At 39.0% G+C, this 72,089-nt stretch overlaps 1 protein-coding gene across 1 annotated transcript; it reads left to right on the plus strand.

The window, feature by feature from the left end:
- The first annotated feature begins 1,649 nt into the window (after positions 1-1,649).
- Positions 1,650-60,010, plus strand: ACER3 (alkaline ceramidase 3). Its single transcript, XM_050333150.1, has 11 exons — positions 1,650-1,849; positions 22,784-22,894; positions 29,973-30,025; positions 34,160-34,212; positions 36,322-36,403; positions 37,536-37,571; positions 45,830-45,888; positions 49,165-49,266; positions 51,687-51,791; positions 53,200-53,245; positions 53,753-60,010. Exons 1-11 carry the CDS (start codon positions 1,747-1,749, stop codon positions 53,804-53,806), a joined length of 804 nt encoding a protein of 267 aa, XP_050189107.1. The 5' UTR covers positions 1,650-1,746; the 3' UTR covers positions 53,807-60,010.
- The last annotated feature ends 12,079 nt before the right edge of the window (positions 60,011-72,089 follow it).

The raw sequence follows: 72,089 nt of genomic DNA on the forward strand, positions 1-72,089 counted from the left end.
ATATTTAAGATATTTCATAGTTCTTTCTTTAGTTTCTGAACAACTGCAATTTCAAACTTTGAATTATTTTTCTGTTAAGAACTTTTAGTTTACCATGATAACAAAAGATAGATCAGAGCCTACAAACTTCCTTTCTATATAAACAGAACCTTCAAAAGTCCAAAAAGCTAACATGCTTCAAACAGTCCAGAATCTTCTTCATGGCTGTAAGCATCTTTTCTGCATCTGGATCAGTCCGGTAGTCTTCCTGCCCTCAGTTTTGAAAGTCTAAATTTGGGAAGGATAATCGAGGTCTGAAAAATATATAAAGTCAGGCCTGCATATAAAAATCCACAGTTATTTGATGCTGTTTTGACCATTTAAGTGTATTGCCAATTCCATCACTAAAATAAGTCTTGCTCTGAGGGCTGTATAACACTATGACAAATAGTGATATATGTTAAATACATCTCTGCCTAATGCTGAAAGTAATTATATATAAACTGAACTGCAGAAGGCAGGCTAGTCTTCATGATAGATGTATACATTCTGAAATTCACACTAGGAAAGGTTTGTGTTTAAATTGGATTTTTTTAGCTTATAGAAGGGGAAGTGAGGAGAAATTAGACGTCAGAAAAGAGGTTTCTGTGTTTATATGTGAGTATAATAAATTCTGCTGACCAGAAGGGTGTAAGCTCTGTGTACAGCCCCCAAGGTCTGCCCAAAGCTTCTCATCCAATCTTAGGACCATCTTCTGAAACATAAAAACCACATGGTACTACGAGACCTTTACTGGTGTGCTTTATTCTTTTTCCCTGTGTTTTGAGTCTTTCCCTTTTTAGATTCTACTTGCCTCTGGATACCAACCCTGCTTGAGAAGCAGTTTGCATATTATGGGTGTAAGTATAGTACGCGTAGTAAGCACTGAGGAAACTAAATAAGGCATCAGATGAGAGGAAAACCCTGGTGTAGTAGGCAGTGCTATAAAAAACCTCCTTCCTCCTCTCAGCCCACCAGTACGAGGAACACTTGCCTCTTCATTGCCTTAGGGAAGAAATTCTTCACTGTGAGGGTGGTGAGGCACTGGCACAGGTTGCCCAGAGAAGCTGCGGATGCCCCATCCCTTTAAGTGCCCAAGACCAGGCTGGATGGGGCTTTTGAGCAACCTAGTCTAGTGGAAGGTGTCCCTGCCCATGGCAGGAGGGGTTGGAACTGAATAGCTTTTAAGGTTCCTCCCAACCCAAACCACCCCACGACCCCGTGAATCCCTGCTCTAAGAACACGAATGCAGTACGCTGCCCCACTCGCACTACAACCCCTCCCTGAAGTCTGCAAGGAAAACCGGCGAGGAAAGTTGAGGGAGGAAACCTCCTCACTGGCCCCAAACCGGCTTGAAAAGCGGGTGAGGAGGGCGCCGTGATGTTGCCCGTCCCGCCTCGTCCCTACAGGGGCATCGCGCGGGCCCCCGAAGAGCCAAACGTTCCCCACACCAACCCTTCTCCCCAGACTTTCTCTAAATCGCCCTCTTTCACCACAAAGCTCTTCCCCCGTCCCTAGTTATCCGCCCCCCGGCAGGCCGCAGCTCGTCGCCATGGCGACCCGCGGCTCCTCCCCCGGGTGGGCGGGCTCAGTGCCGGCCCCCGCCTGCCCGCTCTCCTCCTCCTCCTCCTCCTCCGCTGCCGCTGGTGTTGCGCTCCGGGCCCGGCGCCCTCTTCCCTCCGTTTCCCCTTTCCCTCGGCTCCGCTCGAGCCTGAAGCGGGCGCCGCGATGGCTCCGGCCGCCGACCGGGAGGGTTACTGGGGCCCGCCGACCTCCACCCTGGAGTGGTGCGAGGAGAACTACGCCGTGTCCTCCTACATCGCCGAGTTCTGTGAGTGGCCCCTCCGGCCCCCGCTCCTGTCCCGGGGGTCGCGTCCCTCCTCCGCCTCCGTGCCCCTACCCCGCGGCGGGGCAGTCCCCCCTCCTCCCTGGCCCCTCTTTCCTGCGGGGTGCCGGCGCCCCTTCCTCTCATCCAGCCCCGCTGGGTGGAAATGGATGTTTCCTGCCGCCTTCCACCGCAAATCCGTGTCTTAAGGAGGGGATGGTGTAGCCCCGCTCTCTCCCCACCGTGTTGTTTGGGCCCCTATCCCGAGTGTGTCCCTTCGGCTGGGGTCCGAAGGGATGGTAGGGCAGGAGAAGGGCTGTCCGGGGGCCTGCGGGGAGGGCTGAGATGGGGTGGCCGGTGAGGTGGGGCCCGGCGTTATCCCGGGAGCTGGGGTGGTTGTGTGGCACCACATGGATGGGTGAAGAGGGGGGATTTCACTGAGGTCGTGCTTGGGGTGCCATGCTGTGAACCCACGTGGGTCTGCAGCTCTGCTCCCCTTGAGATGGAAGCATCTACCTAGCCTGGACAGTCAAACCATGTGAAACTATTCAGGGAGAGAAAAGGTGTCTTTATATGGAAGACATATCTTCATCCAGGGGAGATACCTTCCCCCAGCTAGTTTTTGGTGGGTCATGACCATCATCAATCAATTTGCTCCTGTTGCAGGTGGTGGGAGTTAGAATAGCTTGAAGGGTCGCTCTGTTGCAGGTGGTTGTCTTTTAGTATAGCTCAGAGCAGTGGCAATAGAGCAGGCCATCGTTTTGACCCCAAAACTTTGTTATTCAGGAACAGGATTTTAGCTGTATTAAAGCATGTTTTAGCGAAAGAAGAAGGTGCTTCGATTACAGGGCCATCCATCAGGTGTTTGAGAAGGAGGTATATTGTGTCAGGTGGTAAAGGTCACTGAGGTTTTGTTGAAAAATTAAATATTTCTGTATCCTAGACAGTGACTTTAAAGAGTGTAGTAGTTATAATTACGTGCTGCCGCCTGACAGACACCCTGTACTACAAAAAACTTTCACACGTATAAGGTAGGTGGCAGCTTTTGAAGTGCTAGGGCCCTAGGAAAATAGTGCTAAAGTGGCCAGGCTCTCGTACCCTGAAGTGCTTGGAGTGGGCATTCTGAGGAGGCCTTTTGCATAACTGGGATGCTTCAGCAGCACTTTGGAAGAGCCTGGCATGCAGGAGATGGAAGGTTCTGGGTGTTGAGGCCAGGCTGTGACTCCTGGTTGCAAACACTGACATGGGTGAGGAATCAAAATGAATAGTTGTGAAAGAGGTTTCAGAGTGTGGGAATGGGAAGGAGAACAGGGTCTGAAATGAACAGCAGTAGCATAGGCAGCATAGAAACTCAGAGGAAAAAGGAAGTTGGTGTGTAGATTTATGGTGAGAAGAGTCAGGGTGGCTGAAAAGGGAACAAAATTAAATGAGACAAACCTGGAAGTTTTTGAATAGAATGAGACTTTTGCAGAGTATGTATTTTTGTGTTTTCCTTATGGTAAAGCATAATTTGTGAGATAACTCTTACAGGGAAGAGGAAGTTCTGTTGTTTCACCCATGTAAAAATAAATTTGACTAGCATGTAAATTTTGTAAATAATGCCCTTATTGTTGACCTTGTGAACTGGTACTTTTTGTCCACTTCTGGATTATTCAGGAGAAGGAAGATGAGGATGAGGTTAGTGGTGGGAGGTGGAAAGGCTTGTGTCCTGAAGAAAAAGGGAGTAATTATAGAGGGTCTGATCCCTCCTTACAGTTTTGGTATTTGGGACTGCAGTTTGTTGGTCTGTCAGTTGCACTGAAAAAACTCTATACAAAGGCGGTGCTGTAAATTAAAGCATTTAAATGGTCTAAGTTTAAAATACAAAACAATAAGTAAGCCCACTTGGGTTTAGGGTTAGCTTAAAAGTAGGTGATTCCAGTAAAGATGTCAAGTGCTTTCAGTGTCCAAGAAAGTAATTGTTGGTTTATTTGTTTGTTTGTTTGGGTTTTTGTTTGGTTTGTTTTCCATTATATGAACCCACTACATTTAAATCTTAGCCAGCTAAGGGTCTTTCCCAACTTTTTCTCTGAAACAATTAATGTGAAGCTGATTACTTTGAAAGATCAGAGTTACTCTGAAATCTAGTTGCTTTAAGAAGAGCTGAGAAACTCCATGTCTTTGTGGCCCAGTGGTCTTCTGTCAGTTGCTGTGCCCTTATGGCCTTTATATTCTTTCAAAAAAAAACCAACAAAACAAACCGTCAAATTCAGTGAATAAACAAACCAGAAAGTACAAAAATATATTTCTCATCAGCTTGTATTATTTTTAATGCTACCTTACAGAAGAATGAAAATCATTTTCTGACTTGGTACCTCTCAGTTAGAGCTGATGATATTTAAAAATTTTACATCAGATGTTTGTTATAAATCAAGAAACTATTGGACGCCCTAATCTTAAGGATACTGGCATGTTCAAACCAAATATTGTTTTCCTTAGGTTGCAGGCTGAAGAGCTAAACTGAAAGCTTGTTGTGCAAATTACATCTTTGTGCCATTTAGCGATTTGCTTTTAATATGCTACTTTTAGTACAAATTGCTACATTGTGTTCCAAAAGCCCACATGCAGTTCTTTGCCATTCACTCCTTAAAGAACTAGTGTAAGTGATGGCAGCTACTCCACTGTATGTAGTCAGAGATGTGGAAGTGAGGTAAGGTGGCATTGCAGCACTGCATATTTGCATTCTCTTGATGTACCCTAAACACAGTGACCGACCTGTATTCAAAAGTTCATTTTTTTAATAATGAAAAATGCTTTTTCCTTCCTTTCTGAGTCTGTCCCTAGCCAGTTTTCCTCCCCTGTGGAGGTGGATGACTAACTGCTCTACAGCCTTCTGTATAATATTAAACCAATTGAAATGGAAAACCAGTTGAAAGGAGTAGTTTTGTGAGCTTAACTGTGCTGAACCCTGAAATGACTCTTACATCCCTTACTGATCAAACCTATTGTATGGTGTAGCAATTCCTTTCTCACGGGTTCTCAGGACTTTTGGACTGACTACTGTGTGCTAAAGGGCAAGTAGTAGAGATGCTCTCTTTTCCTTTTCTTTTTTTTTTTTTTTAACTAATCCTTTCCAGGTTCCAGTGCTCAAATGCTGAATTACCCAGACTTTTGTACACTAAATCATGAGAAATAATAATAATCAAGGATAAAACCACCATCCTCCCACCCAAGCAAACAGAACAAAGGCAAGTTCTTTAACACTTAGTGTTCAGTTGTTACAGTTTACTCCTGTTTTCTTAAACAGGGTGGATGTTTCAGGTCAGTTTAGCCCACATAGCATTAAGGTCTGGGGATCTGTTTTGATGTCGATGTCTATATGACACGTGCCTTACCCTTCTTGCGATCCTGTCATCCCTGTAGTAAGAGCTTTTGTTGTAGAATATGATGAATGAATATATCTACTCTTCAGATTTCCTTTGCTGGAAAGATGTACAGTAGTATCAATTTAAACAAATACTTTAAATTCAAAGGAACCCTTTGTGGTACATGGGGGCTTATAATTCTCAACCAGCAGAGTCATAGGGGTGAATTTGTTGTTGCTATCGACAGAGTGCTATGTTTCAGTTTGGATCAAACTTGAGTGATGTTTCCAGTTATGAAATACTGCCTTGAGCTGTCATTGTCCATGCGTAATATGCATCATCTACAACATGACTGGTTTTGAGATAATATATCCTTATGCTGGCATTTACAGCAGCAAGCATCTAGACTATTGTTTGGGGCTCCTCCAGAAATTGGTGAAATAATTTCTTTCTTAGCCTCTGGTCCTGTCCCAGTACGTTCTGATACCTCCATATAAGAAAATATTTTTTTTTTTATTACTACCAGAGTTAAATCCATTGCATTTTGTTTTCATTGGAGATACGGTAAGCAAATACTTGCAACTGGGCATTCCTTATGGGACTCTTTATTTAGAAAAAAACTCACCCAAATTATGAGAATCTGCTCATATTTCTAGCTATTTTTGCTGCTCTTCCTCAAATCCTTCTGATTTTTGCTTAAGACAAGAAATAACAGATTGAGGTGACTGTTGCTTATGTTGTTAGATGTGAGATATCTCATTATTTCACATCTTGGATGGTGTAGACTAGCATCCAAACATGCTCTACATTGTGAACAGTGACACAAAAATACTGCTGTTTCTTTTTAGGTATTGCTCAAAAAAAGGTTGCTGCCAAAGATGCACAGTTCTCTATTTTGCCTGGGGATTGTTCTTTTACAACTTGACAACTTGCAAAATTTACTTGAGCTTAGAATGATGTCATTAATATTGAATTTTTACTGCCACATATGGACTGTCACTTGTTCCTCTTGGGCATCCTGTTGTATTTTGCCTTTTTTGCCAGAGGCTTTGGAGAGCAGACAGAGACTGTTAGGCTAGGTACTGCCCATGTGAGTTTAAAAAGAATGAAATAAAGCCAACTGTCTGCCTTCAAGAGCTCTGCCTTTCCTTTCAGTAGTAAAGTGGCAGGTGAAAGAAACATCATTATGTTTAATTGGGTGTGATCAGCTCAACTGCCTGTATGAGACTGAATGATTTAAAGATGACATGACACAGATGAGTTCTACAGTGCAATTTAAGACAAGAAAATGTCACAGGTTCAGAGACTTTAAGATGTAAAGAGATTCAAGTGTGTAAATTTAATGACCTAATTGGAGGAAGCCACATTACAAGTTTCCTCTGGAAATTTATCAGGCTCCTTGAGGGAACTCCCTCAACTGAGGGGACAATGTAGGCAAAAAGGTAAAGGAAACATTTAAACTAATTGATGGTGAGTGTAAAGTCAAGTGAAGTGTACAGAACTGTAGAATGTATTTTAGGATGAACACTGTAGCTTACTTTTTGTGCTGTAGACAAAAAGAAAGTTGAAAGAGGGGTTCCTTCAAAGAATAGTATAGCAGAAGTAAAATCATGAGCCAGATGGATGGTCTCTGCTGTCATGCTTTCTTATTTTTTTAATGATTTTAAGTATTTTTGGGTCAGTGGCAAATACAAATTACATTACTTTATTTCCTTTCCCAGGTTGTAAAGGTGTATACTTGACTTAAGCCTGAAGATAATCTCTTTGCACTGTTTTGATGCATTTTGCCACAACTAAAGATTTACGTTTTATTTTTAATTCTTCCTTTTTATTTTCTTCTCTTTGACACTTTCTAATTCATGTTGCGACTCTACCTTTTATCTCATGAGAGCTTAATTTTCTGTTTTCTCAAGAGCTTTTGTTGAAAGACAGGGTCAAAAGCTCTTGGAAAGTTGATTTGTCCAGTCATCAGTTCTCATTTATCCATCACATTGTGGATATGCTTAAAACTTGGCAGATGCTGTACTAATGGACCACATGTGTGTTTATCTGCTAATACTCATGTAGCCATTAAGTGACAATAAAATTCTTAAATATGGTTTAACAAAGCGTTTGATTACTCTATAATTAGTGCTTCATATTCTGCACGTGTACAGCTGGCAGTTGGACATCTGCCACTCCAAATGGTAACAGAGCAGTGACATTTGTAGTTTAGTTTTTCTTATGTGCAAACTAAGGCAGAGAGGTTTATAAACTGCATGACATGAATTTGCAGAATATATATTTGTAGTTAGAAATAGGAAGATCAATGTAAAAATAAATGATGGTAAGGGAACACTGCTGACTTTTAAATTACTTTAAATGAGCTTTCAGGCACAGATTAAAAACAACTGTTGTCATAATTGAAAGACAAAAATGTCTTTGGTAGGGGGTTTGTTGTGTCTTTGTGTGTGTGTGAAACTTTTACTTTTGTTATGCATTTTCCATATTTGCTGGAGCCTTTCACAGATGGGGAAAGATGTTTTTTTTTAAACAATAGAAAGATTTAGTAATCACTGCAAAACTATTCAAAATAACTCTGGGAATTGTCTCAGTAGTATATGGTTGTTTCATCTTGCAACACATGAAGGTGCTCACACACTTGACTGTTTCTCTGACTGTCTCTCATGGAAAGGTTTGTGGCTCATGACAGGTTAAGAAAGTGCAAAGCATTCTTTTAATTCAAAATATGTATCAAAAAATATTGTTTATAATGGAAGAAGGGAACCCACTTACAAATGGTTATCAGGGAAAGGCTGCCTACCTTGGATTGCTTTTTCTATGGCTCTTTACACCTGCTTCATTAATTATGGACATTTTTCAGTCCATTAGCAGAGAAGCTGAGCTGCTGCATAAATTAAAGGTGCTTGATTATTCTGTGGTTGTGAAACTACTTCAAAGAGGGAAGAAAGGTGTTGGGAAGAAAGAAACTTCTAGAGAAGGTTACAACTGAAAAAAAAAAAAAAAAAAAAAAAAAGAACCAGAGCAGCACTTCTTTAGTGTCAGTCTTTTACCATTAATGATCTAAATATCTCCATATAAGCAAGCTCTGCATAGAATGTCAGTGATTTTGCTTGGCACTGTTTAGATTTAAGGTTTCTGACACAGACCCTTTTGTGCACTTGAAAATACAATAATAAACACCTGGAGTTTTTGTGCTAGCTCAAAACCTTGAAGTGTCTAACAAGGATATTTTTTTTCTGTTTATAAAATTGAATTTCTGTGAAGAAATATACTGTATGTGCACTGTGATCAGTGACTGAAAAACTGACATTTCTAAATGATCAATGCAGTCAGCATCTGCAGGATCATTATCTCCTTTACGGTCAGGTCCATCATGCTCTGGCAGAGTATGTGCTTCAGTGTGTCTGGAGTTTGGGAGGCAGAAATAATCCTTTCTGCCAATCCCAGTGGAGAGATGCACACTTTGTGTCCTGCTTCCCCCAGCCTTACAAAGTTCCTGTTCAATTCTTTGCCTTTCCAGCAACTGGTGACTCAACCTGCCCTTCACATTGCAGAGCTTTCCTGAAGGAAATTCCAAACTTTATTTCAAAATTGAGATTAGTGTCCAGCAGCATGTCTGTTTCCCAGCTGTGTCCTGAGGCTTTATTTTATTTGATTTGATTTTGCATTATTCCTTCATTCCTTTGTTTTCCAAATCTTGTGTCCTTGGAGTGACCCTGGAATTATATGTACAGAGTGCGTGTTTCTTGAAGGATCTCCTGCTTTGTGAGCAAAAGGTTATTTTCCCTTGTGGCCTAATCCAGGTACCATTGTCCTGATTCTTTTCCCTAACCAGAGGAACTGGAGAAGGGGACAAGAGTGTTGGCTGATTCAGCTGGGCAAGGTTTGGGATGCTACTTTGGGAGTTGACTTTTAGGTTTGAGAAGGCAAGGTTTGGACTTCTTCAGGGAAAAAAGCGGACAAACAGAATTAGGAAAAGACATGGTGTTAGGGGCGAGCTGAACATCTGCCTCGATCTAAAGGATGAGGTGAGTGAAGCCAGGCTCATACTAGCTGAGCCTCCTCCTCCATTTCTTCTTCACATCTGCCTTTCTGTGAGTCCTGGATGTATGGCACAGGACACCAGAGTATGTTTCCAACTAGTGGGATTTCAAGGTATCAACTTTATGGTCATAAAACATGACCCAGAAGCTCTCTGATTTATACAGTGCTTTATTGAGCTCATTATTTGCAGTGGAAGCTCAAGATGGCACTACTCTGTTGGCTGGATTTTTAATAATTGTTAATTCCAGTTGGATAAGGATTTTCATTTGGACAAGAACCAGCGTCTAGGAATCAGATGCAGTACTAGCTCAAAGAAGTCTTGTAGAGCACTGAGCATTAAAATTAGTCTGTACACTGTCAGTCTTGGGACAGAGTATTTCTGTATTAGATCCATCATTCATTCATCAGGTTTTCTTCATCTTCCCTGGTCAACAACACTGTTTGTTCAAGCAAAGACCTGCTTCCTGACTGGAAGGCATGCTAGTTATTGTGATCCCCTGTAGTGGGTATTTTAAGCTTACAGTGAGGAAACACAGGGATAACTGGAAAAGTAGAAATCCTTGCATGTCTTTGAGAAAGGATCTGCAGATCTGGCTTTCTCTGAAATCAAATGGGTCATCTACAACAGGAAGCTAAAATGACCAACAGAACTGATTTTTTTTTTTTTTTTTTTTTCATCACAGAGTGGAATTCACATTTCTCCTAGGTAAAATTAGTATATTTTTCCTCTACAAGTACTGGCCCTTTCTTACGCAGCAAACCTTCTTATGTTACGTGATTCTCATTACAGACGTGATTGTTCTTGGAGGGAGTTTCCAGTGCTGTTCTCCTGCCAGAGACTGTCAACTTTGGTGCTGGTCCCAGACCACAGCAGACAAGCTACTCTGGGGGTTGTTGCACTCAGGAGGAGAGCTGCAGGATGTATTTCTACAAATATTCCTGCATTCCTCCCACGGGATATAGATTTATTTTTTGTAGGTTTTAAATCTAATAGACTTAAGTAAAAAACCCCACAAATATATAAACTCAGAGTTGTTCCAGGTAATATTTTGTTCATGAATGAAAACTGAAGCTTTTATCTTTTTTTTTTTTTTTTTTTCCTTTCCAAGTCTTTTTCACACTTATGGAAATGACCCAAATAAGCAGAGAGAACTGTACACAATGTGCTGACCAGTGTGTGAGTAAACTGCCTGGAAAATTGGAGAAGCAAAACTTTTTGCTTTATTTTTTTTCTCAATTTAATAACAGAAAATTAAAAAGACGGTTGGCAATGCAGTTCTTTTCACAGCACCCTGTACTTGCAGATGGGGACAGTTTTGTGCTATCTCTATAAAGGTGCACTAGCAGCAACTGTGGAAATTTGTGGCATTAAAAGTAGCAGAGTGAAAACCAGAGGATCGTTGCTGGTTTGTGTCACTTGTGTCTCTTTCGAGCTGGTGAGTGCAGTGTCCCTAATAAGAATCAGTTCAATTGAATTGTGTCAATGCTGTGGAAAGCAGAAGAGAAGTGCACTGTGGTAGTGAAATCATACAGCAGATGTTGTTTTCGTTCACTTAAACAAACTGCTATAGCTTTGTGATCTGTGATATCACAGTTGCTTTTCACTCAGAGGTTTGGTGGCTGTTAAATCTTTCAAGGCCCGAGTTTTATATTCCTGGGAGGCTCCTCAGAATATATTCTTCAACACAATATGTAACATCAGCACAGTACTCAAATGCTAAAACTCTTGAATCCATCACAGTTTAATTTTTTTGTACTTCTTATTTCTTTTTTTTCATCTGTTCTAGGCTGCAGAAAAATATCTTAAAGCTATTTCCGTTTCTTTAACGCATTTCCTTCCAAGCTCCTATGTTCTTTTTCCTGCTTTTTAACTCTTCCATGCTGATTCCCACTTGGTTTTTGCACAGTTTTTTTCTACATTTGTCTCAAATGTTTCCTCTGAAAGTTTTCCTCTGCCAGTCTTTGGGCCACCATTTGTGCTGAGAACTTGGTTAATTTGTATATGGTTTTCAACTATGTTGTATCAATATTCAGTAAAACTCACTTCTGCTCGAACTCTTACCACCCACCTTATGAACTGTTATTGTGTAGATACTGTATTAAGTTATCACAAAAAACCAGTGTTTAAAACTTGAACCTATCTCTTCCTCTATTTGGCTTAGATTGTGAGATACTTGGGATATGGACTTTGATCTTACTGCCTTTGTGGAGAAGAAGCTTCATTTTTCCCTCCAGATAGATAGATGGCTTTTGCCAAGGTTTGTGGGCGGATAGACAACTGCCTTTTTTTTTTTTTTTTCTTTTCATTTTTCAAACAGGAACAAGAAACTTATCTTGAAATTACAATTGGACAGTGACTAAAGAATACAGTTCGAGTTATAAATTGTGGATTAGGAGCAAAAACCTTTGGGTCTTGGGTTAGTGAATTAATTGGGTGCTGTTGAAAGTTCTTGGCAGAGGTTGTTATTATTAACTGGAAAAGGTTATGAAGACTTCAGAGAAAAGAAATACCTATGTAAAAGAGATAAAGTTAGGTATTTAGGAGTGAAGAAGATGTCTCCGAGGCATTTCTGAGATCACTTGCCTTTCTTTTATCACGTGTTCCGTGTAGCCTTGGGACTTTTCATTTAAGGCAGCCCTGCAAAAAAAAGATAGTTAGTTACAGAAGAGATTTTTTATTAATAGTGCTGATAGGAAGGGGAATGTCACCAATCAGTGTTTGAGTGGTTGTTGTATATCTGAATGAGGCTATGGTTGCTAACTAGTTTCATTATCCCCATGTGGTGTTCTACATTTGTCACGTAGCATCTCATCTTTGATTTCCTACCATCCAAGTAGGGCAAAATGCAAAAGAATGGCCATGAGTCATTAGTAGGAGAGACTTCAATTGTTCTGGACACTGAGGGGAAATCCACACCGATAGCAAGAAAGGGAGGAAAGCAAGAGGCTTTGGAGTTTGAAGAAATGGTACTGAAGTTAAAGCTACAGATACCTGGACAAGAGCACTGGCACACATTATTCTCTGCTGTTCGGCATCCAGTAAGCATATTAGGTTTCTCTCAGGCTCAGCTCATATGTCGCTGCATAGTGCAGATAAGAGCCCCAGAAAAGCCTCTGAGCTGACACCCACAGCTTCTGTGCCTCAAATTGGTGTCTCTGCAGGGAAGACTGACAGATGCTGGGCAGCTGTACTTGGTAGCTCAAAGCTGCCAGCTGCCAAAAGCTGTGTTTTCTGCTCTGGACAGACCCTTAGACTTGGAGGACTTGGTGCAGACACTGAACATGAAGCCAGGACACTGACACCAGCACAGAAGAAGAAAAGTTGGAAGGAATTAAGAATGATGAAAATTAAATAGATGATCACTGTAACATCATATTGGTCACTGCTTAGTTTTAGCAGGGCCTCAAGAGTAAGTTTTGTCATCTCAGTCGTTTCCTTCCAGTCTGACATCATCAATCTGCCTTAAAATAACCATTTAAAGTATGTTTTATTTTGTTTTCCAGTAAAGGCTATAATGGAAGCAAATCTACTCCTCAGCAACAAGCTTATTGCATGTAATATTCTAACTTTACATCATCTCAGCCTAATCTCTTTAGACTTTGATTGCATTTTCCAGCTGTAAGCACTTGCTTTTAGTAAGCTTTCTAGATTGGTATTTCAAATGATCTGCCTATGTCAACTGTTTTTACTTTAAATTTGCTTTCAAAATCCTTCCAGGTGTACTTCAAAGTAATTGGTCTGCTTACGATCATCTTAGATGCATGTTTATTAGGGAAATGATGCTCTCTTTTCCATACTCTCTTTCCCATATTCTAGGAAAGCAATATTAAAATATTACAGGATGACATATCAGCTAGTTGTAATGCAAGTTTATTCCTTGTAATTGTGAATATCTTGAATTGAGAATAAAATGTCCTGGAAAGAAGCTGTGTGCTATCATATTTGCCCAGGCTGCTTCCTGCAGTCACAAAAAAAATGACCACTGATAACATTTTTGTTACATCCTTAAAATCTGTTATTTTTCATGTAATGCTCCCTTCAAAATGCATAACCCAGTTATTAATACCTCAGAATGCCCTGCACTGGTGCCAGGCATAGGTATGATAAACATAGTTAGAGCTATGGTAAGATAATTGGCTTCAGAAGGGAGGAACATGGCTTTTTAACTTAGGTGTTGTAGCTATCTTTATTCTAGCCTGTCACCTCGGAATATTTTCCTTGCAATTGCTTTCATAATTACCTGTTAAATTTCACAGTTGGTCTTCCATTTTTAACCTGCCCTTTTAATGCTCTTCTGGGGAACAGCAGCTCATACTGATCTCAGACCTCCCTCATGAAAGACTTTAAGAGAGATTCCTCTGAAAAAAAATTGGAGTTATTCTTTCTCAAGAAAACCCCAATACAAGTTGTGGGTCTTTAGATTCTTTTCCTTCATTTGCAATAGCCTTTAAGAATTCCAGGAGGAGGAGAAGGAGGACTCCGTTATGCTAAAAATGAGAATCAGTAACAAAAACATTTCTTCTGGAAAGTACCCAGCTCTTAATCTGATGTCCTTTCTACTTTGAAGCTTTATTTATGAGAGATGGTGTCATGAACTCATTCATTTTTATTGTGGCGGATAAGGATGGTCTAGTAGCTAGAGGAACGCTTTGGTGTTTGCAAGTCCTGATTTCAGTTTTATGCAGGTTTCTTTGTGACTCGGGTACCCTCATCCAGCCTGTCCTCTCCTTGCAAGGATATTGAGAGTAAGTACACAGAAGTCTGGGGTTGCTTAGACCCTTCAGTAAATGAGACTGAATAGGTAACCAATGTGCTTTGGGTTTGAGGGGAAAGAGCAAAAACTTCTTTAGCTCAGCAATAAATGTTTCACCATCCGAATTTTAAACTGCATGATAAACACTAATACTGTGTTTCTGAGACTGCAAAGGTATCTTCAAGGGTATCCATTTCTTATGAAGAAACAAGTAGAGATTTAAAATGTGAATTTGTGTAGTATTAGTTTTCACTCATTTATCTTTAGTGTAATATACACTAGAAGCAAGGCCAGTATTAGTGAAGTCTCCTGTTAGATTCTAATTTTCGAGTGTCTTGACTACACAGTAGCAAAGCACTTTGCAGAGATGAGGGTAAGGGAAAGGATAGCTTAATTGTAACCTACGGCAATTCAGAAGCAGTTTATATTATAAGTGCTTTTGTAAGACATTCATACCAAAGAGGTTTGTGCATAAGGAAACACCCACACTTTACGTGTTTGAACTGAGCTTACTTGCTGTGCTTTGTTAGTCAGCAATGTCGAGAGCTTTTTTCCTTCTAATTACCTTTTGATTGTTTTGAAGAACACAAATGTAACATGAAATACTGTAATCAGAGTAATACAATCTACAAAAATATTAGCTGAACTGGTATGATGAATTTCAAGGGAATTAATTCTGCAGCTGGAATATAAAGTGTGTAAGACCATAAATGAGAACATATCAGTTGATACAGTATGTTGGAACCACTATGCTCACTGGGAATAAAAATCAAATTGTGTTATGAATAATTTTTTTTTTCTAAAACTACCTCATTACCCCTCCCCAGTCTAATAATCACTGAAATGGTTTACCTCTTCAGAAGGATATCAGTGTACATTTACGTATCCTGGAGAAATGGAGGCCCAGCAAGGCAGAGGCAGCCTAGAAGGTGTAGAAGAGCTGCCCTGCAGGCTGAATTTAAACACTAAAACCTTCCAGTTGGCCACCAGCTCTGCAGCAGCAATGCTGCTTTCAGTTTTTTTGGCCTTGTCCCAGCACTTGGACTTTGTGGGAGCAGTGCTCTGCTGGGGCTGAGACGCGTGCGACTGGAACGCAGCGTGCTCACACCAGTGGTATGCATCTGTGCTGGCATTGAGGAGCCTGTGTTCCTACCTCGCTTGCTGCCCTTCTTTGCCCATAGTGGATTGTTTTCTTTGTATATCTTGCCTTGTGTTGTCCATTCTGTTTGAAACTCTTCCAGGATTCATGGCTTCTTCTGGGAGATGTTTTTGCTGCCAAATAAGCTTGGTTTCTAGATGTTCTACTGGAACTTCCCTTTTCTTTGTTTCAGTGTGTTAGTGCTGGTCACTAGTGCTGCTCTTCATCAGTAATGCAAATAATATATTTTTTTCAGTCCTTCCCCCATGTAAATCTGTTGGATTTCATGTTACTTTCTTGTAGCTACTTCTTGGCTAAGATTTGGGAAGCTGTTCTTTTCCTTTGTAAATAATTCTTTTCTTTTGTAGTATTTCTAGTTGCTGTATCTGCTCCCTTCCTCTCATTTGTTCCTTACAGTTTTTCTTGTAACAGGATGACAACATCTATACAGAGCTAGATTAATGCATATTGCTTTGTCATGTACTCACCTCATCATATTTTTCTGTGCTGTTTTATCTGTCTTTTAATTTTATGATTCCTATGATCTATATGAACTTGCTCTCTAGATTTCTGATTTTATTGTAAATACATAGGGAGATCTAATAGACTCTCTGATAATACATTAGTTTGAATTGTTGATTATCTTTACTCATTTTTATAGTTCTTAAGGAAGCTTGCATACATAGCTTATACAGTTCAGTAATTCCTTCAGTATTTGTTTCCTTTGGTATTTTTGCTATTTTACTACTAGATATGTGGTGGCCAATACAAATTGCAGCTGAATTGCTGAAGTTGTAACTTCAGTTAATTCCCTGGTAAACAAAATCAAGGCTTTCTTAGTATTTGGAAAGGAGATTTATACAAGGTGAAAAATGGATCTTGTCACTTAAACACTCTAAACACCTTCCTGCTCACATTTTTTATTTTTATTTTATAATTCTGTTTTTTAAACCAGCACTGGTCTTGTGCTCCAGCCTGGAGTAATGCTGTGTTGTATTTCACTGAGTAACAGGAAGTTTATATTGCTCCTTCATGGACATTAGGAAGCAGGGAGTTCAGTAATTACATATTGGCAAAATTCCTGTCAGGATGACTCAGTTTTCTCCCCTTGAGGTCCTTCTGAAATATCAAATGGAAACAGGAGTTTTCATTTCCTGACACTCTGAAATGCAGTTATTGTAGACTTTGAAGTGGCAAATATTGAAACTGGCTGGTGGAAGTGAAAATCTAATTGCTGCACTACCCTCCTGGTGATAAACTATAAGCAAGAGCAGTGCGAGATAGAAGTTAGGGGCTAAACCAGGCAATTCTGAGTAGTTAGTTCTTCTGAACAATCATGAAATGCTCTTATTTTCAAAAATCAGTGATACAAACCTTCTCTGGTCTCTGGATTACTTATTGACTGATAATATATAGCATATACTGTATGGCAACTTCTTGGGTTGTATTCACATTAATTCCTCTGTTGACACTTTGAATGTTGTGGTAGGCGAGCTATGAATTCCTTGTATCTTAACAAAAACTCCCATATTAGATTTTGAATAAGTTTCTTATTCTTATAAGGAGATACTCTAGGTTCCTCCTCAGTCTTTAACTGTTAGACTACCTACTCCTCTAGTTCATATCTAATTTCCAAATAGATTTTTTTATCTTTCATTGTTTCACCTTATCTGGTGCTGCTGGGCCACAGGACTCACCTTTCTTTCATTGTCATTCTCTTTTTGTTTGTCTTTGGTTTCACATCCATAGAGTTCCTTCCAAGGAAAAGAAAAGAGTTTTCTTTAAAAGAGGGGATAACTTATGGTAGATGGTTATGCTCTCAATATATGCCTCAAATTGCATTGCTTTGCAATTTCTTTAGACATGGTAAACTCTGTTATAATGAGCTGTAGTACCAGACATTGCCAAATGAGTTCAGAGCAGAACTGTGTGAGGTGATTCCAGAAACAAAAGTCATGAAATAGAATTCCGTATGACTGAAAGTAGCTAGGAGGGTGAATCAAGTTCTGCATGATGTCTTCTGACAGCCTTTGTTTTTTTACAGTATTTTTAATGTCTTCCTGCAGTGATGGAAAAAGATAAAGCTACATGATCCAGGAAGTGCACTAAAATTGACTGTGCAGAGCCCCGTGTTATCCAGACAATGAAATGAATGTTTTGAGCCTTAAAATCTTGTTTCTTTGCTTGTGTTTTTTTACTTAAAAGGATACTTTGACTTTATTGCAACTTAGGTATCTATTTTAGAAAGCAGCAGCTGCTTCCATTTCTCCTTTTTCACAGTGAGATGCAGTTGTCCTTAAGGAGAGGCTGAAAAATCTTCCTGTAGTGAATATTGTGTTTGTTAGTCCTGATTTTAAATGAGCGTTTTTATGTGTAGTCAATATTTTAAAGTGCAAACATTTTCTTCTTTGCTCTCTGAGACTAACATTTAATTCTGTTGGTTTTGAGTCTTGTAGAAACCATAAGAAAGTGAAAGCCTTCATTTGTTTGGCAGAGAAGGAACTTTTTCAGATCTGAAAAGATCCTTGTTGGTTGGTAAATCTTGCAGTCATTCTGTGTACAAACATAAAATAAAGCATCTCTTAACACAGGGTAAATCACATTGAACACTATATCAAAAGCTGGAGATGATAATTTTTGCTTCTTTTTTGTAACAGCACTATTCCTCCCTCACCGAAACCAGCTGCTGTATTCTAACTCCCACTGTTGTTCCTGATGTTTTTACATCCTGTTTATTATTTATGACCATGTTCTGTTTCAACTTATTTAGAACTTTGCATGTTTTTTTCCTTTTGATTCCTTATCCAAATTTATTGTAGAAGTTACTTTATAGTGTGGAATTTAGAAATGACAACTTTATGAAAGTAAGGTACTTCAAATTTGTGTACTTCCCACTGTCTGTATAATGTCTGTGTGACAGTAAGTTGTATATTGTGCCTGTGTTTGCCTGTAGATACTATTTCCCCTTTTAAGTATTCTTTGTATTTGAGGTCAGTCTTTGTACAGATCTTTGTGCATTTACGATATGTATATACTTTTTAGGGCTTGAAGATAACTCTGAATCTACATCCATCATGAAAAAGACTTGTCAGGTTTTGGTGCTGTATTTGTAGAACAGGGTGCAGATGTGGTTTAACACTTGTACTGTTCTGCTTCCTACAGACAGAGGCTTGTTGAAATGTTTTGCATAAATTTGATTTTGTTCTGGTACCACATGGCATTTGCTCAAGGAATAAAACAGTACTTTGAAACAATGGTCTGCATTAAAACAGTCTTGAAGACTTCTATAAAAAATTGTGCAGTCAGTCACACAGTCAGCATTTATCATGATCAGACATTAATTTAACCCTGTACCTAGTACTGTGTATTGTCTTTCTGGACGTGGTCTGTTTTAGTACTGTGATAGGCCACCACATCATGCAATCTGATTGTGGAGCTTACTGAGCTTCACCCTGAAAGCAGGTTCATCGTACTGCCCGTTTCTGTTGGGAAGCAGTTGTAAATATTTCTGCTTTAGTGGGAAGTTTTCCTCTTTATTCTAGTCCACATCTATTTAGGGTTAGTTTATATCTATTTAGTCTTTGTCAGTGTTATCCTCTCATTCAAATAGCTCCCTCTTGTCTTTGGCACTGACCCACGATGTATTTACAGAGTGCAGTTTTAATCTGTCCAGCCGTTTTGTTCAGGAGCTGAGCTGAGCAATTTTTGTCCCTTCTGGAATTGTATGCTCCCATTCATCACTCCAGTATGAGTGGTGCTTCTCTGTACGTGATGTACATTCTCTCTTCTTTTATCGATAACTAGAGAACAGTGTATTCTACTACTGACTTACATGAAGACATCACTATTTTCCTTGCCTCTACTGGAAATAAATTTAGGGGGTTTGTTGCCTACAGTGATGGCTTGTGGTCAGTTACCATGGAATCTAAATTCACTTTTCTACCTCTTCAAATAGATTAATTTTACATTTGGAATAAGGATTCATACTCACATTGAAAGGTCTGCTCTTGGCCATCATATTTAATCCTATTCCTGTCATTTCAATCTGCAAGTTCATTCATTTCTTCCTCAGATAATATGGTCTTCCTTTCTGTTGACAGAAATGCTGAAGGTAAAATGCTGAGAAGCAATCTTTGGTCACTAAGGAAAGATCAGGTCACTCTCTGGACTAGTATTCATGGAATCCAGTACTGAAATATAAGAACGCTGTACAGAGTTAAGCCCAGGTCCATCCATGCACATTCATCAAATTTCTGATATATTGTATTTCATATAGGCATAACAAATAATCTCTTCTTTCATTATTTTGCATATCTTCTACCTCATGCCTTATATGCAATTTCTCCAATCTCTGGGGGTCTCCCCCTTTTTTATAGAAAGGAAATTTAGTGGAAAAGATTAGAATTTTTTTTTTTAATTTTTTTTTTGACAGTTTGGACAATTTTCCCATTTTTAACTTCCTTACTACTTCCTTCAAAGCTTGTTTCACTCCCATGTTTGTTAATTAACTTTATAGTTATGGGTCTGTACTTGTGTCACCTTTTTTCTTCTTTCTTGGTATTCTTTGCTAATATCTGTGCATATCTTACTGCCATTTTTGATGCAATTAGTAAAAATCCCTTTTAATGAATTTATAATCTATTCTGTGTGGGGATAATCTTGTAAAGACTAGCTAGACTTTTATGAAATATGCAATCATAGGGATCTTGGGTTTGCAAGAGACCTTGCAGTTTTTGCTCTTGAAAGAAGTAGTTTTGCTAGCAGCATGCCAGAAGACTGTATTGTTCCCCTGCCTCCATTTCCCCTTTTAAAAAAATGTGTGCAACTTTTGTTAAGTATATTTGCAGATAGGCTTGCCTAATCCATACTGCAAATGTTCTGAATAATATGGGCCAGATAGTGCAGAGAAGGAGTGGCAGGAATTTGCAGCTAGATTAGGTCTACGGTATTTCCTTTCTCAGCAAGATGGTCCCAGATTAAATGCTCGTAAATTTTAAATAATATAACATAATTGCAGCTTTACAGGAAGTGTTGAAACCTTCCCTTTCCTACAGAAGATTGTTTTCTGCATTCTTACATCCATCTGAAGTTCGTTATCCTACGGCAACTCTCTTCTGCAGTCACGTGCCTTCCCGGTTGCAGATGAACATCATGGTATTGCTTTTGTTTGGCATTTTCATATTTGAATTTTTGCCAGGTTTATGACAGTTTCATAACTGACCTTGAACAATGATACTTATATAACATCTAATAACTTCTCTTGAAAGTGGGCATAGTTGAGGACTGCTTTAGAAAGCAGAAGATTCAGTAATCCAGACTCGTTTTCAAGGCTGAATGACATCTTTATATGATTTATGGGAGAACATGGGAATAGTCACTGTGCCTCACAGCAGAGTTTTAGTGAATTTCTTCTAAACCTGTTCTCCACTGAAAGTGAATCACTACCCATTGCAACACTACAGGAGTGTGGTAAAAGGTTAATGACTCCCCAAAGAATTTAAACACGAAAAAGGTGTTTTATATTGGTATAAACTTGCATGTCTTTGCAGAAGCTGTTTTGATTTCAGTTGGGCTTTTTTTTATGTGGAGGAACTTACTACAGAACTGACAAGAAGAGTAAGATCTCTGGCACGTCTCTGTTTTGCCTGGTATAACTTGGTGAAATTCATGGTTGTGCAGAAGATGGTGTTAAATCATTAAGGAAATTATTTAAAGAAGATCTGATTAAAATCAGATGAGATTTTTATCTGGTTGAGAAGACAGTCTCAAAATGAGATTTGTGTCTACATGGTGAGAATTTAGAAGAGCTACCTTGTTAAAGGCAGTTATATACTTCTGCTACATGTGTTCTGAAATAAACTTCTTTTTCCATTTGGGACTGAATTTTCTTTAAAACTGTAAAGTATGATTTTTTTTTTTTTCCGGGGGACTGTAATACTTTAGGTTATATGAACATAGTTTGGTAGTTTTTGCTTTTCTTTGGGAATAATCTTGGCAAGTAGGACTCCTGAAAAATAGGTGCTTGAATTAGGGGTGTACTTCAGACAGGACCCACTCACTCTTGTTCTTTGTTTTAGAATGTGAAATGCTTCTGATATGTTCTGCTGAATAAGAAAGACCAAAATAGGGAGTATTTTCGGTGTCTTCATAGCCTCGTACACTGTATTTTTCATTGGGATATAAGGAAATTAGAGTTTGAGTTTTATATATATTTAATTGATGATGTGTAAAAGTGTGCAGTTTTATATAAGCAACATTCTGCCTTTTTAACAGATTTGCTTATATTCCCAAATTGCATGGCATTTAATTCCCATAACATAACCTTTATTCTCAAAATTACGATTTGTGGTTAAGCTAAAAAGCTGAATCTGCATCCCTTCTGCTGAGAGATGTAACATTTCTTATGCTTCACTTAAAGTTGTGGTATTTCATTGTACTTTTCCATAAGCCAGCACAGTTTGAAAAAAAATGCATCTAAATCAGATTGCCCCCTGGTACAAGAGCTGAGGTCTTTGCTTGTTCTTGCTTTCCCTGGTCTCTGCAATGTGTCATCTCTTTGCATTGCATAGAATGTATCGTAGATTAACAGAATGGTTTGGGTTGGAAGGGACAATAAAGATCATCTCATTCCAACCCCCCCTGCCATAGGCAGGAACACCTTCCACAAGACCAGGTTGCTCAAAGTCCCATCCAACCTGGTCTTGAACACTTGCAGGGATGGGGCATCCACAGCTTCTCTGGGCAACCTGTTCCAGTGCCTTACCATCCTCACAGTAAAGAACTTCTTCCCAGTATCTAATCTAAACTTGCTCTCCTTCTGCTTAAGGCCATTCCCTCATCCTATCACTACATGCCCTTGTGAAAAGTCCCTCTACAACCTTCTTGTAGGTCCCACTTAGGTACTGGAAGACTGCTATAAGGTCTTCCTGGAGACCTTATAGTATCCCAGCATCAACAGGAGGGATGGAGAGCAGTGGTGTCTTGCTGAAGTTCAGGCTCTTGATAAGCTCTGACACTTGCCCATCGTGCTGATCAGTAGCGGCTTCTGACATTTTATTATTCCTTATTGTGCTGTCTTAGATTATGATGTGTGATTTAGCATCCCATCTGGCTTGTTCTGTGTGCCCACAGTGACTAGTACACTAAGAGTAAAAATTGAACTGGTTTCATTTAGGAATGAGTCACTTGATGAGTTTCAAGAATCAGCTTTAGAAAAGAAAAAAACAAACAGTCTTTTAAAATACCAGGCTTGAACTATTTGGGGCTTATATCTCTTCAAGGAATCAGGTTTTGATTCATAATCTGTGTCATCGAGGTAATCCTATCTTTCTCCCTTCTGACAAGAAAGTAAGCACCATCTAAGTCAGACTGTTAGTTAAATTAGTATTTTATTACTATCCACACATATGAAAAAAAGACAAAAGAGTTAAAATGTTCTTTGCCTTTGTGTAGTTAACTGTACGTTATAAAAATTTAACTTTGTATTATGTGTGAAAGCAGAAGACAAATTCCAAAAAAGTGTAGCTTTCTGGATGAAAACTGTTGGAATCTGTCTTTAATGAGTGAATGCAGTTTTATTTAGTTAAATTTAGTTATATTTAGTTAAAAGTGCATGGTACCCAATTCTAAATCTGTGCTTTTGGTTTCTGTCCTACAGGGAACACAGTGAGTAACCTGATTTTCATTCTACCTCCAATCTATGGTGCGATTCAGACCTATAAAGATGGCCTTGAAAAACGGTATTTAGCTGCATATTTGTGTCTTACAGGTATGTGTAAAACTTAATTTGCTCTGTGACTATAAAGAGAGCTCAGATGTGCAATGAACAATATATCTAAATATTAATAAACCAAGTAGTTAAGTCTAAATACTATGTGTGTGAAAAGTAAACCTCAGTTTGTTATACTTTTTAATGTATACAGAAAATTTGTATTTGTTGGAAGATCATGAAGTTAGAATTCAGTAAATAACTAAATGAGACTGATCCTTTTCTGGCTTTAGGACTTACTTGTTGCATCTCTGTACTTTTATGATGATTTACAGAAGGTGCCTTGTGTGGTCTACTTAAAAGACAGTTTCACATTATATTTATATTTTTCTTACATTTGTATGGAACAGTAATATAAGAAATGGCCAAGATCTTGAAGGAACTGGAAAGGCATTCTTTCATGAGTTTGAATTTGTTTTCAATTCCTCTTTGGCATATATGACCCAACAATCTAAATGCCATAGTAACTGGGAAGTTTTGTAAGGATGGAAGAACAGTGTGATGTTCATATTTAGATCTACTTAAGAGCAGTCTGTTTTCTCTGTAATAACAAAATCCAGAAAAGAACCAACTTCCTTTGAAATGTTAATCATGCAAATAGGAGTCATGCTCCTTATGAGAAAAGATGCTTGAAGATGGTTCACATTTGGCTGGTGGGTCTCAAACTAGATTTCACAGAATTTCTGTGTGTGCTATAGCTTCCAACTCTGTGGAGATCTTTCTTGGTCTTCACAGTGGTAAAGGATTGATAAATGTTACTTTTAATGTTGGCATATTGTGTATTTAGGCAAACATTGTTGAAAAACACATATCCATATGCTAAATGTATCCTTGATGCCAGGTAAACCGTAATGTACACTAGGTGTAACTTAGTGAGTTTTCGGTTACATCAGTTTTGCTGATCTGTGTGGAAGGTAGGCAGCAACAATGCACAGCTTTGCATGTTGTCTGAACACTTTCCAAATAGCCAGTTGTAGGCTTTTTATAGTTTTGAGTAATTATTAGTTTTTGTCTTAGTATGAAACAGAATTCTTGAAAGTCAGGGTTTACTTCTAAAAAGAGAGAGAAAGAAATGGTGTGTAAGCATTTGCTTAAGTTGACTTTGTGTGTTCTTGAATCAAAGTATCCTATACTGCCATTCTTTTTAAACTAAAAAAAAAATGAATTAAATTAAAACTATGTTTGAGACTGTCTTCACTGTAATTTTTGGCTATCTCTGTCAGTGGCACTTTATGATGGAGAGAGTGTGCCAGTCTCTGGCCAGAATGTCAGGCTGCCACACTAGCTAGGCATTTCTCATATACCATTTAAATTTTAAAATGCTTTAGAAAAAAAAAGTCTTTGATCATAGTAAATACAATGGACTTCAGTTTTATACTCTTCGTGATGTTGATGAAGGGGAGCTCAGCCTGCATATTCAACAGCAGTGCTGGAGGGCAGTCCTGAGTTCCAGCTGGGCCCTGCTCATCTGTGACTGGGATGGCTTTGACTCCTGTCTAAAGTGATAAATGCTTGCATGACTTGATTTTTATCTCATATGTTGGAACCTAACATTAAAGGTCACTCCCAAAAGCATTTCCCTTCTGTTTTGTCTCTGCTTCAGTATTTGTAACGCTGGACTGTTTTCCAGCAGTTGAAAGATGTAAAGGAACGTAGAAGACTTTATAGTTTCCCACTGAAAAACAGGAAGAGGATGATTTGAAATGACAATTCTCTTAACATTTGCTCTACTACAGAATAAAAGCAGTGAATGAGAACATAAACAGAATTTTAAATATAGTTGAAATGTGCCAGGAACATTGGCATTTTTTCTGTGCATGTGACTGAACGAGCTGCATACTGGAGATAGTAAGTGTACAGAAATTCCTTTTTGTAAAAAAAGTACCAATGAGTTCTTTCCCTCACAGGAATTTTATTCATTAACAGATTTCATTCTACTTATTTAATTTGTAACAAAAAAATCCCTGTGAAGGGATAGTGAATTTAATGCAAACTTCTGATTTCCTTCAGGCACCATGCTTCATTAAAGACCATATAGCAGTGCTTCTACCTAGCTAGTAGTGTCTGAGGGTTGTTTTGTCAAAGCAGAAATGCTTTAACAAATCCTCTGTGAAGATGGAGGTGGGAGGGCACTTCAGTTAGGTTTTAAAAACTTTGTATAGTTACTGAGATTTTACAAGACATGAAAAGACAGCTGTCAAAGCGGATGTTAAAATTAAATCTGTTAGCATTTGAGAACATAAGAAGTGTTGTTTCTAGACATTATTTCAATCCAAATCAGCTGCTTTTTTTGGATACTTCCAGACATTTAGCTGATTGTCAGTTCTTTTGTGTTTTACCACACCGTGTTCAGTGCTTCACTTTTATACACACAATTTCTTTGGTTGCCATTTATTTCCTTTTAGAACCAAATGCATTTTGAATTATGGAAGCACTGTTTGTTTCACATACATGCTAAGATCTTGGTAGGACAATAAGGGCTATTTCTAAATAATTGTTCAAATAAGTTTCTTGTTCATACTGGTACCCAGACTGAGTTGCACTTTTCAGCAAGTTCTTTGAGATACAGCACACTGTTCTCAGACCTCTTTTCAGCTACCTTTCAGCACAAAAGGTAGGCTGTCGATTAACTCAGTAGGAATTGGATGTGGTTTTTAAGTTTTAGAGAACCATTTAATCAACCTATAAATTATGAAGAATAATCTTAAGCAGTTACTTTAGCATGTTGCACCTCCTGAAGTACATGGAACAAATCATCACACTGTCACTACCTCAAAGGACAAGCAGTTTGTTTTGAGTTGTTCCTTATGACACTGGGGTATTGTATCAGGTTCTACCATATGTCCTCTCCACATGCATTCTGAAAAACTGATTCTGAAATGGTTCATATTCTAGAAGAGTCTCCATTTAAAAAAACCCTATATGTATATATTAAAAAAAAAGAGTGTAACTGTTCTGGACATAGGATAAGAGAAATGGAGTAATGTACTTTATTAGATATTTTAGTTGAAATTTGGAAGGATTTTTCTGGTTTATATTTCTTTGTCCTGTTTAATAGGGCCTAGTCATTCAAGCAGTGCCTAAACGGAGAAAAAATAGTGCAAAAAGTTTTCTGTATCACGCATAGCCATAGGAACTTGAAAGCAACTTACTAAACTTTATTTCCAGTGAAACTCTGTAACTGTGAAATAACTTCTTTGAAGCTCTTCAATCAAAGTTAATTCCCTTATTCTTACCTAACACCCGTAGAGAAGCTCCTAGGGCTGTGCTGGTGTTAGCACATCAAATGTGGCTGGGAACATTCCTGAGTGCTGAAGCCAAGTAGCATGGAACAGCCCATGTCTGTTCATCTTAGCCTCCAGAACAAGGTGACTGCGTACAAGTTCCCTGCTGAGCACAGACCCTGGACTCTTCTGGCTGCTGGGCAGTGCCTGAAAGCTGCTTGGGGAAAGTGCTAGTTGGAGTAGCCCAGATTCACAGTGCAGACTGTTCTAACAATTCACTAGTGAAGACAGCTGTATTATAGTGTCTTTATTACTAGTAGAACTGTAACCTTGGAGTATCTAAGGTCTCTCCTGTCTCTTATGCTGTGGAGGGAAACCTTTGCCAAAAAAAATTAATTAAAAATAGTTTAACTGAATTCTACTTTTTCATTGTTTCATTCTTTGACTGTTTTTATAATGCAGTATGTTGTTGTTTATCTTCACTTCTATCACTCTTTAAAGAAAAAAAAAAAAGATGGAATTCACCTCTGAATTTAAACACCTAAACATACGTGTCTGCCTTTGCAGAGGATTCCGTCTACCGTCACAGTCATTAAAGCCAGGAGGATCATTTGACTCATTCTAAAATACCTGTTTGGCCAGCTGAATTACTCTCGATAATGCCATTCTCTTAGTGGGAGCTGTGACACTTAGTTCATGTGTAGATACCTAAATAAAGGTGTTTGCATCTGGAGCATCCTTCATTCAGGATATTTTCATACAGTACCTGTACAAAGTTTAAATTAAAACCCTTTCTGAAACCCTAAATTTAAATTTAAATTGAGTTTAAATGCAAACCCCTTCTGAAATCCTAATAAACTGCTTTTTCTGTAAAGGATTTAGGCTTACAATGCGAATTTTGAATGCTGATAGGTAGTTATATCAAACTGAATTATCACTGATTATGTGTTCCTTCTGATGCTTCCTAAAACTTGGAAAAAAATCCCTCTAGGGTTCAAATCCTGAAAGCTTATATGGTTCATATATAGAGCTGGATCTTCTGTATAATGTTAGATTATTTTCAGTATAGTTATTGCCCTCAAGTTTTTTGACAGTGAAATAACTGTGTATGAAGTAAAGTTTGCAAAAGTATTGCTTTTACATCATCACTAACACAACTGTTTTATGAACTGGCAGTAACTACACGTTGTGTTTGCTGCAGGACAAAGGACGACTGTGTTAGTCTACATATAACAGCTAACCTGATTTTGCATTTCCAGTCTTTTTAAGTGCTGTTATGATATCATACTACTGTAACTTAGTGTCTGTTCTATGCTTAAGATATAATCTTATATAACCCCTGTAATTTGAGAGGTTTGTTGATGTAAAAATGAGGAGTGACTTGCAGTATCTATGAAAAGTGAGCTATCTTAGTTAGGGAGGAAATGGTACTGCTTCAGATGGCGTAAAAACTTCTCTACCAATAGGCAGCTTTTAGTGACTTAAGCTTCTTTGCAAAAGGAAACACATAAAATAAAAAGTGCAACTCCTGCTTACAAGGTAAGAAGCAAATTATTGCTTCTCTTGAAAACCAGTGCAATCAGTGATTGTGATCACTCCTATTTTGAAAAGTACAAAGCTGGCAGAATGTCTCATTACAGTGATGGCTTTTGGGCTTGGAGTTAGATGATGAGAAGTGTATCTCAAGATAGCTGCCTTCCTGTAGAACTTCAAGTAGAAGCCACGTGTGAAAGCATTTTAGCCTAAGTATTAAACCACTGCTTACTGGAGACAAATAAGTGTAAGTTAGACATAAAGAGTGACAAAAAAGTCATATAATTTTCAGTCATGTAACATTCTGGGTTATCTGCTGAATGCATGTATAACAGACAGACTTAACCATGCTCATGAGCTCTGTTATAATTGCAGCAAGCACTGTTGCAGCCATTTCCATTAGAGGTTTTTATTTTAGGAAGGACCATGTGATCAAGTCCCTGTCAGCTTTTCTTGTTTCAAATATCTGTTTTATTGCTACATAACATAGCTAAAATATCGTTCTGCAGTGCATAGTAAAATTTTGTAATCTGAGAAACTCTGTGATCGTTGCACAGAAACAAGAAGGGTTTAATTTATTTTAGAAATTAATTGTAGTCATGGGTTTAATGACCTGAAACAGTAATATCTCCTGCATTCTTGATTTTTTGAAAGACTTTAAAGGAAAAATTAATATAAAAGGAACTGCTTCTAATCATATAGGAGGAAGAAGAGGAGTTCAGTAGCTGACTGTTGAGATTTATTAACCCAAATAACATTAAGAAAAACAAACAGAAAATCCCACAACCCTAGGACATATTTTGTTAATTTAAAATCAGTTGAAATTTTTTATGCAATCATTTTTCCCATATTTGAAAATTACATTTTTTACAAATTGTAAGAGTTTGTGTCCTGTGACAGCCAGGATAATGGATGATATTGTTTTAATTATGATCGTAATGCTTTTTTTTTTTTCCACAATGCATAATAGTTGTCATATATTCTATATACACAGAAAAATGGCTGTGAGAATTTCTCATTAGAATCTCAATGAAGGTGAAAGCAGCTGTCGCTTATTGTTTGGAAATATTTTTCAGAAGCAAACCAATGTAATCAGAGCTTACAGAAATGCATATGATTGTTTATAGTATGGTAGAGAGCTGTGTTCACTTTTCCCAGGGAATTAATGACAATAAAGTTTTGGCAATAGATTTTTAAATGTAGCTGTATTACAGTTTCAGGTTTCAGTAAAGTTACATGCTTAGGTATTTAATTTCATTGAGTACGTGTAATAGTCACAATTCTAGTCTAATAACATCTAAAGAAGCATCTCCAGACATGTCTGTCGACTGTCTTGGAAATCCTTTGATAGAATGCACAGGGATAGAGGTCTTGTTTATGCATCAGTGAAACCTGACTGTCATGTGTAGACAAGGTGATGCTCTTGCTGCAAAACACGGCAGCATTACCCCATGATCAAGGCTTGAGTGCAAATTACTTGGCTGTGTCTGAAACTAGTCTGAGGTAAAACATAATTTCTTCTCTTCAGGAAGACAAGACATCGTGTTACTGTTCTTGCGAAATAAAAATGAACTGGTGCTTTAATGAGAGTGTTTTACTGATAACATTTCAAAGTAACGAATGATGCATTAAATATTGTACCAGCTTTGCTCTAAACAGTGAAATCTAACTTCTAAGAAACATTATCCATGTCTAAGTGAAAAAGCTGTGCACAGGCAAAGATTATATCTCATAAAGTAGTTTCAGAAGTAAATTCAGAGTTTGAAAAGAGGTATTTCAGATAAATATAAATAATTTCTTGGAAGCTTGTCTTTCTCTGTAGAAGGCCAAGAAATGGTGATCTCATTTCACAAAATGAATCCATACTGTGTGGGATTGGTTTGTTTGCCTTGAATTTCGAGTTCTGAGTTCTAGTAGCAATTAATTTCTGCTTATAGAGACAATAAAAAGCTCTGTGTAAAATGTAGGTTTTAAAAACTGGACAATAAGCAGAAATATAAGAGGCTTTCAGCAGTACTAGCCATTGAATGTTGTACTTGAAGAAAAAAAAAGATATATTGAATTATAGTACTCAGTTCATTCTGGATTCCCTCTGTTCCTATCCTCTTTGAGATTACACCAGTTCATAGGAGACAGTATTGAGAGGAGGGAAAGAGGACACTCACTCCCAAAAACGCAGAAATTCAGGAGCATCACTGGTGACTAATGTATAAAGTAGAAGGCTGTAGAACACTGGAGATTTGTCTCTGCATTTAAATTACTATACTTGAAAATTTTACATTTAGACTTTTATGTTGACCATGGTTTTGATTTGTTTTCAGCTGTGGGATTGGGATCTTGGTGCTTCCACATGACCCTGAAGTATGAAATGCAGGTGAGTACTGATAAGTAGCTGTGCATTATTTTATGTGTGTATCTCACTATACAGTCATATTGCCATTTCCTGACTAGATGAAACTTGTATAAAATGAGTTATCTGCCTTAAGTATCTTTGTATGTGACTCCTGCTCTCAACAAGAGAGTAATTCAGGTCTTGTATCATTAGGTATTTTCCACTGATAGACATAGAGGAATATATGCTTGCATCTAAAATAAGAACAGTAATCAATTGCTTATGTTGATAGAGGACACTTTATCCTTTGGGAAATCATGCCATCTTTTTATACAAGTTGTTGTTTTAAAATTACTACAGCTTTGGCTTAATAACAAGCAGTATAGGCAGGAAATTGTTACTTATAATTATATAAATATATAAATAACAATAAATTGTTATTTATTTTATCTTTTTCGTCTTTGTTTTCTGTTATGTTTTCTATTTATCTAGAGGTATCTGTAGCATTAAGAGTGAAGTCATATCTTTTGAGTAGTAGTGGTTGAGTTGTCTTCTCTTATTTTTAAGTAGAAGGCATTCTAGAACAAATCACAGGGATTTTAGTCCTGGTATTTCCTGTTTTCTAAAGGGACACAGGAAGTCTTGTCCTCTTGTCCTCTTTTAGGTCTTCGAAGATTAAGGAAATTCATCTTTGAATCAAAAGCAGGATGAAGTGGGATTCAGTTCAAAATAAAGAAATCTACATTTAAAAGTCTGTGCTGGAAGTCTGTGCCTCACCATAGTGAGTGGAAATACAGTTAAATCAGTGGAACTCAGGGAGGCAGTCAGCTGGGCTGAATCGTTCTCCAGACTGCATTGGCAACCTTCACTTAAAACAGATTAATTTGTCTGAATATAGGTGTTCAGTGTTATTTTAGACCCTGTGAGTGTTTGTCAAGGCGTCCGGCTGCCATCCCACAGAGGTGCAGGTTTCTTAGACTCCCCTGTCACATCTGCTAGTCTTGAGTGGGTGTATTGGATGTGACAGAGCATCTCAGATGGCATTAGGCAACTATGCTGCGGCAGCTGAGTTGAGTCCTGGATTTCTGCTGATCACAATGGGACCTACATATTGCCAATTGTTTGAAGTTTGCCTCCATGATGCTCTGTTTGATATCCCTGTTATGTGCTGGAGACTGCTAGCTTCCACAGAGCATATAGCTGACACCATGTAAGAATATTTGGTACTTTTTTTGCCATGAAAAAGGCAGTTTGTAGAACCATTTCACCACTTCCTCCCAAATTAAGTGTGATTTACCTATATTCACTTCTGTGGTGAAACTGCCTTGAATTTCAACCTTTTTCATGTGTCTTCCCTGAGCTGCTTATTCCTAACATGGCCAGTATTTCAAATCCTCTTTCTTACACTGATGCAGAGGTGAGCAAGGGCACTGTGAAACCCAGATCATTAAAATGATACAGACTTAAAGCATTCTTACATGGGGTTTTTTGGTGCTTTTGTAAAAATTTTTTTTGTGTGTGTAGAGGCTTTTCTAATCCAAGTCATTTTACTGCTACTTGCCGTGTAGTTCTGGTGTTGCATCAGAACAACTAAAGGTCCTATGAACTTGTGGTGAGTAAAGTGTGGGCAGAAGCAGATGAGAGGGAAGCAGGAATGTCTTGCATCATCTTTCCAACTGATGTAAAAGGCTTCGTGTGAGGCAGAGAAAGTACACTTTTTTTGGAAGCCAAGTGAAATCTGCAAGTGGCCCATAATTACTCTAGTTGCTAGCTAGTGGATCACCACAGAGAAAACAGTTCAACCAATAAATAACCTTTTCTTGTTCACGTTATCTCTTGTTATGATTAAAAATCAGCACTGATAGCTGTTAAGGGTTTTTTTTTACATTTGTTTTGCAGTCTTAATATAGTAAATAGTTGATTCAGTTTGCTTAAGTAAGAGAAATCTGAAAGCTTCTGTTCTTGAAAGCAATTGTTCAGAATAGTTCTAAAGCAATCACCCCTTTTTCTCTTATTTTTTATGGGAGCAGCATCATTATGCATTCCTCAAGAATCCAAAATACTTATTTAACCAGTGAAATCAGCTCACCAAGTTTCCTTCTTTCCATGGTTCTTCATTGTCGAGACATGCCTTTGACATTCTAGAATCATTAATTCCTTTGGATACAGAAGCCATTGTATTCTGCATGCAAATTCTAAGATTGTTTGACAGGCTCTTTGTTCTTACTGTAATTTCCCTGAGATGTTGCCAGCATATGAACTTAAAAGTTTAATCAGCCGTCCAAATGTGAAAAATTTTCCATGTTGTATTTCTTGTTCTTCCCCCCACTTTTTTCTTTTATGAGGTGTTAAATGACTCACAGTCTTTAACGGCCACATGAATTAATCTTGCAGCTAATGCCTGTCAGACTTGGAAAAGCACATCACTGATTTTATAAAATACTATTACTATAAAGCTGAATTCAGCTATTTCTTCTATTTTTTCCCTCCAAGGCATCACAGCAAAGACAGACTAATGTGATGGCAAATTGCTGCCTAACACACCTGTTAGCTTCAGCTGCTTTCAATGTTCCTGATATTGTCTTTGTGCTACCTGCTGTGGTCCCTGACTCTATAATGCTGGGATTTAAACCTTGTGTGCAGGGATTTAAACCTTCTTCTGCAAGGTTAGTTGTGTGCTGGCTCAGATGTTTGACCTCGCTCACTGTGGGGCAGACGAGTACCACTGCCTCACTGGAGAGAAGTAGTGGGAGTGTGGGTGAAGATGCAAGACTTGCCCTTTCAGTCGCAGCTGGTCAGCAGAGATGTTTAGCAGCACTGTGAAACACTTCCTGAACTTTCTATGACCAAAACCATAGCAAGCTAATACTTCACACTCAGGATAATACATCTCTCTCCTTCTGTAAATAATTAGATCCCTTTGTTTTTAAACCAGTATGAAATTTCAAAACTAAAATGTTGGTTTTGACTGTGCAGTTAGAAAAATGATCCCAAACCAAGCAGAGTAAGGCTGGCTTTATAAAAAGGTTTGCATAAGCTGCTGTTGCTCCTTAATGTGTCTCACTATTCAGAAAAACATTGCTGTGAGCTTGTCAGGTGCCCTGTAGCAGTAGCAAGAAAGCAGTTTCTCTACAGGCATGCCCATCAAGAATTTTCAGAGTGATAATGGAAAAAAAATCTTTTTTGCATCTAGTTCTTTTTTTTCTTAGGAATGAATCAAGTTCTAAAAGGCCTAACTATTAATGTTTGCTTAACATATTAGAAATCAGAGGCTGTTGATCTTCATTGATCCATTTGTGTGCTTTTCCATTTTTGTGAATTTCAGTCCTTCATAAGAGGAGGTGAGTTTAGATATATATTTATAAGCAGAAATTCATTAAAGTTCTTTGATGAGAAAAGTTTTAGAAGAAAATGGTACTATGATTTTTTTTCCTTCTAATGATAAATGACAATTTTGAGTGTACCTGTTCTTGAGAAAACTATCTTGTGATTACTATTTTAATTCCATTCTATTAAGGTGGCAAGTTCCCAGAAAAATAACTAGTTTAGCTGTAACATGCCAGTCTTCTCCTGAAGTACAAAAATTAAGACAATAAAACTTTTTATGCAGTCATAATCTGGGAGGGGGGAGGAAACCTAACAAAACACACCACAAGAACCCCACATCAAACAAAAAAAAAAATTCCTGTCTTTGAATTAAAACAGTGTAAGAAATTTCTAAAATTAGGAAGTAAACATGCAAGCACATTACCCATCCTAATGGGCTAAAGTTATATTTTATGCTATAAAAAAAAATTCATTTGAGTTTCTCTGTGAAGAAGATGCTACTGACTATAAGGCTATAGATGGGATGGTCTTATTCAGTCTGACTTCATAAAACTAATTCTTATAAATGTTTTAAGAGGTATCAACAGCATATATTAAGATTCTTTGAAGGTTTGGGCTTTTATGACAAGTAATATTCAAAAGATTCGGAGTAATAAGCTCGTTACCACAGCAGCTTTTTGTAGATGAATAGGGTTTGATACTGCTACATCTTGAAGTACTGTCAAGAAGATGGATATCCAAATGACATAAAAACTCATGTTTACTGAAGACTTACTTCCCCTTAATTAACTTACACAAGCTTGTGATTTAAAAGTAGTTTTCATGTTTTAATGTCCTTGCTTTTTATAGCTGTTGGATGAACTCCCAATGATATACAGTTGTTGTGTGTTTGTCTACTGCCTGTAAGTATTTGCTAATTTCTTTTTTCCTGAATATTTATGAAATGTTAACTTCTGAAATGTGGAATCTCTGAAGCTAGATTCAGTGTATAGTGAGACAAAGCTTCTACTGCTTTTGGTGAGGTGTGGTTTTGCACAGCACTATGACATTGGAGCACCAGGCTGATATTAGTACTAGTTTTTGCCAATTTAGATATATTTTACTAGTGTTTTTAGCAGGAAAAAAAAAACACTTTTAGTTAAGATTTTAGTTAAGATTTATTGTAGTATACAATCAAAGTTCAGTGCTGCTTGGCATAAAAACAGCAGACATAATAAAATCAACTTTAGTAATGCCTACAAAATTAGCAACATTATAATTTATTGGAGCTGGATTTCTGTGATGTAGTCTGACTCCAAACACTTCAGGTTTCTGGCTAAACCTGCTTTCCACTCATCTGGAAAATTAAACAAAAAGATTTTATGAAGAGTTAAATGCATATTTTGTGGAGAGTGTTTTGGAACATGTATGACAGCTTAATGTGATGCCAGGATGTTTTCAACCATTTAATTTTGGGAGCAACGTAACATTTGACAACTGTAAAGATACCCTAAGTTGGCTTTTACTTGCATGTTGCTGCAAGGCTTGGATTTAACATGATTTGTTCTATCACTTGGGAAATCTAAATGATGAATATCAAATATTCAGCTGTTGAAAATTGTAATGACTTTGGTAAAGATTACCAGCAGCTTGCAATGGAGTCGGGGTGCTAAAGGACTAAACCTCTGTCTGTGGAAATAACCCTCAATTTGTGATTCATGCATTAGTGTGGTTTGTACGAACTCAGGACCAGAATCGTAATGCCTCTCTTACAGAAATATTTCCATTGTAGCTCCCTATCTCCTTGAAACTGCCTTTGCATTTATTTTGCCTGATCTGAATGTGATTGAGAAAAAGCATGAGAAGTAGCCATAAAAATCTGTCTGAAAAAATGTTTGTGTGTGTGTGCAGTGGTTACTATATTATCTTTAAAAGTGCTGAAGCCTGTCACTGCATTTATAGCTCTAATAAGGATCTGTAAATATAAACTTGGTAGCAATTAAAATGTTCAAAAGAATAAGCTAATGTGTAGTTTAGAAGGCCTTTAATAATTGTTTTTGTTTTCTTGAAAGCAGATTGCAGGTGGTTCTGCACAGGACATTCCCTTATACGTCATTCAGTCCTGCTGACTCTTAAGCTGTGTAATTACTTCAGCAAGCCATTTTGCAATGTAGTACGTTGTGCTGCCTTTAGATTTTTTTCCCCAGATATGGGGTTTTTTTGTTTCTTTTTATTCATTTATGAGTGTGTCTGTTTCTCAAAGTTTATAAATAAATAAACTAGACAGATGTGACTTGGAGTTCTATAGACAACTTCTTCCAGCCCTAATGATGATGGGCTTCTCAAAGTTAATTTTTCTTGGGATTTTTTTGACCTTTATTTCTGATGGAGGTACGGTCTGCAACGTGTGTGTATTTCCATAACAACTGAGACTGAGGCGTAGTGCAGAGATTGTGAAGCTAATTTTTATTGGTTGTTTTACATACTGGGAGCAGTTAGCTAGTTTTACCTTCCACTTCTACCACTACCCAATCTAGCCAATGTACTGTACTGTGACTGTAGTGAAGGCATAAACAATCTGCATTTTAACATATCTCTGCAGTTCAGTGTTTTGCAAGGTAGTCCTTTTCCAACACTGCCTTTAGCTCACAGATGAAGTGTTTTTTGACAGCTGCATTGCATTTCAAACTAACTTCTAATTTGTCATCCATTATCACCCTTTAAGCACCTTCTGAAAACACTTCTGTTTTACAAATTCTTTTCTTAGAGGGGGGTACTTTTTTTGTATATGTTTGAGCTTATTGGTGTTGGGGTTTTCATGCATTGGATTTTTAAAAAAACCTTTATTGGTAGAAGTATGAATTGTTCTATTAAAATAATACATCTTTACTGGAGGAGTTATAGTTTCTTGAAGGGCTTAAGACCCATTAGGATCAATTTTCTCCCAAATTTTGAGATAATATGCTTTGAAAAATGCATCCTTTATGTGGTAAGTGATGAATGTTATCATTCTCCTTTATGTTCTCTTCCAGGTATGAATGTTTCAAGTACAAGAACACAGTCAATTATCCGCTGCTTTTCTTGTTAATAACATACAGCTTTGTAGTCAGCATAGTAAGTAACTTTTTCTAATATGGCATTTTCACCTGTAGGCTTGACAATTTTCCTGCCAGTGAAGGAACATTATAGAGGCAGTACTGAATCTCTGTCACTTCCAGTCAAGAAAGACAAATTATTCTTTTGTTGGGAAAATGATGTGCTGGCCACCTTTCTATCTAAACCACTGTATAGAATAAATGAAGGGGAAAAGCAATAATCCAGTTGCTAGAATAGGAATGTGAGAAAAATAGTCACTGTTGATTTGTTATGAGACCTTGGACAAGCTGCATTCCTCACCTTCTCTCACTGGAATTCATCTATAGAAATAAGAATTATCCTGCTTGACAGGCTGCAAAAAGTGAACTGTGATACTCAGTCCAGAATATTGACTGTTGTTTTAAAACAGCTAGAATAAGAAAAATAGTGTAGCTGTTAAAATTCTTCTGATTTTTTTGTGTCACAGCTAATTTGACTCCCTTTCTCAGTCCAGTGTTCTCCCTTTATTCACAAACTTAATTTTGTGCTGGATGTCAATGACAGATGAAATTTCCTTTGTAATTTTTGTTGATAGTGATTTCTTAAAAAAATTAGTATTATTGTAAGTCATCTTCAGCTGTCAAAGTTCCAGCCTGTTCTCTTCTGTTTCTCCTACAATTTCTTACACCTGTGGCATGTTATGCCTAAGGTCTAGTGCCCTTCCCTTTCCAAAAGCATAAATTAAATGGCCTTAATTAACAGTAGAAAGAACTACTAGCTTTTTTTAAAATTAATTGAAATGTTAAATTATTGTCTAAAACATTGGTAATAGCAAATCAAAGTAGAGTACATTTTCTTCTTGCAATGCATATTGAAAGCGTGTCTGGTAATTTCAGCATCTTAATTGGTTTTGTATGTGCTGCAACTCTATTAAATGAGAAGCCTAATGTTAGATGTTAATTTTTCTATATATGCTTCTTAATTTAAAATAAGTCCACAGTTAAAACCTCAGGTGTTGCCAGAGGAAAATTCAAATGTTTCATCAACTTTAATGGTGCATGGATAGACACTCATGGCTGATTCTAACAGAACAAGTCTTGGCAATATTTAGATAAATAATTTTACATTTGTTCTGTGTTGCAAATTATTTCTCTTTTTTTAATCTTTCCAGGTTTACTTAAATTTGAAAGAGCCTGTATTCCATCAGGTAAATCTTGCTTTGTTGAAACAGCTAATCTTGTGTTTTAACTATGATGTTTTAGTGGAATGTTTTGCAGTATTTTATAGCTGGAAGGAAGATGAAAGGGAAGAACAATTTGCCTTTTGCTTTTTCTTTGAGAAGTATTGCTGCCTGTTGTGTTGCTGTCCTCTTACTTAGTGACCTGAAAAAATAGAATGGTTTAATGTGTGTTCTGTTTTAGCATTTAACGTAATATTTCCCATAGTTTTCATCAGGGGCAAACATAACAAGATGTTCCTAAGGTGTGTGTGAGAGGGAGGGCTTAATAAATCCCTTTATGCTTTTTTCCATTATTAGCTGCTTTGAAACTATGACCTTGCATCATAACATGGCCTGTGTGACTTAGAACCATGTTCTTCTCTCTGCTTTAACATATTAGTTGATTGGGTTTTCTAACTACTTGATTTTACTTAGTGTAAATTCAAGGTGAATTTAAACAGAGAATGCTTTCTAAGGTTAGGTAGCAGACTGGTTTGTACAGGCATAATGGCATGTTTGGTACAGGCTCCTTTTGTAGCAGCTCAGGAGTATTAATATGCATCCCCTGCCTGTGGGGATTGGACTGTATCACTTTCCTCTTCACAGGAGGTTAGAAACAATGCTTGTTTCTGTATGCCATGGGTAGTTTTCCCTCATTTATGATTTTTTTGATTAGGGGTAACAGCTGAAAAATTGGCAAGCAAAAAGCACTGAGCTCTTTGCAGGACAGAGCTTTAAAGCCTTAATTTCTAAAATTGGTAGTGCCATTGCTTGTCAAAATGTGCTTGCTGCATCAGCAGTTGTAAAAATGATATGTGGCTTCTGTTGCTGGATTAGTGAGGCACTGATCAACAGAATACATTCTCAGCTGCTCTAGATAATCTCTCCTAGAAACACGCATTGTTGCTCTACCTGTAGATAAAAGAGAAACTTGCAGGGTGAGGTTTTTGAATTATGTTAATTAAATCCTTCCTATTTTCCCCCCTATTTACATTTCCAGCAGGAAGATACTGACTGCGATGAAAGTGGCAATTTCTGGTGTTTTTACTGAGCTGGTCATAACTGGTTTTGAATGAAGTGACTTAGACTAATTTTGTTAACAACAGTGGCAGAATTTACTGTTTACTTATTTACTTATTACAAACTTTTATCTCTTTATTTATTTATTTACCCAACCTACATTTATTGCAGTAAATGCATCACAGCCTCACTATATTTCAGTTTGATGCCTTTGGCATAAATATCGTCCCATGTCACAAATACTAAGGCAATAGATATTGTGACTTTTTGGGAAAGAAGGAAATATGGAAACTTCAAAGTCTTACCCCAGACCTTTAATTTTTTTGCATCTGATTTTTCTTAGGTTCATAATATGAATTCTCTGTCTTAATTTATACACAAGGAATCCATGTAGAAAATATTTGGGCCCATAAAAGTGCTGGACATTTTACAACAACTCTTTGCAAATTGATTTTTATGGAGAACGTACAGTTATGGCTGAATTCCAAAGGTTCAAGTACTGTACTTGTTTTTTTCACAGTCTTTGGCAAATATGTTGTAAATCCTGAGGAAATGTTTCTCTGACTGCATAGCAAAGCAAGGTTATTTTCTTAATACTTGTCCATTACTTTAGAGTGCATTAAAAAAAAGTAAAATCATTTCAGTAAGCATTTTCCAGCTGAATGGGTCACATGGGCTTAAAGTACAGTTAAATATGCTTGTGCAATCATAGTTTAAATCACGGTCTTGGTCCCTAACTGTGTTAGAAAGCAGCATCAGGAGATAAAGCAGCATTTGATTCCTCTAGGTGTTTGTCTGTGATTATCGTAATTTGTCAGACTTGCAAAAAGGGGAATAACTACATGAATAACCTAATATTGTTCATTGTTTCATTTTGGGTGTTTTTTTCCCTGAAAGAAAGCAGTAAGAATGGAAAAGGACCCTATTATATTTAGCAACCAGGATCCAAGCCTCAGTTTTCTGCAAATTACTTTATACTTGTCTTCCCAACTTAGGCTCATAAGTTGCTGACTGCCAGCAAGGCACGATGGTGATTTTGATTTCTTATCTATAGCACATGACAACAGAGACCAACTTCTTTTTCTCCATCCACATATTGGAGATCTTTAAGGGTCTTAGTGCTTTAACCATAGGAGTGATGAGATACGTGTTTTGGGCAGTTGAAGGCAGCACATCATTAGAAGGATGAAAAAATTTCCCTGCCTGACAACTGAGTTGGCGTTTTTTGCCACCTCATCAATTAAGTGAAAGATACTGTTGGCCTTTACTATATTGTCTTGTTTATGTTCAATTGCTCAGGCTAGAGCACTGTTATTATCTAATTTTCAAGGTGCTAAACAACCCTAGGTCTCAGTTGCCTAGTTGTTTTTAAGCCATCATCATTGTCTCAGAAAACAGCTGTGCCTCTCCCTTATTTTCCATCTGGTGCACAAATTTACTCTCTGATGGCAATTTGACTGGAGGTTCAGGTTCAAATCAACAACTAATTCTCCTCGGAATTAGTTTTAAATCAGATTAGTTGTCTATCTCTGTTTACTACATGTAGATTTTTGCTTATATAAGAAGAGGGGTTGGGGAAGACCAGCTGCTGGTATAGAGTGATCCATGGACACACAAATATAAGACAGCCCTGAAAGCAGACAAAATTACCCTGACAGTTAAACTTTCCAAGTCAAGTCTTACAGTAAATAGTCTTCTTTCTAATATGACGAGGTCTAGAAAGCTGTCACCTACAAAGCATTGTTTTCCATCCTAATTTGTTTGCTTGCTGCATACCATGTGCTGACTATGCATTTGCACTTGTAGCAATGAAAAACCTCGTTCAGCTAGTGAGCCAAGCTACGTGAATAATGAAATAGATCTAAAAACCTATTTTATTTGCATAGTCATCTGCTGCAAGAGTTTGAAGCAAATTCTAGCAAACAAATAATTAAAAGGTAAATGGAAAATCACATTAAAGAGCTGCTTCTTCTACATTAGGAAATGTGATGAAAAAATTGACGTTCCAGAATGTGGTTGTGGTGTCCCATGAGAAGCTAAGCAAGCTTGAGTAGTAGATCATTATGAGAATTGCAAATAGGGTAAAGGAGTGACTAGTGAAAAATAATTAAAGGATATGATGAAAAGCCTGGATTTTCTTGGCATGAGTAGTGGGACTGTTTTGGGAGGGTTTTTTGACAACCCATAGCAGGAAAAGGACTAGTGTACTGATGGCATTTGTGACAATAAAAGTTCAGAGGCATCCCTGAGTACAGGGGAGGGGATGAAGAAATAACTGGGAGACTTGAGGATTAGGATAACAACTGATTCGAAATTGAAGAGATGCACTGCTGGACAAATACCAACCATACTTCTTCTAAACTGCTCAACAAATTACCAAAGGAGGAGAGGGAGTGCCTGGATGTTTACTGATCCCAGCACAATAACATGAGTAGTGAATTTTTTTACTTTTGATAGAAGTAAAATATAAGTATTAGATTTACCAATTAAGGTGACTTCGAGTAAGAGAGAGAGAGACTAAGGCAGGAAAAGCTACTTCATTTGCTTTGATAAAAAAATTAGTAACTTTTTTCCCTATGTATGTTTTTAAATGTACAAGTGCAAAGAAGAAAGAGAAATCACAATGAAATATGTCTGTAGAAGTATGTAGGGGAGCTTGAAACTGTGTGAAGAATATGCTGTGTCAGGACACAGCTTGTTCAGACTTAACAGGACTCCCCATTCTGGGGAATCTGTGTGAACCCACTCGATGTCTTACAGCTCTCCAGAGTCCCTCCTGCTGCTAAGGCAACAGTTAGTGGCAGGCTTGTGGCTAAATATATTGTGCCTTTTGGTGGAATGTGTTCTTACTTTTTTCTGTATGTTCAGGTTGTCAAGCACTCTGGTGAAAATGACCTTTTCAGGCTATGCCTTCACCACAGAGCTTCTTCTATTTCGTTGTTGTCCTGTTGAAGACCACATTATAAAACTGACTTGAGTGATATTTCCCTGTTACACAGATCATTTGGGGATATCTTCCAGAGAGCGAGTACATCTTTCATTCTGACTAGTGCTTTTACCTGCACGGTAGCTTTGGGAATGAGGAAGGATATTCTGACTCTCCAAAGGTTCAGTTCTGCAAGTCCATTGAAGGGGAAGCTTGGCTTACTGTGACAGGCAGTGTCCCAGAAGCTCTATGGCAGTGTCTTCTGACCTTTGTGTCAGTTTGCCGTCATTTACATCCATCTGAACAGAGCCAAACCAAGTGAATCTGAGTTAGTTCATTCAGGACTTGTCAAGGCAGCATGCAGTACTACACAGCTGTAACTGTGCTGAGTTACTTTATGTTTCAGCATCATCTTGGGGATGGTCCCTTTTTTCTCAGCTCAAATTTCTCTTCCAGAAATCCAAAAACATGTAGAAGTTAACTTTCTTTGTTGCAGATTGCAAATACAGTTTCTGAGTTCAAGTACTGAGACTATCTTTTGATAGCTGGTTGGTGGATTAATAGATAAACAGTGATTGCCAAGAACCCAGAAACTCTTACTGCTGTTCCCAGTGTGTATACTAATATTTGAGGCTGATAAATCAAATTTATTAACCAAGGATGGGCAGATGGCCAGGAGCAGAGGAAACAGAAGTGGAAATAGCAGGCTATTTCTGCTTTCTGTATTAGAAGGGTAGATGAAGAAGCAGTTTTGTATGCTCCTCCCCTCTCAGTGTGGAGTACCAACTTTGCCTCTGACTTCCATAAGTGAATCTATATGATTTGCTTAACTGCCTCCACATCAAAAATGCTGCCAGACATTGAGCCCTGAAGTGCTTACTTCTCATTTGTGAATTAGAAGGATGTTCTTCATATTTGACCTTCTTTTCAGGTAATCCAGACTTTGGGTTTTTCCCCAACTGCAAAGATACAGGCTTCACAGCTGAAATATGTGCAGCTTTATTTGCATCTGAAACAGCAGAGAGAACTATCTAGTGATAACAAAAGATGATGAGATTCTGCTGTTTCCTTTTGTTTCAATTGCAGTGCAAGGATGTTCTTTGGCTTACAGCTTAAAGACACTGTGAGATAAGCCAAGCAAGTTTTCTGCTCTTTTTTCATCTGTCGCTTAAGTGATATGTTAGTTAAAGGAAAAGAACAAAGGGACCTAAAGGAATGGAAAAATTTGAGTCACCTTGAATAAGGTAGTTTGTTTTTTTTTTTTTTTTTTAATATTCTACTTTATCCTTCTTTGGGTGGATGGATTATACCTAACAAATTTTTACCATGATGAAAATAGTAAATCCATAGTTGGTAAAGGAGATAAAGCAAGCACTGCTCCCTGGAGTATGAATGAAATTATGCAGCTTGGTGTATGGCCTTCTAGTAAGAAACAGCTGTAGCGAAACGTGCAGCTACAGTCTCTGCATATCACAGCAACACCCTCTCGGTGCTCACCTTCAGTGTGGAGGATTGGAATGTGCAGAACAGAACAGTTTGTTGTTCCAATCTTTCACAGGCTTTTAAACACAATTGTGTTTTACTGCTAACAACCTGGTTGAGTGGGGGAGTGGAAAAGACAAGAAATTGAACTATCAGCTGTGGGCATATTTTTCGTCAATCACTGCAAGGTTCTTTTTATTTTTTTTCCTTCCTCCCTCCATTAAGACTCTCCTCTTCTGCAAGCCATTATACAATTCGCTAGGAAACACCAAGCTGGTAGATCTACAAAGAAAGCTTTTCTTAGCTTTTGCTCTTTCCCGCTTTTAGCAACTGCCAAAAAAAATAGCATTTTACCTGGGCTTTGGGCTGCTTGTAAGATCTGTTCTCTGGGCATAGACTGACCTGTTTAACTCCTTGTACAAAGAATACAAGAGCATTTTTTGGGGGGGTACAAGCATAAAGGGGGTTACACCCCTAATGCGCATGACAGAAATTTCTCTTTGTGGATAGGTTTTTCCCATATCTCTGCTGCAGAAGAGTGTTTTAGCAATAGAAATTGTAAGAAGGAGGAGATCAGCAAAGAAAGGGCATCAAACTGGATTCTAGAGGAGCCTTTCTATGAGTGCCATCTTCCCTTGTGCCATCCCTCTCTTAGAATAAATTACTGGATTTGATTAGAAAAAAAAATGAAGCGGGCTGTTCTACATGAGGCTGGTAAAGTTTTAAAGTTTTTAAAATGTTTTTAAAGTTTTACATTTAGTCTGTATTTGTTATATGGTGGCATCTTTTTAGGCAAAATGTCAGCAATGAAGAATTATACCAGCATGCAGCACCTAGCACAGCTGAGCACTTTCCTTTCTACCTTTAGCTTGGCTAAAGATAGGCACTTGATACTTGGGCTGTGTCTAGCAGGTTTTGTTCATTTTCTTTGTTTCCTGATTTATGTGCTGTACCCCAACAAGGGGACTGGAATTAACAGTTTTGTACAAGCCAAAACCAATTAGCCTACAAAGCAGAACACACAGTAATAGTAATTTATTTACTGAAGTTCTTTAATCTCACTCTGCATGCCTCTGAAGAACTGCTGTGCTGAATAACTTTGAATAGTTAATATTGGAGCTTACTTTTACCTGTTGTCAAGTTTAAGGGCTCTGTTGTCTGTCTTGTTCTATAGATATGCACTGATAATATGGTTTGTACTGGTGGTCTAGTGGTTAAGGGCACGGCGCTGTCACCACCGAGGCCCAGGTTCGATTCCCGGTCAGGGACACTCCCTGGGCAGATGGAGCTCGTTAGCCCTTAAAAAGGCAACCCATCTACGTCCAGATGAACCTTAGGATTAAAGGGTGGGCTCAGTTCCGCGCACACTGTGTCTCACCTAAAAAATCCAATGCGCAGGCTGGAAGGTGTAAAGACCTTCCCTGGATCTTCACTCGTGAAGACTGGCCATTATTATTACAAACCTCATCCTTAAAGCTAAAAGGAATTGGCAAATTTGCCTTTATGGACTTTTGAAAGGCAGGTTTCACTTTGCATTGTTGCAGCTACCTATTTTATGTCAGATGACTAGTCACATGCATATGCTTACAGGATAGTAGTATCTGACTGCCCCAGTTACAGCAGAGTAAGAGGCAGTCCTTGTCTTGAAGGCAACATAGTCTAAAAGAAGGAAGGGTGTCAGGAGGTCAGTAGAACATGGTAAGGACACTGGTTTGTAAACACGTTTTTGTGAGTTTTAATGGCTTTTAAAAATAGACAGCAAAGCTTTATCATTTTTGTCTTTCGTGCAGCATTAGATAGGAGTCAACTAGAAGCAAAATGAGAAAGGTTAAGTCAGTGAACAAGTAAAAAAAGAGCAAGGGACTTGTGGGCCACTGGAGAGAGGCAAAGAGAAAGGCACAGCTGCTTGGAACAAACTGCCTTTTGGCAGGAGGAAATCAGTGTTCAGAATAAAAAGTATAGAGAGTAATTGAATGTCATTAGTCTCTAAAAATCCTTCCTGCTGCACTAGCTTCTGCATCAATTCTTAGGCATGACTGACCACATTTTTATCTTTTCTTTAGTCTTTACATCTTGGAGATGGTATTACATGGATCCTATGTTTGTGAATAAAAACCAGAGTGATTAAAAGATCATGAGGCAGAAAATAAATTATTAGACTTTTTATATATGACAGGTGACTGCATTCAAATTCATCAAGCCTGCAGTGAGCCAGATTTTCCTCATGGATCTTCAGAGCATGCAGCCTTCCCACTATATAATTAGATTGAATCCCAACAACCTGCAATAGTTGTTTGAAATGCTTCCTGGAAAGTTTCTTCCATATTGATGCTCAGTGTGGGCATAGTGCAAAGCCTATTTAGGTGTTTGCTTTCGGGAAAAAGCATTATTAGATATCAGGGAAAGAAGTACAGCTTTCAAAAGTGATTTTAGCTGATGCTTACAGAATCCTGAGCTAAAATGCACTGACAGAGAAGACATGATAGGAGTTAGTTAGCATTTTTGATTTCAGGATGCTTTACGAGTGCCATCTAGTGTTTGCTTTCTGATTCAAAACAGTGAAACAGTGGTTTTACACAACTGCCTTTTCCTGTTATTGCATAAAGGCCGTGGTTTAGAATCATACTTTTATTTGAAACTTTAACAGAAGGCTTTCTTGAGAGGAAGTTAGAAGGAACGCTGTTTTCTTGAGACTAAGAAATCAAAAAAACAATAGAGGCTTCAAAATGTTTTTACTCCTTTAGTGTTTTATAAGATTTCTTGAATCCAACTGCTGAATTTTCTTTTTTTTTTTTTTCCTTTTTTATTTTTCTCCCAGGTCATGTATGGAACGCTAGTTTCTATTATAGTTCTACGATCTGTTTATATAGTATTATGGTAAGTAACCATTTAATTTAACATTATAACATAGCATTTACTTCTTTTGTTTGGTGGGCTTAACGTAAGAAATTGGTAATGTCAGAACTTCTTGAAGGAGGTGTGTTATGCCAGCTCATGGGCTCTGCTTGGCTCATAGGGAATGGCTCATCACCTTGCACTTCTTGAAGCCACTGGGATAACATTAAACTAAACTGAGATTTCTGCATTTACAGTCAGTGTTCACTGCCAGGTGTCCTGCTGGTAGCTTCAGCTGTTAGCCTGGGACTTCAAGGGGAACGGAGTTTTTGTCTCTGTATTGTTGGGTAATGTGAAATCTATTGCTAGTGTCCAAACTAATGATGACACCTGGAGAGTGGTAAGAGTAAGACTGCAGAGCAGGACCATCACTTAGTAATTTCTGTTCTTCTTCCCTGCTCTAGTATTTAAAATTGAAATGTAAAAGATGTTAAATGTTAGTTTTTCTTACAGTTTTGGCTGGATGAAGTTAGGTATACGTTATGGAAATTGAAATAAAAAACTGTAACAAACAAAAGGTATTAGAAGTGTTAGGAGACATGAGAAGCATTAGAATCGTCAGAGCACAGACTTGGTAGGTTAAAGGGAATAAAATAGAATTGAATGAGTACTGTAGTAATCATACTTTTAACTCTCAGGAGCTCAGTTGAGTGTCCGTTTCTGTCTATGCCCTGTGAATTGTTGGTGTTCTTGTGTATTTGGTGATTGCTCCCAAAAATTGCTGATTTCTTTCTAATGTCATCATTCTAAATGTGCTTTTTGTTAAACTTTGTTTTGAGTTGCACACATACCTGTTCAGGAGTACAAGGAAAAAATTAGCAAAAGGTGTGAATTTGAAGTTTCATAGAATCATCAAATATCCTGAATTGGAAGGGACCCACAAGGATCAACTTTGTGCATTGAATCACCTTCCAAATGCAATTTCAGTTTGTCATTTGGCTTTTCCAAGAAATTCCCCAAGACAGACCAAGTGCAAATGTTCACAGAATTTTATTAAGCAAGAATAACCTAAAGCTAACAGTGTGTTGCAGCTTTAGAAACAACCATCAAACCCACAGACTGGAAGGTTTAATCCTAACCTCGAGATCTTAAGTGATATTACATTAATTCACTTCCAAGGGGAACCAAATTGAATCGAGTTCAAGTAATTTTAATTTTGTTCTTAATCAAGGATTTAGCACAGTTCTAGTCACTTAAATTTTTCTGTCTGTATAGACAAACTCTTGGGCCTGCTATTTGTCTGGTTCTGCAAATTACACACAGCTGTGCATTTCCATTATTTCTGATGCATATCTTAGTCTTTTGTCTTTATCAGTAACATTACCATTCTCTCTCCCAGAGTATCATTCATTGTTTTCCTCCAGCAAAGTCTGTCTCTGAAGTTCCACCTAGTTTTGCTTCAATTTTAGGGGTTTGGACTATATATTCTTAATTAACTTGGTCACTTCATTGCAACAGGACTCTACAATGACTTGCTTCCCCCCCTTTGGTTATATTATGCAAACTGGTTAGAAAGTTGGGATGGGGGGAGAAGTAGGTTTAAACTACTTTTAAATTTTAACTAAACAACTACTAATTTTAAATTAGTTCTACTTGAGAAGCTGTGCCAACCTGAAGGTACCCTTTCTTTTCTCTGAAATTCATCTCCAAGCACACTTTTGGATTTACTTTCTCTGCACTGCTAGAACATATTCCTGTATTTCCATCAGTAGTGCTAGCACTTGTCCAAGCCTGTTTCAGTTTAAATATTGACCCTGATTTCTGTTTATTTTGGTTTTTACTTCACTTCCTACTTTACCTCCACTTGGCCGTTCTGAGTTTAGAGCGAAAATCCCAAATAACAGCATGTTATTCCTTCCAGGTTACTATTGCATCCTGTCCTCATTATCTGTTCCTTGTCCTGCCTGTTTCCCCCACACTTTTAATCCCTTTCTTGGTCTGCTTCTTTGCCAACATGACAACTGGGCAAATGTTATTCTCTGTTCACAAAGCATGTTCCCTATTACTAAGTGATTCCAGTCTCTTTCTCATTCCTTCACAAAACACCACCGTTTATTCCCTTAACAATTCTAGCTATAATTACCTACTTACCAGCATGTCTAACATACTATTACATGCTCCTTAATGTCTTGGTCTTGCTTATGTCTCTGGTACACTGAGTTGGGAATATTATAGTGTAGTTCCTGCTGTGTACTGCATGATGCTCCACACATTTATTAGACAAACAAGTAATAGTTTTGCTAGTTTATATTAGCAGTGCATTTGTTAACATATACAGCTTGTATCTGGTTAGCTTGCCCTGTGGAAGGAGCTCTACCTGTTATGTTTTGCACATTTTGGTTCCCAGTGCTCACAGCTCTAAAATATGTGCTGTGTGTAGCATACACAGTGGAGGGAAAAGCAGCTCAGGAATGCATTTTAACCCAGAATTTCAACTGTGCATTCATAACACTTCAAAATAACTTGAACAGTATTTCACGGCACCTTTTAGGGTTGGATTAGGGTTTGCTTTTGGACTTGACTTATTAACGGGAAAGGAGCCTTTCATGTAGCAAGTTTACAATTCCGTGGTCCAACCTGAATATAGATAGGGAAAGTAAGTTTATTGATGATGCACTTCCTTGCATCTGATTCTTCAGTGTGTTTCCCATATCTTAAACAGGATTTTTTTTTTCTCCCAAAATTGAATTGACATTTTTCTATCTCCAGCAGCCCTCAACTCTAAAATAGACATAAAATTACTGTTTCCTAATACCATTTATTTGCTTAGTTGTTGGTCACAGTGGTCTATGTTCACACAAGTCATTTTGAAACACCATATTTAAACAAGTCCCCTATTATAGGGATATCTATTGGAAAATAGCCTCTTTTGAGAGAGTACTAATTTGTAAGATGCATTCTTGTTTTGTTTTGGTTTTTTTTAATGAAAGATTATAGGTGGGACAGAAGAATTAGTGCCTTTTAGCCAATGTCAGTCTTCCCACTTCCTTGTTTCATTAGGAGAATGCAGTATTTAGGGAAACAATTATGTATATAGAAGTGAAGCATTCAAACGAACTGTCTCAGAGAATGTTAAGTCAGGAGAGAGGAGAAGTAAAATACAGTATTTAAATAGATGAAATTTGAAGATAATATTTTTTCTTTTGGGAAAAAACAAATTGATAAAGCATTTTATTTATATGTTATAGTATTTGTGTATGTTACACGCTGCCTTGAAAGCATTCTGAGCTAAACTTTGCATTATTTCTCTCTCTCTAGGGTATACCCATGGCTTAGAGGTCTAGGCTATACGTCTTTAACTGTATTTTTAATGGGATTTTTCCTCTGGAATGTGGACAACATTTTCTGTGATAAATTGAGGTGAGGTTTTTTTCACTTTGCCTGGATAGCTCTTAATAGTCTTTTAGTATAAATATTTGATTGTTTCTGTGGTATATATTCAAGTCCATCTCATGTTACAAATGTTATGCTGCTACAAAACATCCATGAGGGTTTTATCCAGTTTGCTCACAATTAGATTCAGCACTCAACAGACTTTTTTTTAGTTTAATGATTTTTATCCATTAATAGATTTATATTTTTTATGTATCTCTCTAACCTGAAATTAAATTGAGAGGAGTTATGTCACGGAAGTAATTTTTAGGATCTCTGGCTTATTAAAGCCTGCTATTTACTCTTGATTTCATCTGAATGTGTTTTTATCTTGCTGGTTTGTTGGTTTGGTTTTTTTGGTTTGTGGTTTTTTTTTTTTTATTTCTGCTCTTGCCATTTTCAACAAAATATCAATAGCAGTAGTTCTGCACATTACAGAAATACCAATTTCAATATATATGTTACCAATAAAAATAAAATAATATCTATTACCAATAGACAACACCTGGCTGTGATGGATGTGTTCTGCCAGAAACTGGAGGAGGTGGAAAGGTTGATTCCAGCATCCTGAAAAATAGACTTCTGGCAATTCGAAACACTGTTCTGCCACTGAACAGTGGTATACCAAATTGTCCCAGTAGGTTGCCTTGTCAGGGCCAAATAATAGTGTTGCTGTAAAGGAGTCTGAGTTTTCCATCTGTCCCTTTTGGCTCCGTAGTCCCTGCACTAGGTTAGGCCAACTGAAAGTTAACTCCAACAGAGTATTCTTGAAGTTTTGTTGGTTTTTTTTTTTTTTTTTTTTTTTTTAAATTAATATAATACATGGTGCCTCATCCCTAGAAGCACATGATACAGATGGGATAGAAAAGTTACTTGCCAACACAAGTAGTAGGGTCTACAGTTACTTTGCAAATATTGGCATCAGGGTTGATTTTTGCAGCTGTCTCACCTCACTGGTGAGATCGTAAGCCCCAATTCACCAAGCTTGCTGAGCTGCTGTGGGTCCATGGGGCTTTTGGGCTGGTTCCTAGGCCCAAAAATTACCCCAGCTGCTGAGGCATTTTTTTCCATCCTCATTTTGTAAAGGGAAAAAATGCTAGTGCACTTCCTGTAATACTTGTGTGGTTATGGTGCTGGGGAAAAAAAAAAAAAAAAGCTTGTTTACTAGCTTTAATCAGACATCTGCAGAGCCTTGGATTTCTGTCAGTGGTGTTATAATTTGAACCTTTGGAGAAAATGCATTCCACTTCCTTGAAATCTTTTGTTCTCTAAAGCTCTAACTTGTGAATCATCCACCTACCTGCTCTGGTTTTCAAGTTCAGAATCGGTTCAGGTTTTATTTTTCCATATTTCTTTAAATCTGCAGTTTGTTTTTAAAAATTTTGAATTTGGGCTTTGAAATTTGCTGCCATCCAAAGGCTCAGAGGTTGTGCCAGGCTGACAGTACATCCAATGTGTTCCACTGTGTCATTGCTGGGCTGACTGAATTGAAGCTCTGTGCTAATATTTGTGACTGAGCAGATCTGAAAACTAAGCAATAGCTCAGGATTTAGTCAGGGGGACTAAGTACTATAACTTCAAGCAGTAAGTAAGAAGCTGCAGATTTTTCTTCCTGAACATATTGTAATCGTTTTCCCTTTTGTTTTAACTGAATGTGAAATGAAAGTGAAAAAAGACAAGCAGGTGCAAACATTTGTTCCACCGTCAACCAAAATAGGCAATATCTGCAGAAGCTTAGTGAGCAGGAGAAATCAGAGCAATGTAATTCCTTTCCTTTATTTCTCTACTTCCATCCCTTAACCCCTTTCCAAGTAACTCACATCCCATAACTGCAAAATACAAAGCATCTTGGTGGAGTATTTTCAGACCCTCTACTTTCATTGTTTCCTCATTAAACACTCATTTTGTCCCTGATTTAGAGTCCAACGGAGAAAGGCAAGTTAAGGTCCCATGGACCAGGAGAATAGGTGATGTGATTACCACGTGTAAAGTGCTGATGTCTGATAGATCCCATTTCTTCTCCGGGACCTTAAATTCAGTGTTTCATCCTATGGACAGTAGTTCACAGAGTTTTGGTGAGGAGAATGGTAGAATTCATTTGGGACTGTGGGATGCTGTAATTACATCCCCTGAAATTTGAGTCTAGAAGTATCTGATCACTTACTGTGTGAGGAAGTGTTCTTTCTTTAAATATGTAAGAAAGTCAGTGTGTTGATATCTTTCTGTACTGGCAGTATAAGGTGCTGCTTCTCACCTGCTGAAAGCCTGATCATGGGAAGCCTTTACCCATCAAGAACATGCCTGAGATATGGAAACAATAACGTGTGATCCGGCAGTCAAACACTGTGATTTGAGATTGCTTAGCTTGGACTAAAAATATCTCACTGTGTGGGGCTTCTTTCTTTCAGAACACTACGAGAAAAGATGCCTCCTGTGGTGGGAGCTGTGACACAGTTTCATGCATGGTGGCATATTCTCACAGGCCTGGGTTCTTACCTTCATATCCTGCTAAGGTAGGAAATGTTTTCTAAACTGGATGTTCATAAAGAGATCGTAGGAGTTTTCCCAGGTTCAGGTGTACTTCAGAATGTTGTATCATCCAGAAGTGCAGGAAAATGACTTCCTACACCGGCGCGAGGTTTCCTTTCCTCTTTGCAACTGATCCAAAAACTCTCTACAATTATTTTATATTCTTCAAAATGTAATCACTAATCTTTAAATAGTCATGGTTCTTCAAGAAAACGTAATTCAGAAACGAGAACCCTTTGGCAGTTAAACTGAAAAACTGTTTGACAGTATATTAATTTTAGAATGTAAGCCATTAATACCTGTCTGTTCTTGAGCAGCAATCCTAAAGTACTTTTAACATGTTTAAATTTCAGAGCACAACTAATCCTTTTGATAGGCACTGTCACTCCTAAAAACTAGCAGGCATCATGCAGTAGTGCAGAAGGATGATGGCTGAAGTAGTTGTAGTAGAGCTATTCCCAGAAGGGCGGGATATTAGTTTTAGAAGGAGATTTAAACAAGAATGTAAGTTAGCAAATCTGGAACCAGAAGATGTTTGTCTTGTTTTTGCTCTATACCACCATCTAGTGGCATCAGGGACCGGAATAGAATTTAAGCTGAAGTCTGTGAAGAATTTCTGCAGTTTTTTCATCATATAATGAAATAATATTTTACCACTTAGCAATAACTTAAGAGAATGTCTGTTTTAAAAATACAGTCTATGTAGTTCAGGAAACCTGATTACATATCAATTTTCCTCTATCCAGCATGGTATTCTCCTTTTTGGTCAGATGTTAAAATACCGTACGGAATTAAGCATAGGCCAGGTTTTCTTCCAACATGCAGCACATAAAAAATAATTTGGGTTTGCATCCTCTAGCCCTTGGAGAACATGCAGATTCCTGATTTGTCTCTCTTACCCTGGTGGACTGTATGCTTTCCCTGAAGTAGTTTCCTGAGTATTTTCTTAGCCACACGGTGGCATCATCTATGTCCACTTTAAAAAAGTGAGATCATACACAGGAAAAGATCTACTAAGAGGATAAAGTGTCTAAGAACAAAAAATGAGAGAGAGAATCAAACTATGCTGCTTTTTCCCTCTTCTGCCTCTGCTATATTTCATCCTTCTAAAATGACAGACTCTAGTCCCAGTTTAATTTTTTTTACCACTCTGGGTTTCTTTCTTTCTCCCCTATAGGTGATAGGGTAAATTAGTTTGCTGATCAGGGTCTAGTACAGAGGGATTTTCTGTAAGTTAATGTCTCCTGTTTTGAATAAATCTAGGCAGAGTGGGTAGCTCTGCAATAACATAAACTGTTCATTTCTAGTTGAAAAGTAAAACTGGGATTAGTACATCATTATTTTATATGCTGTCTTATACATGAAGTTTTAAGCATGCTTTTTTCTTCTCAGTTTATACACAAGGACACTTTTCCTGAAACATAGGCCAAAGGTGAAGGTAAGCAAGCAATATTTTGTGTTCATTGATATGCATTTGGGTAACTTGTGCTTTGAATTGGCGCTGGGGATCAATAATTGTGCTGTTAGGGTAGTGTCTCTGACTTCTACTTACATCCCAGGAAATGTAGTTGAAATTTTCAGAGAATCACGGAATGGTTTCAATTGAAAGGCACTTTAATGATCATCTAGTTTCAACTTCTCTGCCATGGGCAGGGACACCTTCAACTAGACCAGGTTACTCAGAGCTCCATCCAACCTGGCTGTGAACACTTCCAGGAATGGAGCATCCACAACTTCTTTGGGCAGTCTATTTCATTGCCTCACTACCCTCACAGGGAAGAATTTCTTCCTAATATCAAATCTGAATCTACAGTCTTTCATTTTGGAGCCATTACCCCTTTGTCCTTTTCATTACAGTTTAATAGTTTAATAGTGTTTGCTTTCTGATCCAAGAAATATAATATTCCAAAGAATCTTTCCCTTCTTCCTATTTTTCTTTTAACAGTTTGTTTTTGGAATATGGCCTGTTCTTCTTGTGGAGCCACCCAAGAAGCTTTGACTGAGCCCTGGGCAGTCGCATGAGATCACCTAGCCTGGCTGAATAAAGCATTTCAACAGTTACTGTGGCTGAAGTGTCAAAATTGTGGATCAGTCCAAGTACCATTGCTATGAAAGGACTTCGCTGTGTTACTGGGCCAGTCAGCCTAAACAGAGCAAAGAGCACACTAGGGAAATAGGGTTTAGTACAGCTTTATTCTAAGTTGTTAAAACAAAGATTAAGACAAAATATTTTTATGTATATATTGTATAGCTCATGATATTGAGGTAATATTTCGTGCTGGTCACAGAAAACTAACCATTTTCGAAGTGGTTTGCATATGTTTTTTCATTCAGTTTTTGTTCTTTCTGTGGTTTAAACTAATATTAGTAACTGAATGACAAAACTAGGCCATTGATGACCAAGCTAAGCATTTGTGTGGCCTATAGCAAACTGAAAGCTTAACCTGAACTACTTTAATCTTGCACTTTTATACAATTAATGAAGTATGTAATGGTTGATTTAGGGCTTTATTCTATCTTGCTTTCCCCAGCCTCCTTTACAATTTATATTTTAAGCAAATTGGTTGTGATACCTGTGCCATTTAGTTCATTTTGTACCAAGCTTCTATTTTCTCTTTAGTCTGACTGAGAGGTTCATCATGGAGGATGTTCCAGGGTGTGACCAACTGAAGACACTGAAATGGTGAAGTCCTATAGGGGTTCTTTTTTGTGTCTGAAAACTGAATTCCTAATTTGTTTGACCAGTGATTCATCAGGAAACTGTAGAGTGACTGTAGAAACATAAGAAACACTCTTTTTTATTTTTTATAATTTTTACTTACATATCTCCTTTTCTAACCCTGCTTTTGACTTCCCATTTCCCATTTATACAGATTTACAAACACCTTAGAGGCGTGCTAGTTCAGCTCTGAATTCATATTCCCTTTATTTTACAAGTCTTAAATATTGGTCTGACTTTCAGAAGCATCTTCTTATTTAGAAATGTTGAAGGAGTAAAGAACAAGATTGAGGTTGATGATACCCCAAATATAAGTGGCAGCACTTGGTTTGCTCTAAGCTGTCTGTCACGTGGTTACTCTGTGGAAAGTTGACCACATTTCTAAAACCAAACTTTAGGGATTAATGGGGGGACAAACCCTCCGTTTTCTGCAATTTTTATTTACCCAGCTGGTGAAAGCTAAGAAGTAAATGTAAAGAAAACATTAAACTAACACAGTTTTTCAAAATATACCTCACATGAAGGCTGTTGTTTTGACTGTCTTGGTTTTGGGGCAACTAACATAGTCTGTCTCTGTGCCTACTTGCTGCTGTGCTATGCAATTTTTGTCTGCTTTTGATGCTGTGAGGGATTTATCCTTCTTGCCGTGAAGAAAACAAGGGAAATGCACAGACTGATGGGAAATCCCATTCTATATTGATTTGAAATGTGCCCTCAGCAGCAAGGCACGATAATAAGGCCTGACTATTGCACAATCAGCGTGGCTAAAATGGTCTCCTTCCTTTAGTGTCTTTTTCTCTGTTTGCGGTTTATCTGCATCTTTCATGTCCATCAGTAACATTCCTACTGATGTGAATCTCCAGATAAAACTATGGCTTTTGTTATGTGACCGACCCTGGACTCTTGGGATCAAATAGACCCAAACTTGGGGCTGGAAAAAGATTATTCACCTTGAGTGAGTTCAGTGAGGTTTAACCATATGCTGATAGCAGTGCAGTTCAACTTGTAAACCACTATAAAGACACCTGAGGGTTAATTTTAGAGCAGATTTGGTGACAGTAGGCTCCAGTTCCATAGTAAAGGTCAGCATCTGTGTTGGGAAATTTGAGCACTTTTCAGACTGAAAAAATAAAATAAAATAATTAGCATAGAGGTAGGAAAATGCTGTTGTGGATCAAGTGTCTTTAATTATCCAGAAGTCATATTTTTTTGTAAAGAGATTTGAGAACTGTTTTAAAAATGTAGCTTGAAAATAAGTGCCTGCCTGTTCATCTCCAGGCTCTCTCAAGCATTCTTCTGCACACTGTATCCCATTTTCTTATTTAGTGTGTTTGCATGTTTTTGTTAGTTAGGAAAAGAATCCCATAAGAGGAGCAATGCAGCAACAAGACATATCAACAGTCACTTGTGACATCTGCTAGGCATTGCTGTTATTTTTATGAAAATGAACAAACCCACTTTATTTTAGTGGCCTTAGTTTTGTTACTGAAGGATCTGAGGGCTCTGTTCAGTTTTCCTGTAATTGCAAGAACCAGAACATCCTGAAAAGCTACTTTCTTATTGATCAGACATCTCTACAATGGTTTATTTTAAAGAATTTATTAATTCTCTGTCACACTTGCAACTAGGAAGTGTATGGTGGAGTTTTTTTAAATTGTGTTGAATTGTCAGGATTTAGGGAAAAATGTTGGAAAAGCTCTTATTTTAATTTTATGTTGCTGATAGTTTTTCATTCACATATTATTTGTCATTGATATTTTTATCTTTAAAAAAATTATGCAAATTGGCTTTTTCCTTCATTCCAAATGACCAAAAACATGGACATTTCTATCACCCTGCCAGCAACCTTTCTTTCAACAGGTTATATTAGACCCTGAAGAATGTAATTTACTGTGTATTCTTCTAAGCATAAATAATCTAAAATCATGGGTGCTTTGGTTTGACTGCCTTACTGATCTTGTAAGTGATACTGAAAATGACAAGCCAGTTTTAACTGCATGTTACTGAAATTCAGACTGCCTTTTTTAGTGCCTGGAAAGACATACATCCTTACTCCTGTAATGTGTTAAATGTCTGTTAAATTGCTTTTTATTTATATCCCTTGTATGACAGTGTTGATTCCTACAGACCTTAGAGCAGCATATTCCAAACTTTTCTTGCACTACATCTTATAAGGTCACATTTGATACTCTTTTTTGAGTAGGATTCAGACAGCAGATGCTTTAAAGAGAATTATGGAAGTAATGTGTAATTTGATATGAATCCTTCAGAATGTGTTGGACAGACTTGATAGCAATGAACTCTTCTATTCTTTAACATCTACGAAGAACCAGAAAATCTTCCACTTTACAAACTACAGTTTGACACAGATGAGCAGCAAGTAGTTCTGCAGAACGTGAGCTGAAAAATGCTTTCTTGGAAATAAGGGGAAAACCTCAAAATTATTCTCGCAGTACAGGTCAAAACTATACTTTATTCTGGCAATCTAGATTTTTTTGGATACAGCTCAAGACGTGCATTATCCAGAACTGAAGAGAAGACATGAGGAGGAATCTCACCCATGTTCTGAGGGCAGTGTTGTTGGCTAGCAGTATTAGTCATCTCCGGACTTCATCTTAATGCTTTTTGTGTTAGCACAGGGATGATGTGCTGTTCATGACTGTTTAGAAGATTACCCCACAGTCAGAGTTGGAATATGCAGTCTATCACTTGCCAATCTACCTCTGTCATGTATTGTACAATACCTGTGCCCTTAATTATATTTGCCTGAACGTGTGGACATTAGAGCAGCCTGACTTAGACCATGCAGCCCCTGAGAGTGGCATCAGTATTATATTGATTTGTGACTGACTCTATTCACTCTCTGTAAACATCCTGACTTGTTTGGTGTCTGTCACTTACAGCTTGTGCTCAGTCTGCTGTTCATCTGTGTGTAAGTCTGTCTGCTTCAGAAAGAGATTCAGGTAGGAGCACTTCAATTCAGACAGGTGGAGCAAAATCTTTTAGGAGGAATGTGATGGAATATAGTGCTTTATAATTAGTTTTAATTCTCTTCTAGTCCAGTTTTGTGCTATGTTCATCCCTGGGGCTGTCTTGTTTGACCGAAGCTAAATTATATGGTTTGAAATGCAGTTGATTCTTTTGACTGTAGTGGATTTGCTCCCAACATTTGATTTTAAGCAGCTGAATGTGTTTTTCAGCAAACTCCATGTGAAACTCTCAGCAACAGAAAATCCTCCCAATACCATCCGTGTATCTCACAATCACTACCACCTTGTTTAATCTGCATTAAAAAAATTCAGTAATACCAATTTTTTTTTCTAAAAACCTGTTTTCTCTCTGTGGATATATTATGACATTCGATAGCAGGTGGTGAAACAATTCAATACAACACTTCTCAGACAAAGATAAACTGTAACAAAGCAGCACTGCTCTTTTCTTTAGTAGACATCAGAATTCAGGAACACACCTTCATTTTGGTGGAATGTGCTCCCCATAATTTAACATATTCAGGTAAAACTTTTGGTTTACTTTAAACCCCATTTGCACTTTAACTGTGAAGTGCTGTTTGACTGTGAGACTTTATCATGAAGAGGGATAAATGATGGAGTCTTTATTTCCCTTGAGCAGAACAAAGCCAGAAGGAGATTAAGAAATCTTACATAAAAAGAGAATAACAAATATTAAGCACAGAATCCAGTAGTATGACGTCAACCACCCTCCTGGTATCTGCACTTTAGATATTTGAATGTTTTGCTATTTATACATTTGACTTTCTGTGTTGACTCTTATGATCTTCACCGTAGGAGTGATGTGATCTCTGTTACATTCAGTTCATTGTAGATTACTTAGCAGCTGTTTTATGAAGATGGAACATAGCACAGATTGTTGCATACATGAATGAATACATTTCTTATCCATCTGGAATGTCCTCTGCCAGCTTTGTTTCAGAATCTGTACCCTAACTATAGAGAACGTCCTGTATAACTATTAAGATTGGTTTTAGGTTTCTTTGTTCAGTTTCTCACGCACAACTGCCTAAAGCTGCCAAGTGCCTGATCTCTCTGTCTCAAGGCTTTTCTGAGAGCTGGGCTCTGTTTTCTACTGGGGTCTGTAAGACAAAGTCTTTGGTAGGTGGGGTCAGTTTTTGTTTAAAATTACCCTTCTACAGAAATCACAGTGCTATTTTTAGTGGTTTTCCTGTTAGTTATCCAGTTATATGGCTGCCTCTGGCTCAAATGTGAGCCTGACTATCCCACATTCTTGGTGCTGTTGCATCTTTCCAGGCTTTGAGAGCTGTTTGAGGGATTTAGCCTTACAGCTGGTGTTTATTTTGGGTTGTGTAGTTCAGTGACAGGCAGTGTGAGGGCGCAGCAGTCGAGCAAGCACTTTATGCAGAGCCCCACTACTGGAGCTCCCAGGCAGATGCTCAAACAGGGTTGGGCATATGGGGATTCATATGTACAATTTTGGGGGCAGGTTTGATGTTTGAACCTCTTACTTTACTTTAGAACTCTCCTATATTACTTGTTGAAAGTGTTTAAGTTTGATTAGGTGTGCGGTTGTAGATTTAAGAAGAACCAAGTTCAGAGTCCAGTTAATAAGAGACCCTAAACCAGTGCCTGCAATTTTTTTTTGCACATATTTTACACAAGTTGAATCTACCTGATGTTTAAGAGCAGATTGTTAAGACTTCTAAAAATGCAACGGTAAAGGGTCTTTTGCTTATTTGTCCACAGGAATAGCTGTAAGCACAATCTCAGATTCATCCTTCTTTCCCCAAAGCTCTGGAACATATATATGTTTCTCCAAAGACCATGTTGAGTAGAATGGGCTGTCACACATGCTCATAGCAAATTATGTGCCAAAATGTTTTCCACATTAGAGCCTTGGTCAGTCACTGTGGAAGAACTTTGGTTGTGTGTATAATATTGCTCCCTGGATTTTGGAAGAGAGTTTCAATCAGCATAAGCTGTAGTTACTCCTTAGACTGAACAAGAACTAATTTTTTTCTTGATTTTCCAAACTGATGTTGACTGCTTCATGCTGACTGTTAATCTCAGCTTAATGCATCAATGTCACTGTCTGATCAAATAACATCTGTCCACCTGTAGTGGACATGAAATCCTCCACACATTATGTGACCAAACTTTCTAACATTGACATTATTATTTCTAACATGTGGTTTTTCTTCCTGAAATTCAGTATATTGTTGCAGGTAGATAATGACACTGTGACAGATGAGTAGCAGTTGACTTGTAAAACACAGCTGTGTTGAGCAATGCTTATTGACAATTTTGATACACTGAACTGACTCTTCATACCAAACCAGCTGGTAACTAACATTAGGCTTATATGTATCAGCATATCTTGTTTTGCAAAGCACAGTAGCTTTGAAATATTTAATGTATTTTGTTTGTTATTCATGCTGTAGTCAAGCACTAATTTGTGTCTTTATAGTACAAATTATTAAAGAATTTTGTTTAAAATACAAGTTTTCCCAGGTGTTTTTTGGCTTTTGTGTTGCACAGGGCTGGGTGGTTCATCTTGATGCTATTCAGTAGAAGGGTGGTTGTATATCTTGGCCAATGATGTGCAAGTAGAACAGCAGGATTTGTGTATCCTGCACTGATGGGGAAGCTGCCTGCCTGCAACTACAATCAGCTGAACCTATATGTCAGTAGGGTTCCCCAATCTTTCTGCCTTGTGCTGGGGCCCTTTGAGTACTGGGCCTTGCTCAGAGGTGTGGTTGTTGGCTGCAAACAGTGCAGGAACATCTCACCTCCAAAGGCCTTCCACAGCACACACCAGTTAGAAGGGAATTCAAGTCTATGATGTAGGTGAGAGAGGAAAAGGCAGGAGTCAGGTGAATGTGCAGTCAGCCTAGAGCATGCAGTTTGCACATCCTCAGCTTCACCCTTTTCCCGTTTCTTTCATTGAGAAAGGAGGATAATCATTGCAGGGCAGAACCTATCCAGGCAGAAATCATGGACCACTAGGCATTAACCCAGCAAGTCTAACCAGGGTTTGGTAGTGACCATCAGGTATTTTCTTCACTTTCGGCTGCTTTCCCAGGTCCTCAGAGACCCTGTTTTCTCCTGCTCATCTCTCTCAAAGCTGTGTCTCTGCAGAAACAACCTTGAATTAACTATTCGTGGGCCAAGCCACAGGGCAGGAAACCTCAGAGCCAGTGGTGTAAATGGCTGGGGGAAGCAGTGCCACCTCCCCTCAGTGGTGCTGCACACAAAGGCACATCCTAACTCTGCAGACAAGCATTGCCAGAATTCTGGGCTGGGTGAAATCCAGCTTTGCATTCTGAGCTTGTGGCTGGCCTAGAACTGAGTAATACTTTGAAATTTCCCTAGGGATAAAACCACTGTGGTTCTGTCAGAAGCCCTCCTCCTAACCAGAAAAATTCAATTTTGAGCTTGACAATTCCCTTTCAAGACTGCCAATTTACTTGTAGCTTTATTAGTTTCTCTCTTTACCCCATCTCCCAACTTCCCACCCTCCCCCCACCTTTTTTTTTTTCAGTCTGCTGAAAGGCCTAAAGTTGAGCTTTAGATTTGCAACACTTAAATCCCAGTGGCTCTAATCAGAGATCTGGCTGTTCATGTTGCTCTACAGAGACAGTCGGCATAAGAGCTGGCTATCCAGCCTGGATCTTTGTTGCTAAGTGCATAGAGATGGAGGATATAATGGTGTCAGTAATGGAGAGTCTGTGGTGGGTCTGTTTCCTCTGTGAATGTACCTCAAGCAGCCCAAGTGACTTTGGCTTGGCTCTTGCCCAAGCACTCAACATGCTTCTGTTGAACATGCTTATGTTATCTCTGGCTTTGTGGAAAACTAAACTTGAACCGGCTGAAGGTGATATTGGTGATTTGGCGTTAACCAGGATATCTCTCTGTCCACAGAGAATATCTTCAGTGCTATCTGCCCTATGCTGCCTCCCCAAACAGCCCCTTCTCCAACAGCTGAGGACAGGCTTGGGTTGCCTGAAGGGGTAGGTCCAACACCAGTTTGGGGCTCAGCAGGGCTCCTCTAATGGGTTCCTGTGGGAACAGGACAGATAGACAATTCCACCATGGTTGTGCTGGCATGGGAGGGAGGATCAACAGAGGCAGAATGAGGACAAATATCTGGATTCAGACTCAGTCACCCAAGACAGGATAATGTGGTGAGCTCAAGGAGAGGTCCCGTGGACCCTGAGGAGGAACAGAGCTAGGACGATGTCCTCAATCACCTTTTACATCCAAGGGGACTCTGTTTGCCAAGATGGATCTAATGTGTGGAGCACTGTGTGTAATGGATAAGACATCCCAACCTACAAGCAGAAACTTTGCAGACTTACTTTAGACCTATTTTGCAATCACTGTGGTTAATTCAGCATCCTGGCTCCTAAATTCCTTATCAAGGTGAGACACCCACAAGCTGGAGATCTCACCTTGCTCTGATGCAGCACCCAGAGGTCTCAGTGAATGACACTTTCCAGCTGCTGCAACAACACCAGTAACCACCAAAAAACATCCAACCTCAATAATCACCTTCTCTGAGACTGACTTTGTAATTAGCATGCAAGAGGCACAAGCCAACCTAATGAAATTAGCGGTAATTAATGGCACTGACACACATGTAGAGCCAGCATGGGGACCAGCTGGAGCTTGGGATGTGCAGTTCCTGTGGACCACGTGCCCACAGCACAGCACCCAGTGGCACCTTGGGACACCGAGGGTTCTGACTGATTTCTCACAGCTGAGATCAGGTAGGTGAATGCTAATGAACAGCAGCTCGCACGATCCCACAGAAATTGAATTAATTATGTTACTCTGCTGATGTAAACTGATGTCAAACCCCTAATATTTATAGGCTGGCTCAGCATCAGGGCTGCAGTGATTTATGTGGATGTCTAACCTTAGCACTGCTTTTTCCTCATAGCTGGTGTGTTGACTCAGAGCTGAACAGCAGAACGGATTACATTTGTTAAAATATTGCATTATTGTAGAAACCTGGGACAAATCCAACTTCTCAGGTAAGAGAATTGATGAACAGAACAGCCAAATCCACTCTGCAGCAGGCAAACTTGTCCAGGCACTTGTGAGTCATTGCTTAACAGGGTTTTATTGCTTAACAGGGCTCTGTTCATTTGGAGTCCTCTGAGGGTTGGTTTGTTGTGGGTTGGTTTGTTGGGTATTTTTCCTTCTACTTGTTTGGGTTTTTTTTCTTTAATCATCTCATTTTTAGCATCCCACGTCAGCTGGAATGAGAGCAAGATTAAGTGCTAGTTGCAAGATGAAAACCAGCAATGAACCTGCAAGCCACAGCGTGAAAACAGAGCTGTTACAGAAGGGATATTTTTATACAGGTAATCTGAAAAGTAAACAAACTCCAGCTGTTTTCTTGCTGCTGAAATTAATTGAAGCAGGAAGGCTGATTAACGTTGTGGACTTGTTTCTGCTGAAAATCCCTCTGCCACTTCCCCCTAGATTTGACAGTTGGCTATCAATTTGCTTTGCAGCTGATGCGCTCACGCACATCCCTCCAGAGTAGTTGTGGCTCTTCAGTAACGCCCAGGACATCTGATACTAAGTGGTTTTGTCCATATGCTCATATCATATGGTTTTTATGTTTAGGATGGAGTAAAAGGCCTTTTTCCCATACCATAATCCATGTTATATCCCATGGAGACCCCTTCTTCTCCAGTAAGCATCCCAGGGCACATCAGCAGCCCCATGTCAGGTTTATACAACCATGACAGCAACAACCCCAGACCAAACTGATGATGATCAGGCTTCAGGGGAAATCAGTGTGATTCCTAAAATCGGCTCTTAATAGAAAACCCCTAAGACTCAATTTATGAGTTTTAGCAGGCAGCAGTCCTTTGTTTACAACCTCGGATGCACAAGACATTAGATTCTCCAAAAAGCATGAATGCATGAGTTAAAAAAGTCTCTTGCTTTTATTTAGTTACCTCATTAACAATTCAAAGCATGAGCTAATAATGTTCCACCCCTTTCCCAGAATTGTTCCTCTCCTAGACATACCTCCCTTTTGGAGTCAGTGGTCCTTCAGAGTGGTCATTCTTGTTTGTTCCATAGTCTTCCTTACATTGTCCTTTTCTTGAACTCTTATTTCTGGTACATCTTCATGCTCTTGCAATCAGTGTCTGTGCACTTTGTACAACCACGAGGACAGTTCTGTCTAGTTCATCGGCTTTATCAGCTTTGCTTCACAATAAAGAGACTTTGTCTCTTAAGAAATTCCATTCTGCTGAGACTGCCTGACCTGCAATGATAAGCTATATAGGTCAATTTATGTGATTTTACTATATAGTTTTAGGTTTTAAGCTATATTCATTGCTCTATATGGCTACAAGTGTTTAAACATATGTGTTTTAAGGACAGAACCCCAAATCAAAATAAAAACTGGCCATTCTTGCCTTAAGGAGTTTTAACAGTGCTAAACAGAGTTCTGGAGGCAATTACCTCTAACACAGGTGGTGATGAGTATCTGGAGCAGAAACAGCCTTAGATGAGAAGGCTGGAGGTAGAGAGATTCCAAATGAAATCCTGGTGAAATCTATGAAATCCATGCCCAGCTTGGCTGTCTCTGCTTAGAGGGCTATAGTTCAAGTGTGTATATATATATATATATATAAAATTTGATAACATCAGAGATGGCTCCTGCAGCTTGAAGTTATAAGTCTGCAAATTAGGGAGGGCAGAGAGAGTCTCCAGTCCTACCCATTAAGGTGTGACAGTAGTTTTAAGTTTCCGACGTCAGTCCTGGAAAGGAGCATATGAGCTGTGAAGGTATGGTCCATGTCAGTGTGAAAACTAAAACTCTACTGCACTTGCATTAAAGGCCTCGTTCTTTTTTTCTCTCAGCATGGCTAATGGGAAGTAGCCCATTTGGTCCTACACAAGTGGCTGATGTGATTTCTGCAGTCGCTTGCACTGACCCAGATGCGAGGCTGTGGGGTTTCTCCTTACGGAGACGTCAGGCTGACAACATTAATCTGTGGGTACGACTGGAGCAACACCTCCTCAATTAAGGTGCCTGGAAGAAGGGACGATGTCCCATGTCCCTGGCTGAACTGTTTCACTGATTACTCACCCCCAGATAAAAACTGGCACACAGCCATGCTGTGGCAATGGGAGCTGTACCCAAAAGCACAGGGGTGTTCGTGCCTGGGGGTTATCCTGCTTCCCCTTGCTAATGGGGGGGAGTGGGATGAGCCCATCAGGGCCAGCATGATGCTCCACCCCTACAGCTGCCATGCTCTAGCACAGCACAGCCTGTTTGAAATCTCTGGCAACAGGGGTACTTCAGCCTCTCCTGCCTGCCCACTCCAAAGCCAGACCTGGAAAGTTTTCCCTAATATCTTGATTAGATAGAAGCCTGTTCCCTCCTTTGGGCTTTTCATCTTGTAAGAAGCTGAATATGAAGTGACTTTTCATCTTCCTTTCTTTTCCTCTAAATTATTGATATCACTAAACTGGACTTTTAAAACAAAATTTTTTTCAGTCTTCAGAGTTCAAATAGAAACTTTTGAAACTGTATTTCCTCTATCCCTTTTTTGCTTCAATGCCTTCTTTTTGGCAAAGACATGTAGCAATGAAAAAACATTTCACTGGCTGTGTGTATCATCAGCCATTAAAATACCATATGCAAAGATGAAGCAATCAGGATGCTTTGGGATGGATTTATATCCTTGGGCAGTAAGACTTCCCAGCCTCATACAAGATGATTCGTCTTTTTGTGCTCTATGACTACTGCTGGGTCTGGTTTTTTCTCTCTTTTTCTGCTTTAAAACACAGGGATGCACATATGAGACAGTGCCATCCCCCTGGGAACACTCTGAGCAAGATCAGAGGCTCCCAGAGGATGCGACACCTGGGTCAGACATCCCAAACCCATCCCACTGGCCCCATGTAGCAGCAAGAATCTCCATCCACAGCCCAGACTACCGGAGGTCATCTGAAAGCACCACAGCAAGTGCCAGGGCTGGATTTAGGCTGCAATCACTCAGCCAGGTGAAACAAGAAGCTCCAGTGAGGATTTAAGGCAAAGCTAATAATTTTGACTTTGCTTTTTCTTACCAAATACTTCACACAATGAACTTGTTTTCTAATTAATACAGCCTTTTCTTTGCAACTGACATATAAGGGAGGTGACTTGAGTTACTAAAAAATAAGGAGGACCTCAGGTTGTAAGGAGGACTGTTGGCTGCTGTCCCTGATTGCTAGCCTGGATATTAATTATTTTCATGCTGATTCAGAGGGAAGATAGCCAAGCTGTGAATCAGCCCTGCCTCTTCTTACAACCTGTCTTTTCCCTAGATCTGCTCTCCAAATCCCAGCCAGGTCTGGCAGAGCATTGTTAATGAGATCAGTAAGTGCACCACGAGCAGGTATGGTTGCAGAGTGGGGAGGGAATTAGAGTAACTCTGCTTCCTTCCACACTGCAAAGCAGAAAATGCTAATTGTGAGCTGGGTACAATTTTCTCCAGAAGATGGATTGATGTTTACTTTTTTGCAGGATCAGAGAGTTCCTGTTTCTTTTGCTGTTGCTCTTCCCACAGGTGATGCAACACCGACTCGTTTAAAAAAAACCCACTGTGAATCTGAAATGGAAAAAAAAAAAAAAAAAAGCCCAAATTCTCAACCCCTGAGCACTGTCCAGCAGCACGACATGCATCCTTGTGTGAGTGAAAGTAGATACGACACAGATTTAATGAGGCAACATCCCCTGGGCAGCACCACAGGCCTGCTCAGAAATGGAATCGTTATTTGTTTACTTGAGTGATGCAGTTGTGCAAAAAAATGGAAGAAAGCTATTTGGGGGGGCAAGTAAATGAGGTTTGAAATAAAAAAACTAGCTAATTCAGCAGAGTTTGCTGAAACTTAGGTGGGCCTTGGACGTATTGTAGTTTTGGGAGTTGTAGAGAAGCATTTTCAGGAACCCTCCGAAGATTTCGGGGGCCTTATCACCATTTCTACACTGCCTTATCCTGCACTGGTGATACAGAGCATTTAAAATTAGAATCTTATAATGGTTTGCGTGGAAGGGATCTTCAAGATCATCTAGTTCCAACCCCCCTTCCCATGGGCAGGGACACCTTCCACTAGATCAGGTTGCTTGAAGCCTTGTCCAACCTGGCCTTGAATACTTTCAGGGATGGGGCAGCTAAAGCTTCTCTGGGAAATGTTATTGTCTTGTTCTCCTCTGAAACATCACTGTTCTCTAAAACTTCGAAAAAGAGGGCATCAAGATATATGAGAGGAGGGATGTTGAGAAGTGCCTTGCTCCTGAGGTTTATACAAAGAATTACATTGCATTGTTTTTTTCCCACACCCTTGGCTCCACCTTTCCAGCCAGTCAGTACTGCAGCAAATAAATCTTGATTGCACTGATGGTTTTATGCTTGCCTAGTGTTTGAAGCTAAGCCTGGATGAAGCTGAGATGTAGAGGTGACCTCTCTAATTATTACCCTAGCAACTTCCCTCGAGCTCTGTAATTGGAGACATCTGGAAGCAGAGTTTGGAGTAGGTTTCCTCACCAAATGCAGGAGTCAGCACAAGTTCTGGAGTTGCTGCACGCTAATGGTAGGTCAAAGTTAGGCTGATAAGCAATACGTAGAAGGAAGTACCCTAGAAGGCTGTAGAGTGAAAATATCTGCCTTGGAAATGGTGGGGAAATTACAGATGTCAGGTCCTCATTGGGTGATACTGATGAAAACATAGGTGCACGGTCCCTGATGCAGGGGAAAGAAGGGATTGTTGGGAGACATGGACACTATAGCAAGTTATCCTTAGCCACTCCAAAACCTCCTTTTCCTTGAACTGCAAGAGATGTGAGTGGCCAACCCAAGGGTCCTAGTGAATGTTGGAGGTAGCTCAGTAAGAAATATATTGCACAAAATTAATAAATCCCTGGGGAGATTTGTCCTTTCAAATTCATTATCTACTCATCTTTCTTATCTTGTAGGGAATCATCTGAGTCACCTTTGTCTTCTGGGAGCTTTGCTCTACATATGTGGTAGGAAGGATTTGATCAAGGTGTTCTCATGAGGTCCAGTGTGTGCTTGCTCATCCTCCCCAGATATGGCCACTCCAAAAGCCAAGGAAGGCAATCCAAAAGTAACATCATCTGCCACAGGAACCAGGCAGTTCTTTGATGTATCTACACATTATAAATAGGCAATATTGTTAGGCAGCTGGGAAAAAAAGAAAAACTCAAAACTCAGCAGAGTATTCCAAAATTTGATTAGGAAAAGCAAATCCTGCCTTTCTGTGAGTCCTTTGGAAACAAGCCCCTGCTTTTGCATAGCAAGCATCACTAGAAGGAGAGGGAAGATTTTATCAGCAAAACTCTCCTACACCAGTGTAAATCCAAAGTAATTCCTTTGATCCCAGTGTTGATTTAGGCTTGGGAAGCCGAGATCAGGACTTGTGGTAATATCAAAACAAGCTACTTATCTGCAAGAAGAGTTGTGTGGAAGAGCCTTGAAGTGCAGTTCTGCCTTGCCTGGGTCTTGGGAGGTGCTAGAAATGGGAGCTTCAGATGTCTCTCTGCTGGGAGCTGAAGGCAGAGATGGTGACAGAAGGGGGAAAAAACCCACCTTTTTCTTTTTTTTTTTTTTGTGAAGTAGAGGATCAGCAAGAGAATTCCTAAAAAGTGCTTGTCAGGACTGTTCGGAGTCAGCATTTTTTAGGGCAGCTTCTGACTTGTCATAAGTAAAGAGCAACTGAGAAGACAGTAGTGCCATTTAATCCTTTCACTCCTCTCCACTATAGGAAATGGGGGATTGCTGGCAACCTGCTTGTTTTCCAAACACAGTGTGAAAATCCTATGGAAAAATCAAGGTCATTGAGTGAACTTCTACAACATTGTCTGCTCCTAAGCAAAGGTGCACTCCTGCCAAAGCAGCTGAGCCCTGGTCCCCTTCAGCTGGGTGGTCATGGCTGAACAATGACCAAAGTCCTGGAGAGTTTGTGGCCAGGAATCACAGAATGGTTTGAAGGGTCCTCAAAAACCATCTCATTCCAACCCCCTGCCATGGGCAGGCACACCTTTCACTAGACCAGGTTACTAAAAGCCCCGTCCAACCTGGCCTTGAACACTTCCAGGGATGGGGCAACCCCAGCTTCTCTGGGCAACTTGTGCTAGTGTTTCACCAGCCTCACAGGGAAGAATTTCTTGTTAATATCTAATCTAAACCTTCCCTCTGTCAGTTTGAAGCCATTCCCCTTGTCCTATCCCTACATGCCCTTTCAAAAGCCTTTCTCCAGCTCTCTTGTACCCCCTCTTTAGGTACTGGAATGTGCTTTAAGGTCTCCCCAGAGCCTTCTCTTCTGAACAACCCCAACTCTCTCAGCATGTTTCCATAACAGAGGTGATACCCCATCCCTGGAAGTGTTCAAGGCCAGGGTAGATGGGGCTTGGAGCAAACTGTTTTAGTGGAAGGTGTTCCTGCCCATGGCAGAGGGGTTGTAATTAGATGATCTTGAAGGTCCCTTCCAACCCAAACCATTCTGTGATTCTATGAAGTACTCACACAGGAGATCAGATCAATGTGGTATAGGAAAGATGTTAAAGTAAATCCAGCTCTCCTCTAATTATGCTGTACTGAGCAAAATGATGCTTGTTGGGGTGAAGAAATACCCCATGCGGCTCACAGAGGAGCTTGTGGATGCACCAGAGATTTGTGACTTTAACAGAGAAAGCCTTATGCTGGAGTAAAAGCGGCTCAGATGAGGCAGAGTCCTGTTAAAGACTTTGTGACCCTCGAAGGGACGATGCTTATGCTGGAGCAAGACGGCTCAGAGAAGCTTGGGATCTCAGTGAGAGATCCATGCTGTTACTGAAGATTTGTGACCCTGAGAGGACCTACGCTGGAACAGAAAACGGTTCGGGTAGGGATGTTGGGATCCATGTGTGGGATCCATGCTGCTGGTGCTGGAGATTTGTGATCCTGAGAGAACCTACGCTGGAGCAGAAAAATGGCTCGGGTAGGGATGTTGAAGATTTATGACCCTGAGGGGAATGAGAGAGCCTACGCTGGAGCAGAAAATGGCTCAGGTGGGATATTGGGATCCAAGTAAGGGATCCAGACTAGACCCATGCCGAGAAGTCAATCAAGGACTGTTCTCCCATGGGGAGGGACCTCCATAGGGAAACAGGGGTGAACTCTTAAACCATTATCCCCTGTAACCCTGTGGAAGAAGATCCATAGTAAGCAAGTGTTCCCTTGCAAGCCTATGGAAAGAGACCCTTCAGGACCTGGGTAACCCCCAGCCTTCGGTTTTAACCCAGGAGGGGGGTAGGCCCAGCCCTGGAGGCCAACACAGAATGAGAGAGAGATAAAGAAGTTCCAACTGCGACGAAAGTGCTGCAGAGTTACTGGAGAGAGAGAGAGAGAGCTGGAATTCTGAGAACAGAAAAGGACTGCTTCTCCTCCTTGGACTGATATAAAGGGAGGTGGGGGGAGAAGTATCTTCTGTAAATACATAATACCTTTTACTTAAGTAGAATTGTTGTAAATATAATTCTTTAGTTTCAGTTTGTTAATAATAAATACTCATACTTTTTTTTAATTCAGTCTCTTTTTGTCTGCATAAACCTTCTCTCAACTAATAGTAATTGTATGTGGGGGTATAAAAGTAAAATGAGCCAGGGCAAAACCACGACACATGGTTGTGGGACTGGGGACCTCAGCCCCTTTTCCAACACTTGTATCTCCTGGTGTCACTCCTAAGGTGAGGATTCAGGATAGAGTAAATGCCTAAGCATCCACATGCTGCCAGAGCTTTATTTGTGATACCTGAGTTATGTTCTATAGATATAATCACAGATAACCTTTCTTCTGCTGATTTAGCTCGCTAGGTTTTCAGGGGAAGGCCAATCTCAGCATCTCTCAGGGCCACAGCTCCCACCTTGATCTCAGCTTCACCACCAATTCACTTCTCCGGTACAAACCCCAATGCCATGACTTCATTCCTCTTCAGGCAAGCTTCTTGCTGTTTGACTTTCACATTGCTTAATAGCAGACAGCCCATTAAAGAGCTGCTTGATTTGTGGCTGTGCAGAAGTAAGCGCTTGTACAGACAATTAAGGGGAGAATTTAATGGTATGGATTTCCCAGCAGAGTTATCAATTAGCACGAGCTGTTTGTCAGCCGGCCGCGGTGCATCCCAAGCGGTGGCCGATGCATTCAGTGAGGCAAAGGGTGGCTTTCATCAGGGCTTATGGTATCCACCTTTAGTTTTATGCAGAAACAGGAAAAATATGGGTCTTTCAGTAGAGATGTCTCTTCTGGCCAGGCATTGCTGTCATTAAATACCAGGCTGCTCTGATCACAGTGCTCTACTGGGATGGTCATGCAGTAAGCTACAAGGTGTGGATCTCTTGGCTCCCAGTGACCCCAGGTTACTAACTTAATTTCCTTAATTGCCTAGGTTGGCAGAGTCCTCTAAGGACATTGAGCCCAGCTGTTAACCCAGCACTGCAAACCCACCACTAAACCCTGTCCCTAGCAGTGCATGGTAGAGGAGAATGGGAAGGGAGGAGAGGCCTGATTTTAGGGAGCTCTTATACTATGAGGAAAAGGATACTACAAGGCCTAACAGCTCCAAGAGGATGCTGATGAAGTTCAAAGGGGAAACGAAATACAAGTATTAACAGAAGGGATATGCAGCTCCTGAACTGCCTGCCAAGAGAGGTGGCAAAATCTCAGGCCTGCCTGCATGAGCAACCAAAGTATCTCAGATGCCCTCTGAAACCTTCCCTCCAGCTAAGCACTTCCCCAGCCTCTGCCCAAGGTTTTTTGTTGCTGATTTCACCCCAAGACAGACTTTGGAAGAGGGAACTCTCTAGCCCATGCTTTGCGGGGCTCCACAGGGTTCTTGCTGAACATCACAATGTTTGCCTTTCAATAGCCTCAACTTCTCCATCATGGTCAAGGACAGCAATTTGGCTTCTTATCCAAGAGCTGCTTCTGCCAAAAAACAAGAGGAGTTGCTATAGTTTGCCTTTTCATTACAACTGCTGGTCCTTTGGTCACGATGACCCCCATAAATAAAAGAGCTAATTAACGCCCTTCTCCTCCCACCAGTGATTGTCTATGACCTCGAATGACCTTGCTTAATTTAACTTTTTCAACCAGCTATTTTTGACAGCGAATAATTTAACATCCTTGTGACCCCAGTCTTGCGTCTCTCCTGCCAACTGGCTCTGCAGTTTAAATGAACAGCAATAAATAAATACATATCTGCAGAGGGACCTAAATGACTCCCATTACTGGAGCATCTGAAGGCCTGCTTAAATAAATCAAGTGAGTAGGAGATTATGCTGCAATCATGTGGAGAGGGAAAGGAGAGAATACATTACTGGTATTCCAGAGGCTGCAACTCAGGGGCGAACAACTTTGCAGAATTCAGAACAATGAGATTTAATTCGAGTGCAGATGGATGACCAGAGGCTCATTTTGTGGTGCAGAAGACTGCAATTTGATGGGATCACCAGTGCTTACAACTCTCACCAGGCAGCTCCTGCCTTGGGGAGG

The sequence above is a fragment of the Myiozetetes cayanensis genome, unplaced genomic scaffold, assembly GCF_022539395.1.
Source record: "Myiozetetes cayanensis isolate MyiCay16 unplaced genomic scaffold, myiCay2020 scf5-8, whole genome shotgun sequence".
NCBI lineage: Eukaryota > Metazoa > Chordata > Aves > Passeriformes > Tyrannidae > Myiozetetes > Myiozetetes cayanensis.

Coding starts and splice junctions, on each gene's coding strand:
- ACER3 (XM_050333150.1), top strand. CDS start 1,747: ATGGCTCCGGCCGCCGACCGGGAGGGTTACTGGGGCCCGCCGACCTCC. Junction 51,792..53,199: donor TACCTTCATATCCTGCTAAG/GTAGGAAATGTT, acceptor TTTTCTTCTCAG/TTTATACACAAGGACACTTT. Junction 53,246..53,752: donor AACATAGGCCAAAGGTGAAG/GTAAGCAAGCAA, acceptor TTCTTTTAACAG/TTTGTTTTTGGAATATGGCC.